Source organism: Chenopodium album, chromosome 18 (assembly GCF_948465745.1).
Source record: "Chenopodium album chromosome 18, dcCheAlbu1.1, whole genome shotgun sequence".
Taxonomy (NCBI): Eukaryota; Viridiplantae; Streptophyta; class Magnoliopsida; order Caryophyllales; family Amaranthaceae; genus Chenopodium; species Chenopodium album.
The window spans coordinates 41,884,582-41,956,670 of NC_137851.1; the positions used below are offsets into that span (position 1 = coordinate 41,884,582).

Below are 72,089 nucleotides of genomic sequence, written 5' to 3' on the forward strand. Positions count from 1 at the left end.
GACTTAGACATGGTCATGGTGAAAACATATATACAAAGTGTGTGCATTGATTCGTGACTGAAAGTGACATGCTAAGACTCGTGTAATAACCATGGGACTATGTGAGTAAACTCAAATAAAGACTAAGGGCATGTTCACATTTACTTAATTTCAGTTTAGTTCAGTTCAGTTCAGCTCCAATCAGTTCAGTTCAGTTCAGCTCTTAATTTCCCTCTCTCATAAAATATTCATTTCAGCTAAGTTCAGTTCAGCTCCAATTAGTTTAGTTCAGTTCAGTTTAATTCAGTTAAGCTCCAATCAGTTCTGTTTAGTTCAATTCAGTTCAGTTCATTTTAGCTCAGTTTAGTAAATGTGAACAGGCCCTAAGTTAAGACTGTGATTATTTAGTTAATTAATCAAAAATATTTTAGACTCGACGCGAAGACTCAGAAAGAAAAAACTAAACCATCACGAAACGATGGAATTATCACGTCGCGTTGGCTCCATCGCGGTGCGATATGACTATCGTGTCGTGATGAAAGATGACGTTGTGCGGCACAAGTCAAACTTCCACACCAAAAAAACTGGAATATTAGTTTAACTTGTTTTCAGTAAATCTTTCAAAAGGGGTAAGCCTATAGTCTTACTAAGTCAATTAAGTATGTTTAGACGCTATTAATCCAAATTAACTAATTAATAAAGCAAAGTCCTTTTAGTCATTGATTAGTGTGTTAAGACTTTATTTACAAACACAAAAGGTTAGTTTAATCACAGGTAAAGATATGCATGAGTAAGGAATGCACAAGTAGTCAAATAGTCATAACATGATGCAATGAGTTTGCAACCTAACCATGGCTCTAGTTCTCTAAAGTTCGAGGATTATGGTAGTCAAAAGAGGGTCCATGGTTATGAGTCTGGATGCATCGCACAGAAGCCTTATCTTTGGAAGGGTTGGCGCGTATGGATGGGACCCCGCAAGTTGAACTTGCTTCCATGGTTTGGTGAATTCACAAACTCATATGTACCCATCGTTGCACGGAGCGTTCGATTGGGTAGATGGAGTGTAAATTCCCAGGGACTAAAGCCATATGAAGAACACATATGGGTTCAGAAAAGAAGGAAAAACTCAATCAGGAAGTAGAATCGGCGAGATAGTACTAGAATCGGTCAAAACAAGAAGGCAGATTCCTGGCTCGATGTCATAAGAACTCGGCGTGAGAAAACATGGTCTATCGCGTCGCGATAAGGCTATCACATGACGATAGACACAGACACTACTGTCTTACGATAGTTCCTACGCTTTACAGCAATTTTCTCTTTTCTTAGGATTTTTCGATTTTCACAATATATTATGTTTTTAACGCATAAAAATCATATGTTTCTAACGCATTATGGATGGTCTTTCCAATGCGAACCTTTTGTATGCTTATGCCACAATGTTAATCAAAATTACGCACATGAATATCTAGAATCTTTCAAGTCTCATCCACTCATTCTAAGTCAATTACAAAATTAAATTTTAGTAATCAAAATAGAAATCCTCCCTAGTGGAGTTGCCAAAAACTTGTAGGGAATTTTTCAACACTCAACTTGAGCCTCACAGTGATCATGCTTTTAGGCATAGTGGCATCCAGAGAGAAAGAAGCTAGAGATGAAAGAGTCGACAACAAGTTTCTTGTAAACCATTCACGGGTGTGAAGGTTACACCCCATTCACGATCACGGAAATCGCTAACTCCATAGTAGTCCGGAACCATGACTGGATATTCGGGGATGATGGTACGAATCCAACCTAAAAGAGATTGAACCCGCCCTAAATGGGCCTCTACTTAATTCTTATGATATTCATGTGCGCTTTTCGATCAACATACATTCATCAAATTAATCCTAAGCATATTTAATCTACGTTGGTTGATTATTAATGCACAAATAAATCTATTATTGGCGATCACTTGAATTAAAATAATATGAACCTAAATCAAATTATTAATTATCTTATCAGGCATGATTTCAAGTACAAATTCCCTTTAAACCTGTAGTAAAGGGCGTGATCAAGCAATAATAATAAATCAAGCAACATATAATAATTGACACAACAATCATCATCATGATCAATATCATAATTAGCAAGATCCTAGGCATGATACCAAACGGATTAATAACAAATTCTAGCATGTCAATAATAATAAAGATCAAGATTTATCCCTTACATGATACTAGAAACATGAAAGCATTCTAACATGATACTAAAAATCATAACAACATGTAACTAGGAATTAAAACAAGATTCTAAGCATGATTTCTATATCAAAGGAACAAGCAAATAATTGAATTACTTACTTTGATGCCTCGTATCTCTTTCTATCAAAACAATACACACGTTAGTAAACTTCAAGAAAGATTAAATCAAATAAATAAATCAAATAAGAATTGAAATATGGATTGGGGAACTATTAACCTTTCACATCGAGGTCGAAGGCAACTTCTAGAAGGGCTTGGAGTATTCTAGTCTCGCAAAGGACGTATGGTGTTTGTTAAGAAAAGTATCAAAGGATGTATTTAGAGATGTGTTTAGGCTAAGGCTAAGAAAGTGAGAGAAGAAGCTTTATCTTAGAGAGGGAAAAAGATGATGATTGTTGGTGAGTGAAAATGGAGGAAAACAACCTCTATTTATAGGGAAAAACGACGAAAAATATTAGAAAAGAGTTAGAATCCCACTTAGGATTCCATCGTGACATGAAAAATCCAACGTGACGCGATAGGCACATCGCGACGCGATATTTCTATCGCTCAGAGATGCTTTTCGGAAGATAGAATCCGTACGGAATTCGACTTCCAATCAAATTGGGTTAATCGAATTTCCGTACGTATTCTAATTTTATCAGAATTAAATCTATTAAAAACAAATGTTTTATCCAATATAAAATTCTTAGTCTTTATCTTTTCAAAAACAGAATAAACTAGTATAGAACCCGTGCAATTGCACGGTTTTAAAAGTTCAAATATTAAATCTTTCAAAACTTAAAACTATTGTTATTAATTTATTCCACACTAGTAAAAATCGCCTATAGTATTCATTATTTCATAACAATAATGTGTACCCATTTATCAGAATACTCAATAATAATGTGTACCTATTTATTCAAGAAAAAATTGGTAAAAATATTCTCAACTTTTAGAGTTTTAGCTATTCGCTCAAAATAATCCCAACTTTGAATTATTGTTAATTAATTTGAACTTTGGAAGTCATTCACTCAAATGTATGAGCCGGTTTTAACTCGTTAAAGATGTTTTTTTAAAGTGATACATGTCACCATAAGATTGAGTGAAAATAAATTAAAAAAAACCTTAAGAAAATTAAAAACATAAGACCCAATCCTCAACCCACGACAACCCCACCACCACCCGTGTCCAACATCCCTCCTCTCATCAGACCAGCCCAAGTCCCTGACCCCCACCCTGCTGCGCCCAGACCCTATCATTCACTCTGACATTGCGCGCTCTCCCCTTCCCGTGAAACCACTAAATCCCACCCTGAAATCCCTAATAACTCCTTCTCCCAGCCCACCACATAAAATCCCCCAATCGCGCCTTCCCCCACCCTTCAAGGGTAAAGCGGCAGTAAATAGCAAGCTACAACGAATGTATGTACCCCAAACATAATAAAATAATATCATTCTTTTAGGATTCAAGTCTTGTACTGTCCATCTAGTTATGAAGAGATAATTTATTATATCCATTAGTAATAATATCTATACTATTATCATAAATATAGATATAATTAAACAAATGTGTTTAATAGGTTTAATAAATAATTTCATTTTGTTATCATAAACTAATAATTATATTAAAATAAATTTGTTAATTAAGTGTATAATATATAATTGATATAAATATTGTTTTAAGACATGAATATCGGTCTCAAAAGATCAATTTTTTGGTATATATTCTATTACCATAATCTTCTTGTATCTAGTTTGACAAAATATTTTGATAATCATTTATAGCTAACGAAAAAGTATTGAAATTTCATTAGTTATTTAACTTATCATGATTTATTAATAAAATGATATTTTTACATTAAAGTCTTTTTTAAGACAATAAAGTCTTCTATTTAAGGGTGAGAAATGAAGCAATTTTTTTTTAAAGTTAAGGCAAAAAATGTTAGTTTTGGTTTTAAATGCAATTGCACGTTTTAAAAGGTTTTAGACATACACAAATTTTTATAAATCTGAACAAATCTTTTGTCAAAAAGAATCGTAATTTTATTGAAATAAAAAGATGTCAAGAATCTCAAGATCATATCAAATATTATATTCAAGATAATAAAAATAATTTGATGTATGATATTATAAGTATAACCCGGGATATATTTGTCACATATTTTATATGAATTATCATATTTAAAAAGGAGGTATATTATGGTAATTGGCAAATATTTATATTTTTTATTATATAGTCTTTGATTTTTCTTCAAAAAAAATATAATCTTTGATTTAGTTTATATATTTAGGAGTTTAAAGTACAACAGGAATATTTTAAACCATAAAACAACACGTGTCAAAATATAGTTTGAGTGCCCTTTGTTAACTACATATATAGATAGATTGCTTTATTTAGAATTTAATAATATAAATTACAATGTAAAGATTTTGCTAAAAAGATCATCGTAAGTATGGTAACACTCGTCATGTATATTATGTTCTACTAATTTAACAATCCGTCGTACATGTTTAGATGTATATAATATTATAATAGGATACATAAATTTTGTATGATAATGGAATTTGCCAAGTATAGTACAAAATTTGGTTCACAAAAAAAAAAAAAAAAAAAAAAAAAAAAAAAAAAGTATGTAACAAAATTTAATTTTCCAAGGAAGTATAGAACCCGTACAAAATTTTTAATATCAAATTTTGGCAAAATTTAGTATTATATACTATTATAAAGTATGGTAAAAAAAATTTGTGACATTTTGTACTTTAAGAAAAATAACTACTAAACAATCCGTCAATGATGATTTGATATATAGTGGAAATATTTTGTATTTTTGTGAAATTTTCTACTTTAACTACTAAATAAACAATCCGTCAATAGTTTGATAGATAATTGAAAAATCTTGAAATTTTCTACTTTAAGGATAATGAAAATATATTCTACATGGGATCAATAAAATTTATTTTGTTTTTGGCAAAAAAATATTATATAAGATCAATCAATATTATTTTAGTATATTTAAACTGTGATATCTTTCTATATTATGCGTAATATTTATAGGTAATCTAAGATCTTAGAAAATTTAGTGAATGATTGCTTTATTTGGGATAGCGGAAAAGAGCAGGAATTTTTTTATATGAAAGTGACACGAGGAGCTATTGTTTGAGCGCCCTCTGTTTTAGTATAGTTACTAGGTTAGATCCCGTGCCATGCACGGTGATCTATAGTTATAAACTAAATTAGCCCCGTGCGATGCACGAAATAAAAAATTTCTTTGAAATAAATATTATATATGTACCTCATATGAGAAAAAAAAATATAGATACAAAACAATTAATTGCAATGGTATTTAGATCTAAATAATTTTGAAGATAGTAAAAATTTAACCAAATTATACCATACGGAGTACTCTTAAATCGAGAGTAATTATATTTGGAATCCAGATAGATTTTTATAAATCAATAATAATGTATAAAAAAATGAATAGAAATAACATATTATAATAATTGTCTTCAAAAAAATATACTCCGCATATAATTTAATAATTTAAGGTTAAAAATAAGAAGGTTTCAAAAAATAAGTAAAAATAAAAATAAAAATATGATGTCAGCAATTAATTTAGGCGGGAAATTTTTTTACCCCAACTTGACATCTGTACAATTTAAATAGGGGATGATGTCAGCGGTTGTTAATTTAGTTATATTTATAGATAGATTAGAACTTTCTAGAGGATTCTAGAAGCTAATGATAAATCCTAAGGGAGTTAGGATTGAAAACAACCTTCTAGAAGATTCTAGAAGCTTGTAATAAATCCTAATGAGTTTAGGAACAAGGTTAAGGTTAATGGACCCTCCACATGATCATTGGGTCGTAGCCTCGTAGGTAATGCTCGGCTTGGGTCCAGTTTAGTATTTTGTCCATAACTTCTTCATTATAACTCTGATTTGGGCTTATAATATATCGTTGAAAAGCTCTTTTCAAACCCCATCCAACTACACAATCATTGGACCCAAATTATGAACCAAAATAAACTAGTTTGGACGTTTTTATAAATTGGACACCAAAAGGATGATTTTAAGGACACGAAACGAATTATTTTGGTTTAAAACATTTAAAGAAAGGCTAGAAATGGTTAAGGCTTAAGGAAATTCACGAGACTCTTCAAATCTTCACCTAACTCGATAATCAAAGACGTGAAAGATACTCATCAGTGGGTTTGGTTTTTTGGGAGACATAATTAGGTGTTTATAAGGTACTTTAAGATATTATTGGCCGCAATCCAATGCGCCTCTCCTGGTTTGATTGGTATCGGCTCGTAGCACTCAATGCATACGATACATCTAGTGTTGTACATATCATAGCTGTAGGCGTCGTTCGAGATGCGCCTACGTTAGAGACAACGACTAGGGACAAGGAAAGTAGAGAGCCGCCAACAAGTTTTTAAGGAACTTGTAAACAGTTCATGGATCACAAAAGGCAACCACGATAAAGGGACAACGAAAGGCAACAACGATTGACCCGTGAAGGTTACACCCCATTCATAATCCATAAGATTACTAACTCCATATGGTTCGGAACCACGAAAGGAGGATCGGGGATGATGGTACGAAGTGAGTCATGGAGTCACATTCGCCCGTATTGGCCTCTACTCGATTCTTATAGTGAAAAGTGATTCCTGAGATCTCAAAGGCATGCAAACAAAGATTCAATTCGCTCCAAACTATTATTATGCTAAATTGGTAAAATATTAATGCAACACATAATTCTAAAATATTGTGATCACTTATTAAATAACAAGATTAAAAGGGAACCTAAACCGGTCGTCCAAATTATCTTATTAGGCGTGATTTTCAATTACATATTCCCTTTAAACATGCAATATGGTGATCATAAAAACAATAAAATAAACATTAATATTGGAAGCAATTCAACAATAAATTGTTAGTCAAATCAAATCATCATAAATCTAATCATGATACTAGCAACAAGAATAAAAATAAGAGTAATTAAGTGATTAATTACTCACTTTCCGCGTTTCCTTGAACTGCTACATCATGAATAAACTGTTAGTAACTTCAATAAAAATATAAATCAAATTAAATTAAATTAAATGTAGAGTTGATTTGGTCCAAACCCTCAGTTATTTGTACCTTTCATGCCTTGGTTTAAGGATGGAACCTCGGGTCAAGTATGGACTCCTTGGAGTGCTTAAGGGATCAATGGTGTAATTAAAAATATAGGTTCAAGGCTTAGAATATGAGAGAGAGAGAGAGAAGAGAATGATTTTTGGTGTAGAAGAGAGGAAGAGAAAATGATTTTGTGCCCCGAACTGTAGAAAGGAGGGGGGGTATTTATAGCGAAAATGAGTAGAGGGAACACACGGAACCCTAAAAAGATAAAACCCTAGTTTTGGGGGCGCTGTGACACGTCAGGGGTTTGCCGCGACACGGCAAAGTCTGTCGTGACACGGCAAAATATGTCGCGACGCGGGAAAGTAGCTGCCCTAAAAGATAAAACGCGTGCAGGTACGGACGCGGAAAAAACACGAAATATTCCCGTGTCACGGTATGTGTACCGTGACACGGTACAAGATGCCGTGACGCGGCAAAGTCCACCGTGGCGCAGCACGTGGCGCCGTGTCACGGTGTACAGTTTACACGAAAAATACATGAAAAAAGCACCGTGACACGGTGTAGCATACCGTGTCACGGTAATATGCACCGTGCCACGTCAGCTTTTTCCGCGTAGCGACATTATAGTTGCTGCGCGGTAATTCCTGTTTTTTATGCGTTTTTAATACTACGATAACTTTTGATCTGTATCACCGAATAAGGCATATAATATATCATTGGAAATCTTATCAAGTCTACTTTCAAACCCAATTAAAATCAGATCAAAATAATTTGTAGATTTTATGATATGACCGTTTTAGTGAAAGGGTGTTGGTTTTGGGACGAGTTTAGTACTTTGCTCATATCTTCTTCATTTTAAATCGGAATTGGGCTTATGATATATTGTTGGAAAGATTATTTCAAGGCCTATCTAACCAGATAATAATTGGATCAAAATTATAGGGACACAAAATCAGTTTCTTTCGGTTTTGTGATGTGGACACCAAAAGTGGAAAGTAAGTTATGGTTTAGGGAAATGAGCTAGGAATTGGATTGGTTTATGAAATGTATTGGGAATTAATATGGATTTCAGCACTCCAAAGGTTAAATACTCAACCCGACCAATAATGGCGGTGAAAGGTTGTTCATCATCGGGTTTGGTTTTGGGGAGACATTTTTAGGTGTCTACAATAGCGTACATGATTGATCCTATCAACGAAGAATATGGGATCTGATTCATTCTCTCTCGACCATCAGGTGTCTTTGGACACTGTTTCTTGCTAAGAGTTACACCATGAGACATGTATAGATGGCCCCACTTGGCGTCTTCCATTTGGAATTATGTCAGTACCTTATCGACATAAGTATTTTAACTTAGTCTAATCATCCTTTTAGATCTATCCTGATAGATCTTGATGCCCAATATGTATTGTGCCTCTCCCAAGTCTTTCATTGAGAAACATTTTCTAAGCCAAGTCTTTACAGACTCTAACATTGGAATATTGTTTCCAATGAGCAATATGTCATCGACATATAAGACTAAGAATGCGATGTCACTCCCATTGACCTTTTTGTATACACAAGACTCATCTGGATTCTTGATGAAGCCAAACTTGCTTATCACCTCATCTAGAGTTGTTCATTTGCGGGCTTGGGCCAGACATGGGCCGGGCCAAATCCTATAATTTTGTCCAACAGGCTTAATATGCAAGTCCAAGCCCTTTTTAGCGGGCTTAATATGTTGCCCATACCTGCCCTCTTAAACGGGCCAGGTTTGCCCACGGGCTAACGGGCCTAGTGACTTTTGTTATTTTCAGTGGATTTATTTCTTGAAAATTTGCAACCTATAATTATTGATGGTTTAAAATCTTAAAATATAAAGAGTATGTATGATATGAACTATGAAGTAATGAAAAGATGACACGTTAGATTTAAAGGGTACTTTTGTTTATGTTGTAGAGAGAGATAAATGACAATCAAATATATAAAGACTCTTCTAGATATCTAGTACCTACTACTTCGTAGTATTGTATAAACTTTGTACTTTATTATATATTTTTTTAAGAAAATATTATTTAATAATATACAAAACGGGCCGGACGGGCCGACCCGAAATATATTTACCATTGTCCATGCCCGCCCATTTCAAAAAAACGGGTCGGCCTTAGCCCGTCCATTAATTTATTTGTTTTTAATAAAGTTGTCCAAGCCCAAATTTTAACGGGCTGGACGGGCCGGGCCTAGCAGGTCGGACTGTCCATGAACAACTCTAACCTCATCAAGTCACAAATTCCAACTTCTGCTTGCTTGCTTTAATCCATAAATGCATTTCTTAAGCTTGCATACCTTCCCAACATTATTTGATCTTCAAAACCCTCGGGTTGTGTCATGTACATAGTCTCTTCCAAAATTCCATTAAGGAAGGTGGTTTTGACATCCATTCGCCATATTTCATAATTGTAATATGCGGCGATTGCTAGGATAATCCGAAAGGACTTAAGCATTGCAACTGGTGAAAAGGTTTCTTCATAATCAACGCCGTAAATTTGCTTGTAACCTTTTGCCACCAATCTAGATTTGTATAAATATACATTTCCATCTTTGTCTGTCTTCATCTTGAAAAACCATTTGCTACCGATACGGGCAAATCAAGCAAGTCCTAGACTTGGTTTTCAAACATGGAGTCCATCTCGGATTTCATGGACTCTAATCATTTGGCAGAGTCAGGGCTCGTCAAGTTTTCTTGTAAGTCAAAGGCCTTTCTTTCTCATCTATTCATTCTTACACAAACTAGTGTGCAAAGTAACCAACTCACTAACCAACTTACACAATCTAGTGTGTAAGATAATGAATTTGTTAACAAATTTACACAAACTACTGTGTATTCTACACCCTTAAACACAAACTTACACAAACTAGTGTATAAGTTATCCAAATAAAACAATAAAGTCAGTGCAAAAATGACCGAAAAACCACTAAAAGTACTAAAATTAAGGGAAAAAGCGTGAACTTCTACCGCACTCTATCCCCCTTAAAGAAAATGAGTTACAACCCTGTAACTCCACTCAAATCATCTCAAGACAACTTAAGGCATTCCCTTTTTATTCAATCTTTGGTTAGACCATAAAACTTCTATCTTATTAGCATCCTTGTTGCGTGCACTCGTCATGTAACCAATCCTTTACTTAAACCATACTAAGAAGTCATGAGTAAGCAATAATTAATACCACTATCCTCATGGAGTAATCCCAATGTACTTTTACCAAGGTCCTTGCATGGCTAGTCTATTAGCCACCTTTACCACTTCTTTCTCAAATCTCCTGTAAGCATGAATACTTTGGGTTCTATATATCCCTTATTACTCAACTCCATGACTCATGATATGATGAAACATTTTAGAATTCCTTGTCCTCACTTGCATACATCCTTCAACACTTCAAACCCAATCTACATATCATAAGCTTTGTTTTATATCTTTTGTCACACTATAACCTTATTCGTGAAGTTCCAAAACCTTCATCCCACAAATGTTATTCCAACATCGTGGACATTTTTTTTTCTACAAAGTCTCAAATCATGTCATGTTGATTCTAGCATAGTAACCATCATTATAGAAAAACTCAAATAATCCCAAAATTTAATTTCCATTCGCCCTTGGTAATGAATATTCTCATCATATCCCCTTTATCGTTATATTCACTGCCAATCATTTATCCAAAGTTCTTGTATACACTCCTCCAAACTTTTGAAAAATTTATGTAGTTTAAAACGACATTCTTAGGTGCTCCATGGAGCCTCAGATCACCACCTTCTTGACGTAATTTCCTCACAAGTTCATTTATCGCAATTCAAGGATATTGTTTCCATGTTTCGATCTAAAAGTCAATTTTTAACAATCCATTGAGAATAAATCTCACTTTCAACTGGAATCCCGTATGGTAATATCTTTCCCTGTGATTCTCCTATGCTTAAATTTAACTTCTTGCATGCCAAATCCAATGTTTGATCACATAATTGCTAGTTCATTAATCATTCTAGACCATCAAAACACCTTCTCAATTCTGTATATACTTTATTCTCTTGTAAGTGCACCCAAATGTGATGAATTGTGTCTTGCTTTCCCCATGAGTTTTCCATAAACTCTTCGAAATTGCGAAGTTCTCACCATCCACCTTATTCTATCAAGTTTCCAGGTTCATTGATAGACATAGTAGTCATTGCTTAATTAATCTTTTCACATATTCGATTAACTCCTATAGTCGAAACTAGTTCTCCTTTATCTCCTCGAATCATGTAAATTATACACCAAATTGCACAACTTATTCCTTAACGATCTCTCTTCCCATGACTTCAAGGTTCAACCTTTCCATTTTTAAACAACTCCTATGCTACAATCATTGCGTTCATTCCATGTCTCAGCTTTTGATTAGATTATCCTCAACTACAATAACTTCAGTTAAGTTCAGTTTAAGAAAAATAAGTTCAGATAAGAGTTACCCAAGTTCAAATTACAACTAAAATAGTTTTAATAAAGTCTAATAAGTTCAGGAAATTAATAAAGTACAGATAAGATTAGATAAGTTCAAAAATCAGGTGAATAGAACACACCCTTATTATAGATTAGATACGGTAATGTAGAGTACTTATCTCTAATTTTAGTTTACTGACATGTTATGAGTTTAAAATTGAGTTAAAATTTTTTTCTAAGTAGAAAACGAACAATACATTTTATATATTAACGATTAAAGATTCAAGGGAATATAGATTTTATAGATTAACGATTAAAAAATATTTTATTTATTTAAGTTGTAATTATTGTTCTATTTTTAGGCTGTATATATATATTTTTTTTTAATTATCAGCTATCTTATTTTTTTTTTTTTAAAAAAAGAAAAAACAAATTTTGGCGGATTTTTTGTTGTGAACGCGACACGTGTACTTTAGGGATAAGATTGGTGATTACTTTAGTTGATAGTGTTGATGATTGATAGGGGAAGGATCCGGTAAGAACCTTCTTATATATAAGAACCCAATCTTATATAAGAATAAATCTCAACCGTAGGATTAGATTGAGATGAGTGGTCATGATTAAAACAAAATAAAAACCAATTTTAATCTTTGAAAATTTGTCAAAAAAAATTAGAAGCACATTTTGCGAAAAAAAACCTTTTACAAGATTTTTGGTTAAAAAAACCACCACGTTCATTTTTTTGCGAGAGGAAACTCATTTTCTTAATAATCCTCTAATTTACTTAAATAGACTCTATTTTCCTCCCATTTCTTCTAATTTACCTCTAACCACCAATTACTTAATAATTAGATTTAATTTATACATAAAAAAACCCACCATCCCAACCACCAACCAACCATCCCTTCCCCTTCTTCCTCCCTTGGAAGCAACCCCCTCAACCACCGGACCCGGCGCCTAGATCCCCATACCTCCGACGACCTACCTCCACCGCCGGCTGACCCTCCCTTTCCCCTTATCCCCATTGACGACCACCACCTCCCTTCAAATTTTTGATTCTTATTTACTTTAACATGCTCAAAATCAAGTCCAAATCAATTGCAATTTGTTTCTAAATCACCCTAACATCACATACATGCATAATCAAAGCCACAAAAAGCATCAATTGCAAACAAGATGCACAAAATTAAAAAATCCCCAAATCAATTTTTAGGGTTTTTTTCAAAATCAAGGAGGTGGTTGTCGGACGGTGATTAGGGGGAAAGGGAGCGAGGGTCGTGTGGCCGTGGAGGAGATCGCTAGGGGTGAGGGGATTTGGACAGCAGGTCCAGTGAGGGAGAGGGTTGATGCCATGGGAGGAGGAAGGAGAAGGAAGGGGAGGGGGAAAGGGAGGAGGAAGGGGGGGTGGGGGGGGGTCGTAGTTTTTTTATATATTAATTAAATCTAATTATTAAGTAATTTGGTGGGTTAGAGGTTAGTTTGAAGAAATGAGAAGAAATTAGAGTCTAATTAAGTCAATTAGAGGGTAATTAGGGAAATAGGTTTCCTCTAAAAAAAATGAACGTGGTGGTTTATTTTTAACCATAAAGGTTTTAAAATGTTTTTTTTATGTAAAATAAAAGTGGAAAGCTAAACGTTGCCCTTGAATCTCTAACTAACGCCCACAAAATAACCTAAAATGACGTACGTAGCCTTATTATAAAAATAATTATTTTTACTTAAACTTGACACTTTTACCTTTAGATTAAAATTATAAAGGTGTAATTGTAAGTGGTAAATGATGGTGGTGGTGGGGGGTTAAAATTATGATTGTAATGGTAAATTCTTGGTTTATATCTATGAGGGTAAATTCGTAAAACACATTTTATTTTACGGGCATTAGTTAGAGATCTGAGTGCGGTATTTAAAAATCCTAAAAAAAAAAACACAACCCTAAGTTTCTCTCTCTTCGTTATACAATCACGACTTTCTCTTTCCTCAAACCCTCAAAAAATCTCCATAAAATTTGCAATCTGAAGGATTTTAAAATCAGGTACGTTTTTTTCGATTTTATTCACATTTTCATGAATTTCGCATGATGTTTAAGTCAATTTTTGCGATTTTTCTGATTTGATTTTCATGAATTTCGCATGAGTTCAAGTCGATGTTTGAAGCAATTGTATCATTTTCTGATTTGATTTTCATTAGGCGATTTTAGGGTTCAAATTTCAGCGATTGTAGGGCTCGGACTTCAGCGATTTTAGGGCTGGAATTTTCAGCGGACTAGGGTTCGAATTTCAGCGATTTTAGTTTTCGAATTTCAGCGCTACTCTCAATTATTTATTGTCTGATTTTTTTTTTTTGTTTTTTACGTCATTTTACATTTTTTCGATTTTTTTTTTTGGTTTTTTTGGCGTGATTTTAGTAGCTTTTTGGTTCTTGAAGGCAACCCCCTGTACTATATAGACGAAGGAGAAATTATTTCTTAGTTTTTTTGGGCGATTTATGTGCGTTTTTTTGGCTGATTAATGTGCGATTGTTTTGGTTGTTGGTGTCGTCGTTGTGTGGCTACTGCTGTTGTTTTGCGGCTGCTATGGTGGTGTGAATTTGGTGGTGGTTGTTGGCTGTGATTGGTGGCAGAGGAATGAGAATGTTGGTGATGTTGGCAGAGGTGGAGGGTGTATTAGGTGGTGGCGTAATGCCGTGGTGGGTATGGTGTATCCTCACTTTCCAAACAACTCCATAGCCTTTCTTCAATAAATTAGTTCAGTGATTCACGAGGTTGTGTGTTTTTTTATTTTATTATTTTATTATATCTTTAGCAAGAATGTAGAATAGGAGAACTGGGCTAGGAGGCATATATTTTTTTTTTTGCTTGAAGTTTTGAGTTTCTTAACAACTTTGGTACGTACTTTTTAAACTGAAGTGATTGTCTAGTTTAAACTGGTTAATTTTTTGTCATTTGAACTTCTAAGGGAAGAACTATAAGAATTTTTATGTAAAGTATGACGTGGACTGTACTATCATATTGGGACCTAATTTTTTTTTTGGGCATGGAGTTATAGTTGTGGATATCAGCTTTTCCATATATATATATATATATATATATATATATATATATTGTGATTGATGAGGGGTTTGTATGGGCTGCTTGTTTGACTTGAACTGGAGCTTCGATTTCAAAACGTTTGACTATTTGAATAGGTTGTATCTAAGTTCTCATTAATTAACATGAGTGGTTGTTGTTACTTGTTCCTTTGCTCTTGGACATGAGTGATAGCACCACTTTCCTTGTGCCAAAAAAGCGAGTGTACATGTTACTAATGTTTTTGATTTCTTGAAATTTTAGCAAAATGCAAGGCCAAAATGAAGAAAAATTAGAAGTTCCGAGAACAATTTCGTAAGATTATGGCCTATGTTCTTATATACTTCCTCCGTTTCTATTTATATTAAGGAGAGGAGAGATAGTGAGAGAGAAATGAAAAAGCAAGTGGGGTAGCTTGTAAATGCTAAGGTAAAAAATTTACCCCAAAAGGAAATGTATCAACTAAAAAAAAACCTTCCTAGAAAGGAATACGTGTCAACTGAAAAGAAACGGAGGTAGTATAGATAATCTAATATACTATAATCGTGCTTTGATTCTTCTTTTGTTTTATAAACATTTACAGATCTAAAAATTTGGAAGAAGAAGCCACTATTATACAAGAAGAAGAAATTACTTATATAAGAAAAAGGTAATTAATCTAATGTTCTAAAGTTTACCTTGTATGTTTTAAAGTTTGTTATAATGTTTTCCCTTGTGTTCCAAAGTTTTCCCCTGTGTTCTAAAGTTTCCATTATGTTCTAAAGATTATCATATATGTTTGAAAGCTTATTTTGTAATCTAATGTTGTCCAATATATTTAATGTTCATCTTAGCCCTTTATATTTGCACTCTATGTAAGTTTTGAACAAAATATACATGATTAGGAAGTTTTTCTTTTGTGGTTTTATTTGGTTATGTTTGGGATTGGTTAAGGTTTTGTTGTTAGAGGTTTGACATGGTTAATTTTTTTATTTTTTTATTTTTCTATCATGTTCTAAATTATAATTTATATTCTTGAGTATTTTCTGATTATGTTCTAAACTACTATTTAGCCCCCACTTTTTGTTAATTTTTTGTTTTTTTATTGTTCATTTGCATATTGGAATTGCTCTTGGATAAAAATTTAGACCAAAATAGGTTTGTAAATACAAATTGATGTGTGTAGCAGTTGAAAGAAGCATAATGAAAGGATTCAATCTAATACTAAAATATATCGTAGCAAAATTACATTGTACTTTGTATATAAATAACTTTTTCAATAGGAGAGAGAATATTTTTTACAATTTAAAACAAATTGCTGCAATCTTAAAGCTATGCATGGGTTAAATTTTTGTTAATATTTTCTTGGATGGAATGTTAAATTGCATATTGGGATTATTACCCATGGATTGTACATATATCCTAATTGTATTGTGGTAGTAGAATGAAATTAAGCATAATGCGAGAAATCAATCTAAACCTTTAAATTAAATTCTGAAGGTATCACATATGCATCATACAAGCAGCCCAATAATTTAACACTGTAAAAAGATTCTATCTTGTACTGTTCTAGCTTTGTTAACATGTATTTCTATCTTGTTATCTTCAATCTCTCCCATTGAACTCCTCATTAGTGTCTTTGCCTTAGAAGAACTGGCAGTTGACTGTCTCCCCTTCATAAGCTTCCTGTTGTAAGCTGCTAGAAATTGCCATATCCATTCATATATTGCCATTTTCTCTAATAGAATAACATTAACCCACAAAGTCTCTACAAGATTGCTAGCTCAAAAATATGAATTCAATTTTTTCCAAGGCTAAATTCAAAAGTACAGTAGCTAACACATGTATGACATTAAAAAATCAATGTTAATAGACTTTTGGGAAACCACAAGAATATTGCCCTTATATCTATATTTCTTTCTATTCTTTTGATGAAACCTACCTCCAATTTGAAGACAAAGTATATGTCTTCTTCATTAAGATAAGCAAATACGAAGTATAAAACTACCGTTCAACTAAAATAATGCAAGAATGAAATTGAAGCTAATTTAAGGAAAATGCATGACTAAAAGAATTCCAGATTTTAGTGTAATGAAGCTACACATCTCCCACAATAAGCATATGTGCATGTGTGATAGCAACCCCAAACTAAATTATTGAGTCTAATATACCACATTACCAATCATCTCCACCAATTCGGAGAACTCATATAACTAAGATGTCACTCCATTATGACAAATACCATAATTGAGGTACTATCTCACCATTCATTTTGCCATACGCCTCATTGTGGGGCGATTGAACAAGGTACTCTCCAAGGTCAAGTCCAAATCATTTAAGGAAAAGAAGTTAACACATGGTGTGACTAAGGTTACACAAAATATAGGAAAATTAAACCCTAATAGTACTCTTTGGATGAGTAATGTTGATTCAATATTTTGCATCTTTTTCTTCAGCGTGCTAAGTCATTCAATATTATGCAAAGAAATTATTATTAAATTGAAAGAAAACATATAAGATATATAGCATTAAAAGGATTTATTCTCCAATTTTGACAGTGATATACTATATCAATGTTTAAGCAAAATTATCCAAATGAAAAACACCCACCAATGCTCCTCATTCTCCTCATTCACCTGCAACCCCAAACAAAATAGAGCAGCATCCCAAGTATTCAAGTATCAATAGAAATCAACCTATTAAATACAAAAATGCCATGTAATATAAGTAATAATAAATGAACAGAGCAATAGTTTTTGGTGAATAATTTTAAACATGTTGGTTTATACCTTCAATTCACCTCACATCTTCGTTTTTAACCATAGTTACTTATATAATAAGCAGAGATTAATATTCAAGAAAACAAAAAGTGAATTGAAACATAAGGCATGGAAAAAGATACTCATTTAACAACAAATTATGTTTTTGTATTTTCAATATTTTGGATTTCCAAACAAAATATCTTTATCTAATTGCTGTGAAGTATGCATCATAAAATGAATTCTGAACTCTTTTCTTTGTGCACATGATATACCTGAGTCATATCCACTAGTATTATGCAATATAGATACTATAAATCAAAATCCACAACAAAACCAAACAAAAAAAAATTACAGAATCTTCCTGCTCATATTTAGCCCAAATAAAAACTGCACAAACTTGACCCAAATAAAAACTGCACAACTTGCGATTCCATCAGCCTAGTCGAAAGACAAGCATAATTGTCAAAAAAAAAAAATGATACTGCTCGTACCTTTGGAAATAATTGATTAAAATTTCAGAACCATATAAAGCTTTTCACAATTTGAAACCTATAAATCAACATGCATGAGTGAAATTGATTGGATATTAACTTATTAAAAGAGTTAGTTATTTTATGAAAATATAGTATATCAAACATAAGAAAAAATAAAATAATTTTCAGAAAAATTAAAAGTGCTGATACAGTTTTATTTCAGAAGATTAAAAACAAAATTTAAAAAATCAATAAATATATCAAAAAGAACATTGATTATGCAATTGACATATAAATATACATTGAAAAATCATTACCAAATAAATGACAGAAAAATACCTTTGAACTCTCTGATAATTATCTCATAGAAACTGTAAATTCGACGCATCTATCAACCCTGATTATCAGAACTTAAAATACACATGAAGGAATTAAAAATTTCAAAGAAAATTAAACATCTATACTAATATTTTAACACAGAAATTAAAAGGGAATGGATATTACAACACACCATGAAAAAAATCAGAGAGATCGTTAGAGAAAAAAAGAGAATTGATCAAATACCAATGACGAATTGGGGTATGAATTAAGTATTTACAAATATTGAAATAGGGAAACAGACTAGCGTCGTTTGGGAAAACAGAGAAACAGATAAAGCTTGAAATATATCGTGCGATTAAGAGAATCCAAAAGACGCAAAGAATCCCTTTGATAATTGTTGATTGTTTTTTTTGATGATAGGGTAAGTGCTGTTGTTTTAGATTTTATGGGTTGTATATGTACCGGTTGGAGTAGAAGATCCCAGATAATTTTTTTTAAACAAAAAAAAAAACCCTAAGTTTAAGGGGTGACACGTGGATAGCTTAAATTTCTTTTAAATTTTCCTATTATTAAATACGATTACATGTATATGTTCTAAATTATTTTCTAAAGTATTTATGATTGTGTTCAAAATTGTCAATGTTCGAAAGTATATCTAATTATGTTTAAAATTATATGTCTATGTTCTAAAGATTATCATATATGTTCTAAATTACACAAAGCTTATTTTATGTTCATCTTAGCACTTTATATTTGTACTGTATGTTATTTAAATTATGATTTTAATCATTTATATTTGATTTTACAGGAAAGTTATTGGAAATGTTGAAGCGGAAGTAATTGACAAAGTGGAATTTGAGAAACATGTTAAAAATCAAAATATTACTAAACGACGTAGCAAGCTTCCATCAAGGCTTCAATCACCTCGAAAATTGAAAAAAAAGGAAAAAGAAGAAAGAGATAAAAAAGAAGAAACAAAAGAAGAAGATGATGATGATAAGGATGATGTTGATGATGAGATGGATGAACCAAAGTTAGGGGAGAAAGATGATGAAAGAGAGGACGTGGATGATGTTAGTAAAAAGGTTCTAAATTATTTGTTGAAGTTCTAAATTATATGCTTATGTCATAAATTGCATTTTATATTCTACATTTCATGCTTATGTTCTAAAGTACATGATTTAAATGATATGTTTGTGTTCTAAAATTAGTTTATCATGTTCTAATGTATATGCTTATATTTTAAATTATTTGCTTATGTGTGTAACTTTATTTTTGTAATCTACATTCTTACGTTCTAAAGTTTATGTTTTAAATGATATGCTTATGTTCTAAACTTTATTTGAAATATAGGAAAAAAAAATATTATTTAACAATAAATTATATGCTTATGCTTTAAAGTATGTGTTTTTAACAATAAACTTATGTTCTAAGTAGATACATGTGTTCTAAATTATATCCTTATGTTCTACATTATGTTGATGAATGTCCTAAAGTTCATGTTCTAAGTCAAATATTTTTCTTCTAATTTGTGTTCTTATATTCTGAATTGATTGCTTATTTTCTAAAATATGTGCTTATTTTCTGAACTTTTTTCCAAGAGTGTTTCGAAAAAAAATGTGAAAAGTAGGAAAAGAAAGATCGAAAAAGAAGAGGAAGATGAGGATGTCCAAGTCAACAAAGAGGAAAAGAATCTAAACAAGATGTTACGTTATCAAAGAGTTCCTCCTAAGAAATTCATGAAAACAGTGTTGAAAGATCTTTCTGATAAGCATAAACAAGCAATTAAGAAAATTGGATTTGGAGCTTTTTTGGAATTGGATGAACCATTTTATGCCGATTCTCAGTAAGCACTAGCGTTAAGTTTTTTTATTTTTTATTTTTTATTTGGCAAATTTTTATATGTGGTTGGCCACAATTTTATAGTTAGGGGTTACTCAAGGGGTTAATACTTGTGGGTTTACTCAATTAAGGGTTACTCGAGTTATTCGGCTAGGGGTTACTTGATTTTACTCTAGTTATTCGATCGGGTTTACTTCGTTAGGGCCTTAGGGGTTGTTACTCGGTTAGGGGTTACTTAGAGGGGTTTGGTTGGTTAGGAGTAACCCCCAAAATCCTCCTTTTTATTTTTATGTTATGTACTCCCTCTGTCCCATAATATAGTTCCTATTATGTTTTTTACACGGTATTTAAGAAATGGGAAAAGTGGAAGAAGTACATTTAAAGTGGAAAAAAGCTAGAAATAAGTTAGACAAAAGTATAAAGCATGTGGATAATTTAAAGGGAAAAAAGTGAAAAAGTACAATTATAAACAAAAGTTCGAGAGAAAAAGTGAAAAAAGTACATTGCAAGTGGATAAGTTAAGGGTAGATTAGGAAGTTTAATGAATAAGGTTAAAAAATTGAGGGTATAATAGTCTTTACGTACTATCCAAAACTAGAAACGGGAATAACATTTTGGTTCTCCAAAATAGGAAAACATGTACTTTATTGTGGGACGAAGGGAGTATAATATATATATATATATATATATATATATATATATATATATATATATATATAGTGTTTTAAATTGTATAATGTTCAACAATTCTTATGTTCTAAATTAGTTTTAGATTATGCTCTAAAATACGGTTATTTCACAAATGTCACTTAGTACTTAAAAAATTCACCAACTGCCATTAAGGTTTTCAAAATTCACTAAATGTCATCGAGCTTTTAAAAAATTCACCAAATGACACTAATTTATGACACGTTAGTCATGATATGATTGATTCATTTTAATATTTATTTTAATTAATAAAAATAATAGTATTTTTATTTTCTTTAAATAATTTATCTTAATTAATAAAAATAATGATATGATTGGTTCATTTTAATAATTTATTTTAATTTATAAAAATAATTTTTTTCTCGATTTTCGTGACAAATATTGCTCGGGTAAAGTTTTGAAGTCATTTTGAACCTTTATGGTTACAAATTAAGCTCGAAATTGGAAAAAAAAACGTAAATGCCTCGTTTTGTGTGTTGAAAAATATCTCGATTAGCATGTTGTATTTTTTTAACCACAAAAATTGATTGCACAAGGTTTTGGGGGTCATTTTAACTCTTTATGGATACAAATCTAGCTCGGAATTGACAAAAAAATAACATAAATGCTCCGTGTGTTAGAAAAATATTTCGATTTTCATGATTAAAAAATACGACACGTTAATCGAAATATTTTTCGACACAAATTACGGAGCATTTACGTGAATTTTTTCCCAAAGCTTAATTTGTACACATAAAAGATCATAATGACCTCAAAGCTTTAATCAAGTAATTTTCGTCACGAAATTCGAGAAAAAATATTATTTTTATTTATTAAAATAAATGATTATTGTGTATTACTTTTAAAAAGTAATGACATTTGATGAAATAATTTTGTAAAGTAATGGCATTTGATGAAATAATTTTATAACGTAATGGCATTTGGTGAAATAAAAATTGCATTAACTTAGAGTTAACATCTATATGTAATTAATGGCACGAGGTGTTATTGTATTGTTTGTTAGTGACATTTGGTGAATTTTGAAATCCTTATGATATTTGATGAATTTTTTAAGTACTCAATGCCATTTGGTGAAAAGTCGTTTAAAATACTTATGTTCTAAACAATCTAGTTGTGCCTTATGATTTCCAAATTTAAGTTCGACATATGGTTCTATTCTAAATGTATTTTGTATTCTAAATCTTGACAACTTTAATTTAATTCTAGGATGATAGAAAATCTTCTTAAGAATTTCGATTCCAAAAGATGTTGCTTGGTGCTACCTGGTAGAAAAGAAGAAATATTTTTCGATGAATCTGATGTTCACATGACCTATGGGTTGCCCATCGGAAGCATAAAAATTCATGAACCACCGGAGGTACCCAATGAGAAATGGGAAAAGTTTTTACAAAATTGGAGAAAAGGCTTTGGCTTACAAAAGGTATGAATATTTTAATTTAAAATGTCAGTTATGTAGTTATTTAACCTATGTTTTAAAGTTTAAGTATAATGTTCCAAATTTTATTTCTACTTATCTTTTAATAGTGTTCTAAAGCTGTTATTTGGGTTATTCTTTAAAATTGTATTTTCTCCTTATGTTCTAAAGTGGTTATTGGCATATGTTCTATTTTCTGCTTATGTTCTAAATTATACTATATGCTCTAAAGTATTTTTTTGTATGTTCTAAACAATGTATAATAAACATAAATTAGTTTGAAATCATAACCTCTTATGTTCTAAAATATTTTTATACTTGTGTTCTAAAATATTTTCTGTATATTAATTATTAGTTCCACCTATGTTCTAATTTTTATGTGTTTTTTTGTCTCTTAAAGGGTGCTCCAACAAACAAACAATTGATTAATAGGATGGAAAAGGTGAAAGAGGTAGATAAAAAGAGAAAGAAAGTTTCCAATGAATTCATTTGGAATTTCTTGGTTGGTGTGGTCAATAGTTGTATCTGCTTAACTAACAACAAAGCACTATACATTAAATTTTTGTATAGTTGTATGGATACGAAGAAAATAGTTAAGCTGGATTGGTGCACTTTTGTTAAGGACCACTTGATGGAATCTTGTAAGGAATGTCAAGATGGAAAATCTTACTTCACGGGTCCTTTAATTTTTTTTATGGTAATGTTAATTACTTACCATTATTTATATGTTACTACCTCTGTTAAATATTATGTGTAACTTTTTCCAAAAATGGACCATACATTATTTGCAACAAATGTTTTATTTCCTTTTTAGGTTATCATTTCTCTTTATCTCTCTCCTCATCACATGCATCCTACTTTTTCTGTCTCCATTTTACACTCACAAACAAATTTTGCCTACAAGTATGTGTTTCCTTTTAAAGTTGCACATAATTTAACGGAGGTAGTATTTATATTATGTTCTAAATTTTACCCTATATGTTCTAAAGTCTATTATGTATATTCTAAAGTTTATCCAGCATGTTTTAGGTAACTTCTTTTGATCGTGTACAAAGAAAAGGGTTGGAGATACCACGAGAAGTTCCATTAATATCACTGTGGAACAAAGAAAGGATTCATATGAGAATAAAATTTAAAAAAGACCTTGGATTTGGACAAGGAAAAGTATTGAAAAAAGTAAAATTGGATGTGGTATGATTTTCGTATATGCTTATTTTCTAAATTTTATTCTATATGTTCTAAAGTTTATACTTTATATTCTAAAGTTTATTATGTGTGTTCTAAAGTTTATCCTGCATATATTCTAAAGCTTATACTTTGTTCTAAAGTTTATTATGTATGTTCTAAAGTTTGTAATTTATTCATATCATGATTTGTTGGGTGAAATCAAGAAACAACAAAATTGGAGGATAAGAAAAAGAAAAATGAAGAGCCATCAATGGTAATTAGACCTTTTATATTATGCTTATCTTTTAAAAATTGTAGATAATATATATTCTTATCTTTTGATATATGTAATTTATGTAATAACAAAAGTTAGTAATTTATTTGTATTATAATGTGTAGGATGAGAACAAAAAACCGGAGGATAAGAAAAAGAAAAATGAAGGTCCATCAATGATAATTATACCTTATGTTTAGACTCGTTTATTTATATATGAACAAGCTTTGACCGAGCTTGTTTGTGAGCTTTTCGCGAGTGTATTGGCTCACTAACGTCTCTAATTGTTCATTTTGGGATAAAGAAAACTTTTTAACAAAATAAACAACAAAACCTTAATCCCAAAATATGGGGTCGGTTAAACATAAATCAGTATAATGAATCGTAAAAGTAGTCTGCATAAATTCTCTCCCTGCAATCTTCTCTGTTTGAAGCCACATTTTATCCGGTTCCAATAGCTACATATCGTTTTCAACAAAATAAACAAAGGACAAAAAAAAAAGGTGGGGGAAAAACTTGTATTTCTTCTTCTCTAATGTGGTGGAGTGTTTCGAGCATACTGGAGTTGTATGTGTCTTCATCTTTCATATAAAAAGTGTATATATATGTTGTATTGCACGTGGGTGTTTATTTTGTATCATTATTATTATTATTATTATTATTATTTATTTATTTCTTTATTTATATTTATTTAATTTTTTTTTTATAATGAAATTTTAGGACCTAGGAATAGAGAACTATATAGAAGATCAAACACTTGCTCCTTGGATAAGTGCTTACAGAAAGAGGTCGAAGACAGAAAAGTATTCAGCATCACCTTTAATTCCCAGTGATAATTTTCAACATATTAGTATTTCTTCCTGCTACAGTTCTCCATAAGATAATGAGGTATGTTTGCAAGGAGTGGAATGATATAATCAGTGACCCAATATTTATTCATGCACACCTTGTTTGCTCATCTTTATTATCTTCTGGCGTCGTTCTTCAAAACCAGGCTGAGCCACAATGGGCTTACTGTCTTAATACTACTGGTCTCAAGCAGCTGAATATACATGAAATTCCATTTCCTGCCACTATATTAGATTCGTGTGATGGTCTGCTCTTGCTTCATGATAAGACAAATCCACAAGTATTGCATGTAATGAATCTCCTAACTAAAGCAAAATTGAGCCTCCCTCCTCTGACAGGAGTACGCATACTTGCTACACCTTATGTTGTTTTGGCCTTTACCCCTTCTTCCAGGCAATACAAAGTGGTTGTTGTATATGTTTCTCTTGTCTCTGAAACAGGAAAACCAGTAGATGTTTTGGGTTTCAGAGTTAATGACCTGTCTAAAACTGTAAGGAATGTGCATCTTATGGTATGTACAGTAGCTGTCGACAAAACCTGGAGAACCATTGACTGTCATTCAATGACAATGAATGAAGATGCAGATATGTCATTTCTGAGTCAGAGGACACTGATGGTTCCACCGATTTCTAGAGCAGGGTTTGTTTATTGGTATCCTTGTATTATTAACTTTGGTCTTGCCTTGGATGTGGATTCTGAAACCATGTATCGGTTCCCTGCACCAGAAGATTTCGCGGGTGACAAAGCTCCGAAGGAATTCATATTTAGGACAAAGACAGGTATGGGTCTGATGAATGCCAATGATATTCCAGTATGCAAGATTTGGGAAATGGTAGACCCAAAATCTGGCACTTGGGTTAGAGGTAGGGATTTTAATTCACGTGATATGTATTGTAGGCTTCAGAGTGTGCTTCATACTTCTAAGATTGGAGGTAGTAGACCTTGGTTTAGTTTGGAACATGAGGATCTTCTGCTTTCCACTCCAGTGGACGACAAGTATGATTTGGTTTGTTACAACAGGAAAACAGGGTATATTTGGTCTTTTCCACTTCAATGGCCAAGCCAGCTTTACCTCCCACATTTCCACATAAATAGCTTGCTATCACCTAAAGGATAATCTCAGTTGTTGAACATGAAGCCCAATTGTAGTGTATATTGATAAATGAATGTGGGAATGGAGACTTAATTATTGACATTGTGCCCCAATTTGTCGCTTTGAGTCACTTGGAACTATTCTATATCTGTACTTACCTCAAAAAATGGTTTGGGGTGGTTAGTGTTCGTGATGAACAGTAACTTTTTGCCCCTTTCCATTTTTGCCCTGTCTTCAAGATGGATGAAGATTTTTAGGTTTTAATAAATTCGAATTACTCAGTAATTTTTTTATCTAATTAATATTTGGTTATATGATGCGGTGTTAATGAATTCGTTTTCTAATGATGTAAACTAGTAGCACTAGTATGTAGTATAATGCTCTTATGTTTGTAATTTCTGGAGTCTATTGTGCACTTTTCCTGTATGAGTTAATGGTTTATTTTGTTATCTTATCTTTAGTATAATCAAATCACCTTTTTTTGTAAAAAGAAGGAAAAGTTTAATAAGATGGAATCATTTGTTAAAAGTCTGGTATGCTCATTGTCAGAGTAAACTTTTTGGGTTGATTAGTTGTTTCTTTTTATTTTGACAGCCTTTGCATTAGGTATATAGAATGTTTTGCAGTTGTAGCAAAGCTCAGTTTGCAACTGGGGAAAAAAAATCTTGAAATTTTTACTCATATCATCTGGTTAATTCATGGTAATGAGGCAGTTGTGCTCTTAAGCTCTACAAGTAAGATAACTAACATGTTCAATTATATAGTTAGCTCGCTTGAGTTAATGGACAGAAAGATAATACTGACTACTGAGTCTGTATGTATACTTTTGTACTTGTATATTATTGAGGCAAGCAATAGGCATATATGATTGACAGATTGAGGCAAGCACCAAGGCACATTCAAGCAATGGTACTGTAGAAGGCAAAGCTGAGTATTTCATTATGTTAGGCATCTTTGATCTTTCAGTGTAATTCATAACCAGAAGCAGTAAGGAAATATGCAAGGCAGTATTACAGCCAGCATATATATTGTACACATCCTCCATATTCTGAATACACCATGTACAAAATTATATTCAGTTGATGAAATGGTGAGTGATGTACTACTACCTTAACTCCATAAGCTTGTAAGATACTCAGTAGTCAGTATAGCGCAATAACAGTGGAAAACAAGTTATCTACACAAAAAAGTTTCCATTGACAGGTGTTAAATCTGTTTATTATCAACTCACTTTGCATTTACGCGGTCTCTAATGAGTATTTTTCACTAATATCTTCAACTATTAAGTTAAAATTTTAAAGAGGTAATTTTGGTCAACTACATACCTTCCAGCTTGAGCCTCAAGCTCTGATTGATCTTCCGTAACGTCTTCCCCCTTTGTTTCTTCTTCCCCCTCGATTCTGCAGATCCAGCCATGAAATCCTCGACCTCCTTGATATGTTCTTCCACTAACTTCTTTTTATTTATTTTTTCTTTCCACTCTTTCAATCTTTCAAAGATGTTAGAGGTTTTCACTTTCTTGTCTGATGGGTTCTTTTCTTTTGGGTTTTTATTTGAAGTGGATGAGGTTGGTGCAGTTTCGGTTTGGTTTTTTTCTTGATCCTTGTAAGAAACCATGGTTAGAGGAGATGCAATTTCAGGTTCTGATTTTGGTTCGTTTTGGGAATTTTCAGAGGAGCTTAGGGAAGTGATGATTGCCATAGGTTTAAATCTTTGGAATATTTGAGAAGCTTTGAGAAAGATTTTCACAGAGGGTAAATATGATTTGACAGTGATGATGTAAGGTAGGTGAAAGATGCCTTTTACATTAAATGAACCGGTGTGAGATAATTTGGAAGGTTTAGTGTTGTTTGGTCAGTAATTGAACAAGTTCAATTTATTTCGAAATTCAAACAGGATTTTTTTATTCAAATTCTTTTTAAAATTCGTTTTCTTCCCAAATTCAATTTATTTTCAAAGATGCATTAAATTTTCAAAAAGAAAATACATATTTGGAACGCGCTTTATACTCATATGCAATGTACATTACTAATTACACACGTATTAGAGCGTTTGTGAACTAACCAACGGTGACACTTCAGCTATGTTTAGCACACCATAATTGTGGTAGAAGCCTTTTTATCTCTATTTGCATTAATTCTGATTTTTCCATATCTTGGAACTTCAGAAGCAATCAAGTCAGCTTGATCTTCCCAAGTTCCAATCTCAATTTCTCAAACCTTTCTCTGTACAAGGCCTTGGTTAGAATATAAGCAATTTGATTTTCAGTAGGACAAAATTCTAACTTAATGTGCCCTTGCTCCACATTATCTTTTAGAAAGTGATGCCTAATGTGGATATGTTTGACCTTTGAATGTTGAACTGGATCTTTAGAAATACAAATAGCACTTGTATTGTCACAATAAATGGGGACACATTCAAAAATAATTCCAAGATCTCTAACCTGTTGCTTTATCCATAACATTTGAGAACAACAAGCTGTTGCAGCTACATATTCAGCTTCAGCCGTGGACAAGGCAACTGTGTTTTGCTTCTTGGAACCCCAAGAAACTAAATAGGGTCCTAAAAATTGTGCCATACCTGAAGATCTTTTTCTATTAACCAAATCACATGCATAGTCAGCGTTAGTAAAACCATTTAAATCAAATGAGTCACTTCTAGGATAGAAGAGACCCAAATTATCAGTTCCTTTTAAGTAACGAAGGATTCTTTTTACTACTTTGAGGTGAGACTCCTTTGGATTAGCTTGGAACCTGACACATAAACCTACACTAAAAGATATATCAGGTCTACAAGCGGTTAAGTAAAGTAGAGAACCAATCATACCTCGATACATAATTTGATCTATGCAAGTTCCAGATGGATCTTCATCCAATCTAGTAGCTATTCCCATAGGAGTTTTGTTTGGCTTTGCATTATCAAGCTTGTATTTCTTTATCAGTTCCTTAATGAACTTCTGTTGGTGGATCATAATTCCTTCCTCAGTTTGCTTAATTTGCAAACCAAGAAAGAAGTTCAAAACTCCCATCATGCTCATCTCAAACTCTCCACTCATAAGATCAGCAAAGTACTTGCACAGAGATTCGTTAGTTGCACCAAAAATTATATCATCAACATAAATTTGTACAAATAAGATATCAGTTCTATTTGATTTTAAAAACAAAGTTTTATCAATTTTGCCTTGTTTAAAACCATTTTCAAGAAGGAACTTAGATAATCTTTCATACCATGCTCTAGGTGCTTGTTTAAGTCCATAGAGGGCTTTGTCAAGTTTATAAACATGGTTTGGAAACTCTGGATTTTCAAATCCAGGAGGTTGTTCCACATAGACGTCTTCTTTTAATAAACCATTTAAAAATGCACATTTTACATCCATTTGGTACAACCTAAATTCCATATAAGCAGCAAAAGCAATAAGTAAGCGAATAGCCTCTAACCTAGCTACTGGAGCAAATGTTTCCTCATAGTCTATTCCCTCCTGTTGATTGAAACCTTTGTACAACTAATCTTGCTTTGTTTCTGACAATAATACCATGCTCATCTAGTTTGTTCCTGTACACCCATTTTAGACTAATTGTCTTTTGATCACTTGGTCTTGGTTCCAGATGCCAAACTTTATTTCTTTCGAATTCATTCAGCTCAGCTTGCATAGCATTAATCCAGTCAGTGTCAGTTAAAGCTTCAACATAGTTCTTAGGTTCCATAGAGGATAGGAATGCATAGAATGCACAGAAGTTTCTAAGAAAAGATCTAGTTTGAGTTCCTTTTGTGATATCACTCATGATTGCATCTACTAGGTGTGATCTATGATGTTTCCAGGACTTTGGTGTAAAGTCCTTGATCGGATACAATCTTTCTTGATTGTTGTTGACTGGTAATTATGTAGGAACTTCTTCTTGATTCTCAGTTTATACTTCTTCAGGAACTTCCTCATTTCCTTCATTATGTTCTTGATCTTGAAGTGGAGTTCTTGGTGCATTCTCCATTGTAGGTTCTTCATTTGCCTCAGGATTTTCTTCCCTTCATTTTCAACTTGCAGCTTCTATGATAATGCTGATTCTTCATCTTGATCTTGCTTACGTACAAGCCCAATCTCAAAATCATCATCATCATTCTGTACATCAGACATGTTATCAGTTTCATCAAAAATTACATGTACAGACTCTTCAACACACATTGTTCTTTTATTATAGACTCTATAAGCTTTACTATTTGAGGCATATCCTGGAAATACTGCCTCATCACTTCGTTCATCAAACTTTCCCAAGTTCCTTTTACCATTGTTATGAACAAAGCATTTACAACCAAAAGATCTAAAGTAAGAAATATTAGGCTTTCTCCCTTTAATGAGTTCATAGGGAGTTTTGTTGGTGATCGCTCTGACATATACTCTGTTAAGAATGTCGCATGCTATGTTCACGGCTTCTGCCCAAAAGTTCCTGGGTAATCTACTTGAGATCAGCATAGTTCTAGCCATGTCTTCAAGACTTCTATTCTTGCGCTCTACCACACCATTTTGTTGTGGAGTTCTTGGGGGCAGAGAAGTTGTGATCCATTCCATGTTCAGTGCAGAATTCACTAAACTTGGAGTTTTGAAATTCTGTTCCATGATCTGATCTGAGATGTACCAATTGATTACCTATTTTTCTCTGTTCTTTCTTCACAAAAGCAACAAACTCATCAAATGTTTCATCTTTACTCACAAGAAAGAATATCCAAGTATATCTTGAATAATCATCAACAATAAACATTACATATCCTCTTACCACTTCTACTTTGGATTCTCATTGGACCACAGAGATCCATATGAATGAGTTCCAAAGGCCTTTTGGTGCTTACCATCTTTTTAGACTTGAAGGAGATTTGAGTCTGTTTTCCTCTAACACATGCATCACACACTTTGTCATATAGGAACTTAATGCAAGGAAGTCCTTCCACTAGTTCCTTGGATCTAAGCTTATCAAGTAAAGTAAAACTCGCATGACCAAATCTTTTATGCCATAGTAGAGGATCATCCTCAATAACACTAAGACATGTTAAACTACTTTTAGGAACCTCATTAAGATCCACAATATATGTGTTCCTTTTACAAGTTCCTTCTAGAATTATTTTCCCAGTGTTATTGTGGTTGATTTTACATTTATTAGAAGTAAAGCTGATAGAGTTACCTTTGTCACAAAATTGTGAAATACTTAACAAGTTGTGTTTCAAACCCTCGACCAAAAATACATTATCAATAACATGGGAACTTGACCTTCCTACTTTACCAATAGCAACGATGTCACCTTTCATATTGTCACCAAAGGTCACAGTTCCACCATAGTAGGCATCCAGTGAGAGAAATCGAGATTTATCTCCAGTCATGTGCTTAGAACAACCACTTTCAAGGTACCAAGTGTTGTTCCCCCTCACTGGAAACTGCATGAAGAATCAAACGTTAGTGACAGGAACCCAGGTTTTCTTGGGTTCCTGTATAACAGATGTTGAATCAGATTTCCTAACCCATATCTGCTTAATATGATTTTCATTTTTCAAAGTGCTCTTTTCTTTCTTGGGACATTTAACTTGCTTATGTCCAGTTTTACCACAGAAATGACAAACAATACTACTAGGTAAGTTCACATACTTCTTTTCTTTCTGGAACTTCTTCTTATATCCTAACCCTTCAGTTCTCTTTGTTTGAGCATTGACAATCCATTCAGGCACATTGTAATCAATGGGTTGCTTACCTTTCCTAGCTCTTTCAAGTTCCCCCTCGAGATTATCTTTATCCAATTTTAATTCTTCTAAATCATATTTTAATTTTTCAAAGTTTGGATACTGATCACGAAGAGGAACCTCAGAGTTGGGAATGGCTTCACCAATTTTAAACAAAGAGAGTTCCACATTCAAAAGAGTATTGTCATGTTTTAGTCTTTCAAGATTTTTCTTTAAATTAACATTATCATCAAAAAGACTAAAGAACCTATTTTGAATATCAAATTTCATATTGTCCATCCATTCACTGTGTTCTTTGTAAGTTTCAAGTAACTTGTCACTTTGTGCTTTAGATCTGCGGAGTTCCTTTAAATCTTCCTGAATATTTAAAACAGTATGTATCAAATTTTCCTTAGAGAAATGTTTTAGTTCATTTGAAGAAAACCATACCTCATCTTCGTATTCTTGTAACTTGGCCTTTTCATCAGTCTTAGCCATAAGACATAGATGAGTCGTTTCTTCTGTGGGCTGATCTTCTTCCTCATCCGAATCTGAGTCTCCCCATGCAGCCATCATTGCTTTCTTTACATTCTCCTTAGTGAAGTAAGGCTTGTATGCTTTGGACTCCTTGGCTTGTTCCTTTCCTTTGAACTAACCTTTATAATTTTCCTTTAGAGGACAGTCCCTTATGAAGTGATCTTTGGAGCCACACTTGAAACAGTTAGTGTCTTTGGAACTTGCCTTCTTGTTCCTATCAAACTTCCTGTTGTTCATCATCTTTTTAAATCTTCTAACTGGCATTGCCATCTCTTCCTCATCAACTTCGGACTCATCTGAGTCTTGAGCTTTAAAAGCTAGGCCCTTGTTCTTTGAACTTTCTGCATTCGAACTCAAATGAAGTTCATGAGTCATCAAAGACCCAGCCAGTTGTTCCATGTTGAACTTTGTAAAATCCTTTGATTCCTGCATTGCAATAACCTTTGACCTCCATCGTTCATCTTGTGGTAGACTCCTCGGCATCTTTCTAGCCTGTTCATCTATAGGGATGTGCCTGCCAAGGGAACTCAGTTCATTAATTATATCGTTGAACCTAGTGAACATTTCCTCTATAGTTTCTTCAGATTGCATTTCAAACCTCTCATATCTGGACATTAATAAATCAATTTTGGAGCGTTTTACCTCATTTGTTCCTTCATGAGTAACTTCCAACAGATCCCAAATTTGTTTAGCAATCTTGCATCCCATGATTCGGTTATGTTCATGGGGTCCAAGACCACAGTGCAAATACTTGATAGCTAAAGCATTTAACTCAAGTTTCTGATAATCTTCTTTATCAAAATCAGAAATAAATTTAGGAACTACCTCATTTTTGTCATTGGTTGTGGTTACCTCAAAGTCACTAGATTCAATAACACGCCAAACCTGGTAATTTTCGGCCTTAAAGAATATCTCCATCCTGTTCTTCCAGTAGGTATAGAACTTACCATTGAACATGGGTGGTCGTTGAGTTGAATAACCTTCTTCGAGTTTCTCTTTGTAATTCATCTCTCCTCAGGAACTTACTCAGCACAATTATATGCTTACACGTGAGAACCTAGCTCTGATACCAATAGTTAGTTGAGACGAACACTACAAGAGGGGGGGGTGAATTGTAGGTGAGTTCCTAATGATTACTTTTCGCAGAATGTAAAACAGAATGTAAAGGAACTTGTAATGCACACAATATTTTACGAGGAAACCTTCCAGGGCCCAACTGGAAGTAAAACCTCGACCCTCTCAAGGGATTTTAAACTAAACCAAACCAACACACTATAATAGGGCAAACTTCTCAAGTTACAAACCTATTATAATCAGACCTATACTCACAAGTTCCAGAACGAACTTGCTACACAGTAGGACTCTATCCTACCCAATCTAAACCCCTGGCTTAGATTCACTCGTACTCACTGAGTACTAGGCTCACTATTGTATGCAAAGACAATTACAAACACACACCCAAGTACCCCAACCAATTACAAAGTAATGACTCTAATATATGAGAGATAAGCAATGCATGAAACCCGAAACAACTGTGACAAAGCTAAAGACTTGGCAAACTTATACTATCAAGCACAATTTAGAATTCTTCACACATAAACTCACAGAGAATGAATTCTCTGATCTCCACTATTTATACAAGATTTGCTTGCATAGAAAGTAGGGTTTTAAAAGATAAACATGTTAATTTCTTAAATCCAAAAACCCGATTTTCTAAGTAAATCTTTTTAGAAGAAAATATTTTTGAAATTTAAAAAAGATAGATTACCTCAAAATATAATATCTTTTTGATAATCGGTTTTAAAGAAAATAAATCTTGTTTAGAAAATCTTTTCCTAAAACTTTATCTTTTTAATTTTCTAATTTTAAGAAGCTTGCCAAGCTTTTATCACGTTTCTAATAAATCGCATGCATTAACCTACTTAACATATTTACAGCAATTCTAAAGATAAAGACTTTATTAAAACTTAATTTCCACGCCAATACTCTGACTAAGTTCCTGCTGTTAATTTACTTCCAGTTTTAAACTGGAACTTCGCAGACCAAGTTCTTTCAAAAACTTGATGTCTTCAGCGCAAACCAAGTCAACCCCTTGACTTGCTGTACTGTTAGGGAACTTTATTAGTTCCTGTGAAGGAACTCTTCTTCTGTCTTTCTTAACTTTCCTTGAGCTCTCTTATGAGTCTTCATAAACTAGGCTACTCTTCCACTTCCAAAGTCAACTTCACCTGTCTAGATACAACACTTAGAAAACTCTTATTAGTTTGAAGTTTGCTTTGTTTAAGTGCATCATCATCAAAACCTTCAAGACTCAACAAACGGTCTCTTGGTAATTTAGTGAAAGAAAAGGGTGGTGGATGGAGGGATTGCAAGGGATCTAGTTATGGAGAGGGCACTAAGGGCCTGTTCTCATACGATTATTTTATAAGTTCAATTCAGTTCAGCACAACTCAGCTCTAATAAGTTTAGTTCAGCTCCTAATTTCCTTCTCTTGTAAAAAGTTAAGTTAAGCTCACTTCAGTTTCAGTTCGGCCCTAAATGAAAAGTTTTGAATTTTTCTAATGGTTTTTTTTTTAAAAAAAGAAATAAGGAAACTACACCCACTTATGAAAACAAAGAGAATAATAAAAACAATAACAAATCACTGGACACCAAGAAACATGAAGGCAATTAACGATCATTGATATACATACATAATTGCCCTTTTTTGTAAAAAATAAATTAATTAAATAAAACTTTGAATTATTTTTTTTAGGAAAAAACTTTGATTAATTGATGATGTATATATAAAGCTTTGAATTAAAAACATTAAACACATTAATGAGGGTAAATATGTAAATACACTTTTTAATACACATTTTTTTAGGGTATAGACGTATAGTTGGTAGCACACTATTCCTAAGAGTTAGGGGTATTCAAAAAAACCCGACCTGATTGACCCGACCTGGTGACCCGACAACCCGCAAAATACCCGACGGGTAATTTGAGATTTTTTTGACAAATTTTCGGGTTGGGTACCCGACCCAGTAATAAAAGAGTGTGGTGGGTCGGGTCATGGGCCGCCTTGTATGCTAAACGGGTACCTGCTGACCCGTTAAGTTTTTTTTTTTTTAAATATACACTACCTCCGCTTCGGATTACTCGCAACAATTTCCTTAAATGGGTGCTTCACATTACTTGCAACAACTTATTTTCTTTCCTTTTTTAGTAATTTTTTCCTACAAAATGACTATTTTACCCTTACTTTTTTTTAAAACATCCTAATCAAATTATAAATCTATTCTTATTACGTTAATCCCTAAGGTTAATTAATTTCACCTTACCACCACATTCATCTTATTCATTCCCCTCCTCCTCCTCCTCCTACATTCAACATCTTCCTTCATAAGTTTTCTTTCTCTTCCTTCATAATCCACCATCTTCAATGGCAACCACCACCATCACCACCGCCACTAACACCGACCACCACCACCACCATCTTCAATGGCAACCACGACTGACATCGCCGCCTCTGTTTTCTCTCTTCCTTTGCTTTTTGTTTCCTTATTGGCGTTGAAACCCAAATTCAAAGATTTTATTGTCAAATTTAACCATCAAAACTCTAGATCGAGAGTTTTGACGAGTTTGATGGTTAAATTTGACCAATTAAAGCTTTAATTGATGATAAAGAAGGGTTTGTGGGTTCGTGAAAGGTTTGTTCGTGGTTGATAGGTTCGTGGGTGTAGTGGCATCGTGGGTTCGTTGGTTTGGTTGAGGGTCTTGTTTTGGTTTCGATTGTGGCTTTGGTTTTGGTTTCTATTGTGGGTTTGATTGGGGTGCTTGGTTCGATGAAGGTTCTGGGTTTGGATTGTACAGGATCGTGAGTTGTTTCGGGTGGTTTCGCTGGGTTGGTGGTGGTGGTGGGTTCAAGGGTTCTAGGTTCGATGAAGGTTCGTGGGATCGGTGTTGGTGGGTTGGTGGTTTTCGTGGTTTCGGTGCTGATGGTGGTGGGGTCGTGGTTTTGTGGGTTGGTGAGTTCAAGGGTGAGTGGTTTCGATGGGATCGACGAGTGTAGGTGGTGCTGGGTTCGTCGGTTTCGACGCCGGGTGGTGGTGGTCAGTGGTTTAGGTGATGCGGGGAGGTGGTGGCGGCTGGTTTCGGTGATGCTTGGTGGTGTCGGTGGTAGTGGGTTATTTAAGTTAATTAAAATTGATTTTTTTTTGTTGGATTAATAGTTAAGTATATACCCTTATTTTTCAATAATTATACTTTCAATCTTTTGCCTAGGTTTTCGCAAACATGTCCTTTGTTGCGAGTAATCTGAAGCGGAGGTAGTATATTATTCCTAGTAGGGTTTTGTTCCACTTTCAAAGTTTGGCAGCCACCAGCCCACCACAGCGTCATTCAATCTCTCTCCATCCCCTCTCTCTCTCTCCTTCCTCGCTCTCTCTCTCTCCTACTCTCATTCTCCTTCATTTCTTCTATTTTTGAAACCCCAAAATCATTATTGTTTTGCCGCCAACCACACACTCACCCCTTCATTCCCTTTCTCACACAATCACACGACCACACCGCAGCGGAAAACCGGCAGCCACAAACAGCAAGCACACGAAGATGGTTCGAGATGGGTCCGAGTTCAGCTATCGTCGTGCACCATGGCAGCCGCAAACAACAAGTACACATTAATTTTGATGCTTCGAGATGGGTCCGAGTTCATATATGAATTTTAAGGAAGACATTCATTTGTAATTGTTAATGGTGTTTTTCTATGTTAATGTATGATAAAATATTGCAAGCATCCTTCAATTTTTTGGATTTTATAGACTTGCAATTGTTAATTTTTTTATTTTGGATAAAATTTGCAATTGTTCATAGTCTGTCTCTTTTATAAAATAAATTAAAATAATTTATTCTAATTGATTATAATTTTGGTAAAATGGATTCAATATATTCGGGTACCTTAAGACCCGACCCGGGAAAACCGGGTACCCGGTTTTCCCGGGTCGGGACATGGGCCGACTTTTAAACTACCCAAAGATCCGGGTACCCGAACACCCGGGTACCCGAATTTGAACACCACTACTAAGAGTTATCTTATACTTTTTATAAGGTAGGGATTACCTACATACCCCCACTTGGCCACTTTATACCTTTTAATCTACTAAACTATTAAATATCCTTTAAATTTGGTGCCCAAATGCACTACTTGCATAAATCAACAAATAAATTAGATGCACTTTCATTATTATATTCACTAAAACAACAAAATATAATAATCTTTGTAATCAACAAATAAATTAGATGCACACACATGATTTTATACTTTCTTCACTTTCCTTAATTTTTGTGAAATATTGGAAAATAGGCATTTTCCCACTTATGAAATTAAGGATTTGATTGATTGGATACGGACACTTCATTATGGGATGTAGGGAGTAATACTTTGTACTCCCCATGATTCCATCCCACTAAAATTACCCTGTTACTTTAATGATATAATTTCTTCCTCTACATGTGCAACTACATAAAGGCAAAAAAAGCATCCCGCATGCTTAGAAATGAACCAACTTTATATGAAAGAATTATCGGGTATGGGGCAATTATAGTATGACAAAGGCAGTGATTGCCAAAAGATAGCATGAAAATATTCAATCAACTTTTTACACTACTTTTTGCTATGTGCAGTCGAACAGTCGTACAGATAAGGCTAGGAGGGGAAAAACAGGGGTTTAAACAACACGGTGAAGCTTAAGCTGCAAAGGCATTTAAGGCAACCATATAATAATAAAGATACCCTATAAAACAACAAAGGGGCTAGAGGCTAAAATATGTACCTTTCGGGAAATTCTAGGCCTCAACTAAGTATAGTCCACATAACTCAACTAAGGGTATTTTCGTAATTTGACGAAAAAAGACAAAAGACAAAAAACGTACCTTATCTGTATAATGAATTTCGATACCAACGAGATATATAGGTAATACCATCCTTAGTAGTATCAATATACCATTTTATCGCACATCAGTATAATCATAGTACTACCATTGGTATCATATTGTTGTTTCTATAATTAATATAGTCGGTATCCTAACTATTGTTGCGTTGGTATCAAGCTGCGTTCTATTGGTATCAGAGCCATACAATTAAAAGCTAAACTAAGTTATTAATTTAACTAATAATTAAGTAAAACTGGAGAATACTAGGCCTTCTATTGAGTGTAAAAAACCTGATTTTAAGCATTATTATCATATTCCTGAAAATACTAGTAATTTTGGCCCAGTCCTTAATTATATAGTAGATCAAATTGGTGAATTAAGAGCAGAAGTAGATAACATACATGCTCGTTGTATTAACATCGAAAATAAGATATTAATAACCACAACCGATATCAATAAAAAAGTAAGCGATCTAAAAGAACAGGTTAAACAAGCTCAACTTGATTTAACAAACGAAGTAAGACATCAATCTAGTAAAGAGATATCTCCTAATAAAGAGAAGATTGTCCCATATAAATATAATTATCCTTTTCAAAATTTAGATAAAAATAAAAAGTTTACTGTATCACTTCCTAAAAGACATAATAGTAACCAGGAGAAGAATAAAGAAACCAAAGATGAGCCCTCTTCTTCAGGAGAAAACACTTAACGAATTACAAATCTTGTTTGACAAAGAAGAAGACCCGGATAAGCTAAACGAGATAATGGACTTAATTTGTGAAAAAGGAATTGATTCTGAGATAAAGGATAATAATTATGTTTCTTTAGAAGAAGATTTATATCAACAAATGGGGTTAATGAAGTTAAATGATCTAGACTTTCTACCCATAGAAGTTGTCCTACAAAAGATTGAAAACAAACTAGGTAAAAGAATAATGAATAATAATGATGTTGGAGAAGAAATTATTAACGAAAACATTAATGTAAACAATGTTATCCAAAGACCTAGGTATCAAGGAGATGGGAGTTGCACAGGACCAAGATACATACCAGGGAAGACTACCCGGTTTAGTGTCAAGGTTATGCCTAATCATATACCTAATTAGATGGTGTAAGAGATAGACAAGATGTTTTAGATCAGTGGAAAAAGAGTATGAGTAGTGTACTTAATTTAAACACTGAATGGACCTCAGAGAATTTCTTAAATTATATCGAACATAGTCTCTATGGCTGTGTAGAAGACTAGTACGATGGAATAGACGAAGAAGTCAAAGCTGCATTAAGAGCTAGTGAATCACCCATTAGAATGTTTAGGCAGTTATGTCAATACATTGAATTAGAACTCATTGGTCCTAGAGCTGATCCTAATGAAAAACGAATAGAATATCAAAGAAAAATAAGAAATTTATCTATCTGTAATATGAAATATGTTGATAATTACATTATGGAATTTGAGACATATTATTACAAAATTGGTGAAAATGAAACAAATCTTGGAATGTTCTATGATAAATTACCAAGTCCTCTTAATGAAAAAATCAGTGAAAATATCAAGAATGGAGAGAAAAATTCTTAGCTAGGGACGCCCTAGGTAACAGGATTGCTTTCCTAAGAAAATGGATTGAAAAGAAATGTAGAGAGGTTGCAGGGACTCAACAAATGAAAAGGCAATTTCTCACTTGTTGAGATTTCCCAAATAACTATGGATGTGAAAGAAAAAACTATAATAAAAGAAGAAATTATAAGAAAAATAAATTTGACGGATCAAGAGGAGAAACCTATAAGAAAAAGTACTATAAACATAAATATAGAAAACCAAGTAGGTTTTTCAGAAAGGCAACATATTATCCTGAGAAAAAGAAAACATGCAAGTGTTGGTCTTGTGGAGAATTAGGACATTATGCCAATGAATGTAAGAAAGCTAATCACAAACTAATGGAAGCCTTAGGAAGTTGGGATTACATAGAAATACCAAAGGACGAGGCTTTAGAATTGGCTTTAAGCAATAATAAAGGAATAGTAGAAATCATAGAAAAGGAAAATGAGTATAATGAAGAACCTGAAGTTAGTGATGAGTTTGAAGATGAAAATTATGAAGAAATAAATAATATGATGGATGAGAGGTATTAGAAAACTCAGAATCAGATGACGATGAGGATAAGAGTAAAATGACTATAGGTCAACTAAAGAGAGCTGAGTATTCTATTGATGATAAAGACCTAGACCAAATGAACAAAGAAAGTAGGAATTTTCCCCAAATTATTAAAGATAAAATATTTAAAACTTCTTTCTTCAAAGCTAGAACTAAATATGTATGTGAAGAAATGGAAGGAAGTATAATAATCGAGGATTATGAAAAGAAAGCAGCAGAAATTAATATCATAAACTGGAAAAGCATTAAGAACCATAAAGAAAAGGGAAATTATAGTTATATTTGTATCGGTGCAGTGCAAGTATACATAACTCCTTTACAAGATTTTGGCAAAAATGTTAAATGCTTAAGCTTTGTCTGTGATGTTAGACATAAAGAATTTTATGAACAAATTATTAGTGGCATCACTTGTAGCTTGAGTCAAGGAACTGTAAGCTATATATTTGAACCTAGATATTATGTGAGCTTAGAAGATTCATATGCTCCAAAGTTTCTAGCTATTAAGTTATTAACTCTTGGAGTAAACATGCATAAAGGGACTCGACCTATACAGTTAAGATGGAAAGTAGTCTATAAGTTGGTAAATACTATAGATTCATCTTTCAAGAAACAATAGTAGACGCTCAGAAATATAAGCAAGGAGGGGGTCCTAAGAAGAAAATTAGCCCTATAAAAGTAAATCCTAATGAAATAGAAATTGAAAGAACATGGGAAGAATTCTTCATGAATCCTACAGTAAAAAATAGGTCAAGTAAGATGTTAATAGATGAATCAGGATTACTCCATATTGGGCTAACAACAAATCCTAAAATGCAAAGAAGTATGAGTCTTAGGACACCAAGTCTAAGTAGACAAAATTCAACTATAATAAGGATGAAAAAACAAGTCAATGAAAAACCCGAAGAAGAAGATGAAGAAGAAATACTATCTTTAATAAAAAAAGTTAAATGAAAAGTATGAAGCTAAGAAAGCCTTAAAGAAACCAGCAAGGCATAGTATAGATATGGGTTCGTGTTCTAATTTATAAATGCAGGAAGAACCGAATATTTCTATTATTGATAAAAAAAAAGGTAATTGGATATAAAACTAAAACTGTGAGTGAACCAGTATATAAAGATGAAGTTAATATGCAAATGGAAGCTTGTAATGAAATATCAAGTACTAATCCGATCAATAGCATCTATATTCCAATTGATATATGCATTGAGGATTATAATAAATATAAATTATGTGCATATATTGATAGTGGTTGTTCTACATGTTTTGGAAAGAGGTTGTTATTTCCAGAATTCTTGTGGAAAAAGGCTAAATTCCTATGCAAGTTAGAATTGCTAATAATAGTGTCATGATGCATACGGAAATAATTGAAGAATTACCAATAGAAATTGGAGGAGTTCAATGTGTTATTCCTATTATATGGGCAACTGATCAACCTAGTCATGATATAATAATAGGAAATAATTTTCAAAGATAATACTCTCCATGCACGCAAACCATTGATCAAATAATCTTTACTATTAATGGTCATTCTGTTCCTATACAGAAAATAACAAAGGCTTATACTCATCAGACTATGGAATTTACGCGCAGCCAGCGTGGTGATAGGGTTACTCCTACACAACGAGAGGTTGCACTTAGAATTTCTGAGTGTGATTCAACATTAATAGATCAGATAAATAAGTAGCAAGAAAAATTATGTGAAAAATTATATTCAACAAATCCATTAGAACATTGGGAAAAGGATAAGGCATTTGCTAAGATAACTATAACAAATCCTAATAAGATTATTAGAGTAAGACAAATGGTCTATACCTACCAAGATATACAGGAATTTGATGAACAAATAAAAGAATTGCTTAATAAAAAGCTAATTAGGAATAGCAAGAGTCCTCATAATAGTCAAGCATTTATGGTAAGAAATCATGCAGAAGAAAAAAGAGGTAAAGCTAGAATGGATTAACTATAAGCAGCTAAATGACAATACTGTTTTTGATGGCTATTACATTCCTAATAAAACTGTGTTATTTAATAAAATACAAGGAGCCATATGGTTTTCTAAGATGGATTGTAAGAGTGGCTACTGGCAAATCAAAATGGAAGAAGAGAGCATTCCATCAACTACATTTAGCGCCCCTCAAGGGCATTATGAATGGTTAGTAATGCCTTTTGGATTAAAAATTGCTCCACAAATATTTCAGAGAAGAATGGATAATATTTTTAGAGAACTTAATCATTGTTGTTTGGTTTATATAGATTTAGAACAACATAAGAACGATCTTAAAGCAGTGACTCAAAAATGTGCAGAGCATGGTATAATCCTTGGAAAAGATAAATGTGTGTATGCTAAACAAGAAATTGAGTTTCTAGGATTAGAAATTAAGGCAGGACAAATAATATTGCAAAAACATATTTTAGAAAAGATTGAAAAATTCCCAAATAAAATTGAAGATAGAAAACAATTAGAAAGATTTCTCGGATGTTTGACCTATGCTTCTGATTTCATAGAAAATCTTGCATTATTAAGAAAACCATTACAACAAAAACTAAAGAAGGAAATAACTTGGAACTGGAAGGAAAGTGATTCCAAAATTGTTCAAGATTTAAAAGCTATGTGTAAAGATCTTCCTATACTAACACTACCTACTAGTGAAGATGATTTAATCCTCGAAACAGATGCTAGTAATGAACACTGGAGTGCGGTGTTAAAAATCAAAGGAGGAGAAAGACTGTGCCGATACAGTAGTGGAAATTTTAATAAAGCTGAGTTAAATTATCCTACGATGCAAAAGGAAATCCTTGCAGTCATTAGAGGGATCGAGAAGTTCTTAATATTCTTAGCCCCTAAACAGTTCTTAATAAGAACAAATTGCAAAGGCATACTCGGTTTTGTTAAGAAGAATTTGTCTAATATGCAAGCGTAAGGGAGACTCCTGCGTTGGAAATTATGGCTTAACCAATTCTCTTTTACCGTTGAACATATACAGGGATCGAAGAATTCTTTAGTCGATAGTCTAACCAGAGAATTGGCTAATGACGAAGAAGCACAAGACATCAAAAAAACCTCCTGCCCATCAACTAGAAAAGATGGAGGCAGAGAGAAGAACTCTTATTGAAGAAACTGATAAAGCAATGGAGCGGGTTTCACCCTCCACTTGGGCCTTGATGGAGGCCATGATTGTTTCATCAAAAAGAATATCTCGAGATGGTTTAATTAAAAGTTGTCATGTAGCAGTTCGAAGGTTCCTAATGTACGAAGTAATGATCATTATCCTGAGACTCATTCCTGATATTCAGGATATGATACTAAATAAAATAAAAGATAGCAATTTTAGGTTCTGGTATGATCTAGTTGTATCAAGGTCATACAAGATGTATGATGTCTATGATATATGGGGAAGTAGAATAATATTCAACACCAATTCCAGAGTAGGTTCTGTGTCAATTCATCCACATTTCTTGGAAGGGAGAGCACCATATGTAGCGGAGCATTACAGAGCTTGGGATTATGGGATGGTTCATAGTATTATGCCATTTCCAGATAATAATACTACGTTCTTTGAGAAGCTCACGAAATTCCAAAAGTACGTTTTTAGAAGAATTTATGAAGCAACAAGATATAAAGGAAGAGTTGAACAAGTCCAAGTGCAAAGTGCAAACATTGAAATGGTTGAAGGAAAAGTTAACTCTCCACATGTCCTGATCATGTTTGAAGACGTTCATCGCAAACTCAAAGATCGAATTTGTATCCAGCAGAGACGAGTAAAAGATCCTACGGAGGCAAGAGCTTATGGATTTTTCTATATTGCTCAGTATCTTAACCAATTCATAGCGTTAAAAGAAGAACCACCAGTCATAATACATGTGGGAAATACTACTATAGTAGCACCAGAATGGTTAAGAAATTATTTAGAAGAAGGAGTATTACATGGTGAATCAGTGTATGATTATCTCGAACAAGTTGAAGCTGGAAGATATCTATCCTTAGAGGGAAAGGAGCACTTATTAGAGATCTTTGTCACATGGGATGAATCTTATGCTGCCAAATGTGTGATGGATCTCGGTATAGAAGAAGACAACCCAATGTATGTCCACTATAAAGACAGTAAGGACAACAAAGGAGGTCTACAAGATATGATGGAGTCCTGATCCCACACCAGCAATTATGCATTCTACTTTTACTGTTTCAGCATGTTTTATTTGTTGTAAAAGAATCTTTAGAAAAGCAGTGAACGATATTCACTTGCTGAGTCATGGTTTTCTGTAAGCCATAGAAATTGTCGGTAGTCTTTGTGAGTCTTTCCCTATATAAAGGGCATTAGGCAAAGAAGTGAAGGCAGAGTTGGAAGAGTTAGCTAGAGAATTTCTCTGAAATCATTAGAGAGTCCTCTAGAGAAAAATACTCACCTTAAGAGAAAGATTGGTTCTCCATCTCTCTTAAAGTAGAGAAAACTCTAGTTCAGCTTATGTTTGTTTAAGCTTTTAGTTTGTGTGTTTGTTGTAATATATGAGTGTTGTAATATTTTCAAATTAAATAAGGGTTTCTTTCAAGAAGGGAACGTTATCCCCTTGAACCTTATATATCAAATGAATTATCTTTCTGTTCAAACAGTTTCATCATAGAACACAGTAAGAGTTGTTTGATTAGAGATTACAGTCTAAGGTAGGAAACGAAATAGATCTGTGCTGAGCCTGATCTAAGGAAGACAGAGTTGGGGTTAGCTACCTTGGTAAAGCCGGAAGCTAAGAACGCCGGAAGTTCCATTGTCGACTAAGTTCAGGTATTGGTCCAAACTCTCTAGTTAAAGAATTATTATTGTGAAGCATGGTGGGCTGTTAAACTGTTAAAATAATTTATTTTGATGTATAGGTAGTAGAGTTGTGATAACTAGTACCGTTAAAAGTCATTAAACAAGAAACAAGTGAACAATAATTGATATTTATTTACAAATAGGTTAGTTGGTATCAAAAGGGTGTTCGATAGTATCAAAAGAAATACCATTTAAGAGTTCGTTGGTATCAAAGAAGAATACCATTTAGGCGTGACTTGGCTGTTAGTGGTATACCATCGACATTAAAATCAATACTAAACCATCAACGACGAAAGTGTCGGTTAGAGGATAAGTGGACCCTACTTAGTAGAGTCCAAAAGGACATTACTTAGTAGAAGATGAGAAATCCTCGTACCTTTCCATCATCTTGAATCTCAGGTACAATCAAACCAGCACCAGTATGGACGGTGAAACTGAATATCATAGCATAGAACATGACACATAGTTGATTAGTTAGTTGGGGAGGTAGATGGTAGAATAAAGATCAAACTGATATTTGATAGACAAGAGGTTCGGCAACCACAAAAGAGAACACAATGAGTTGTCCATAAATTAATGGCTTCTATCGGAGTCGAAGTCGGATAATCCGTCAGAGTTGGACATTTGTCGAAATCAAATTTTTTTTCTCGGATTTTTTGTAGGATTCGAGTTCGACTCAGAGTCGGATTATTTTAACGGAGTCGAACTCAAATTACTTTTTTCTCGGTCATGGAGCGGATTTTTTACCTTAGATCGGGGCGGAGTAGGGTCGGATCCAATTTCCATCCCTAACAAGGAGCGCTTGATGGAGTAAAATGTTAAGTGTCTATCTTTCGTCAAGTGTCATTGCAGTTCCAAGCTCAGATTAGGTGGGAATATAAAAACCTGGCTATAGTTCTCTATCAATGCTTTTACAGGTCAAGTATTTTTCAACACTAACAGTTAGTCATTACAAATAGGTAAAGTTATAAGGCGAGAAAGAAAAGCCATTAATCATTTAATGGAGTTAGAAGATAATGATTGAGTCGAAAGGCATTTACCTGTGTTTTTCTTGTAAGTTCTCGAGCTCGGAAATGAATCTAGCAAAGCATCTCACTCCATTACCGCACATCTTTAAAGAAACGGATTTTTCACCAAATGTCCCTGAGTTATTTTTTTATTCACCATATACCCATGAAGTTTCTCATATTCACCATATGCCTATGAGTTTAACAAAAATGTCACCAGATGCCAAAATGACTAATGGTAGTTACTTCTGTTTGTCATTAGGGTTAATTACGTCACGTGGCAGCATATTATTAGCTATTTTTTTAATTAATTATTTAATTAATTATTATGAAAAAAGTTTAATTTTTTTTTTAAAAAAACAAAACACCTCCTTTAACCCCCCACCAGCCAGCCACCTTAGCCCAACTACCTCCGCACAACCGCCAACCAGCCTAGGCTCCCTGATGCCGGCACCGAGACCCCCTCATCACCGCGCCGGCGTCGCTATTCCTCTGAACCACCATACCTCGAAATCCTTCGCTGTCTTAGCCAAACATCAAGGCAACCACCACGAATTCCACCTTAGCCGAAAATCGACACCACCACGAAACCTTTCGCCAGCAACCCAGGTACCCTCCACGTCGCCGCCGCCCACCATAGCAAAAAAAAAAAAACCACCCCGAAACCCAAAAACCCCGACATTGAAACCCTAAAAATCGAAGTCTAGGGTTTTGATTTTGGGGTTTTTTTATTTTAGGGCTCGACGGCGTGGTTTAGGGGGTGGAGATGGTAGGGGGAGGGGCGGTTTGGGCTTGCCGGCTCGGCCACGTCGGGATGGGAGTTTGGACGCCGTGGGTGGAGGGGAAGAGTTTTGAGGGAGAAAGCAAGTGGTTTGAGTTCGCCGGTGCAGGGAGTGGGGAGTGGGGAGTTTGGCGCCAGGAAGAGGGATGTCAGGTTTGGGGTGACGCCGATCCGGGGTTTAGGCGGCGCCATGGTTGTGATGGTGCTAGGGTTGCGCCGGTGGCTGGCTGTGGTGGCTTGGTGGTTTTTTAATTTTTTATTTTATTTTTTGATAATTAAATGTATAATTATTTTTAAATTAAAAAAAACAAGCAATAAATGCCTGCCAGGTGGCATATTTAGCCTTAATGACTAACGGAGTTAACGTCCGTTAGTCATTTGGGCATTTAGTGACATTTTTGTTTAACTCAAGGGTATATGGTGAATTTGAGAAATTACATGGGTATATGGTGAATAAAAAAATAACTCAGGGGCATTTAGTGAAAAATCCGTTAAAAAAAATTAAAAATTAATTCAGTAAAAGACTAGTTAAGAATAAAAAACATTTACTTTTAAAAAAACTAGTTGTGGCCCCGTGCGCTACACGCGCGGTCCCTAAATGGCGGTGATAATTGTCCGTAAATTATGTAGGGTGATAATTGTTTGTAAATTATGTATAGATAGTATTGTTACATGTTAATTATGTTTGTGTAGTGTCTAAATTTAGTATGCATTTAAATTATTAAAGTCAATGTCAAAGGGAAACATTGAAATCTAAATTATCATATTAGAAATATGTAACTTAAATCATCATATTAGAAAAAAGTAACCTAGCTAAATTAAGTATGCTAAATTTGATTAGTTATTTGTTTGTCACAGATTATGAATTTATGTGATGTTATTCATTTATGCTTTGGCAAAAATACAGGTTGATCGAAAACTGTTGAATTATATATAGACAATTTCAAAAAGTTTGTTTTTTTTTTTTACAAGAGCAAATTATATTAATAACATCAGTGTTTACAAACTACGAAATAAAAACTAAAACATACCACCATATGGCTTTTAACATTTAAGCCTTTATAACTTTTAATACTAAAAACAAAATTACATAACTGGGGATGACCGTATATGTTGCAGATTAAGACCTCCTTATAGAAGGAAGAGTGGATACCTACTTCAAAACACAAAGAGAGCATAGAGTACAGAAACTGTTCGATCATGGCTAGATTAACCTTACTTGATGGGATAAACTTATCACCAAGTAAGGCCTTCAAGGAGATCACTTGGACATGTGACCTTTCATTCATAAGCTGTTCTTGTTGGCAAGAAAGCATTGACAACGTCGAAGCTCGAGAAACCCCAAAACAATGTTTGGGCACCTGCTTCGGATAGAAAATTTCAAGAGTAATGATCACAATGATCGCTTCAAAGAAGGGAACAAAAAGTCAACAATCATTCTAACATAACACACACTTCACCCTAGCCATGATCAACTTCTTGTTCTTCCCCCAAACAACGATTATCCCTCTCAACACTACAACAAAACCAAATCTCTTAACAAGGGATCCAAACTCCCTCTGCACACAACTATGCAATAAGCTATAGCCAATACAACCAAAGATACATGACAATAACCAATAAATTCTAAAATAAATCATACATAAATTTGAAAGTAAAGCAAACTCTGAATAATACCAAGAAAAAACATACTTAGAGAAGAAGACCAGATCGGAGAGCACCTTTCGGACCCAAGATCTGAAACCATAATAACAAAGAACCTCAAACCTTAACCCTAATTTCACCGTTTCCGTCATGAACCATCTCTGACGGCGGCGTTAGGCCTAGCCTTCCAGCGCAAGGATCCATGAAACTCTAACCCTAACTTTACCGTTTCCGTCACGGTCAAAATTACCAATAACCTTTGACGGCGGCGTTAGGACTAGTCCTTAGCCCTCTTGTTTCGCCGGCGAAATTCTTTGAACTTGAACCTTCCACTCTAAGGTGGGTAATATTCCTCTTAGCCGGGAAAACTCACAAACACCTTATACCCTGAGCTTAAATGATTTTACAGATAAGAACTCCGGCGTCGGCTAGGATTTTCGTTTGTGAGGAAGAAGACGCCTAAGCAAAGAAGGGGAAAAAAGAAGAGGAGAAAGGAAGTAAGAGAAGAAGAGGAGGAGGAGACTCGCCGGAGTTCGGCTGCGGCGCTGGAACTCCGGCGAGTTCCTAGGGTTTTATGGTGTTGGGGGTAGCAGATGGCAAAGAGGTTAGAGAGAGGGCAGAGAGTTTAGAGAGAAGTCCCCTACCAGGTATGGTCCATACCAAGGGACGAAAACAATATAAAAATCAATAATAATAGTATAAAATTAATACGTATTATTTGGGTCAAACTTTTAAAACTTTGACCATCAATTGTCATTGATTTGTAAGAAGTAATATAGTCGTGTGTGATCTTGTTGTCTTCGTCTTGTTGTATATTTTATTAATATCAAATTTTTATAATTTTTACATGAATGAAAATAGAGATATATTCGTTTTAAAACATGTCTTGGAGACCGTGAAAAGTCGAATGGGGCAAAAATAAAGGGACAAAGGGAGTACTTGGTATGAACCATACCAGGTATGACCTATACTTACTCCTTAATTAAGTGGTCTATCTCTCTCTTTTTGAGTGATCAATCTTTCTTAAGTGGTCTTTCTCTCTCTCTCTCTTGCTTTTAGTAACTCTTTCTCCTAAGCTAATTTCTCTTATTTTTTTAAAGTTTTTTTTTTCCTCTAGTGGTCTATCTCAAATGATTCTTAGCTTAATGTTTAATGTTTCTTAAGTAGTCTCTCTCTCTCTCTCTCTCTCTCTCTCGAAATTGATTAATTAGCTTTAGTGATGTATCATTTTAGTAAACCGTTTCCTAAGCTAATTGCTCTGATTTCTTAAGTGTTCTCTCTCTCTCTCCCTCTCTCTAGGATTTTATTAAGTCTCTTCCTAAGATTATTGTGTTTTCGTAAGCTAATTGTTTCTTAAGTAGTCTCTTTCTCCTGAGCTAATTTACCCGTATTTTCTTAAGTGATCTCTCTCTCGTTCCTTAAAATTTTGCAAACCCATAACATGTGTATCATCCAATATAGTAGTGTAATAACTACATCGTAATTACTCATACTAACCAACAAAAATATTCATCGTATCCATTTGAGGTGACATTAATAGGATGGTGTAATAATTGTTGTTGTTTAGTAATAAGAAATCTGCTCTAGAAATTAATCAAAGCAAAATGAAGAATATAAAAATTTATATATGCTATTATACACTTCGTATTAATTAGAAACCGACCTTTGAAATCTTAACCCTCTAATTAGGTATGAAATAGAGTAGTTTGAATTTTGTCTGGCAAAATCCAAATTATATATAGTCCTAAAATAATTAATTTTACGTCAAACAAATCCGTCCATTTAAAATCTTGTCTTTACTACATCACCTTAATAGAGGCAATGTATACAAATCCAGACAAATAATATATTAGCACCATAATAGGTTACTCAAAATAAAAATCTAAACTATATAAAAATATAAAATACCTTAACATAATTTATGAGTAAATATGCAATTTCATGAATCATTGATTCATCTAAATAAAATATGATAAAAACACATCCATCGAACTCGCACTTCATCAATCTATCTTCATAACTTGAAAAGTGGCAAATCTATTTTTTTGGAGAATCTTCACACGAACCTCCAATTTGCAAATGAATCTAAAATATGTTGAAAGCACACCTCGATGTATCTCATTTCTCTTTTCAATTCTCTCTCACTTTATTTCATTTCTCTATCTTCTATCTAATTTCTCTTCTCTCTCTCTCTACTCATCTCTCTCTTTATCATTCTATCATTTCCGTATTCATTTCTCTATTCCAATCCTATCCTTTCTTTATCTTATTTATCTTCTATATCCCTTTTTCTATCTCAATTTTCTTTTCAATCCTCCTCCTCCTCTCGCTCTCATTCTCTCTTAACGAATGCATACTGCTTGCTAAGTAAAAGAATGAAGACTTGTATTGATCATCATACTCATACTTGACACATAGTACACACCCTTATATGTATATACTTATAAATATTTTTAAATTAGACACTTAAAATTGAAATTCCAGACTTGACACACAATACCCCACATTTTTTACCCATCTTATAAAGGTAATGAATGAATTTTATATAAAATAACCCATGATAATACTACATCCGTTAAGTGTTATGTGCACTTTGGAGGGAATTGCGGTTACCAAGGCAAAATTTGAGGGGCAAAGATTAGCTAGTGTAATGGGAAGTAATTAAAGAAAGGGAAAAGAGAAAATGGGACCACCCCACTTAAAAAAAGGGTGGGGAAATTTGATTTTATTAGGAGATAGAGAGAAAATGGGATCACCCCTCTTAGAAAAGAGATAGAGAAAATGGGACCACCCTACTTAATTATTCAAATCTGATTTTTTAAGTAAGGGTAAATCAGTCTTTTAAGCTTTTTTGTTTACTAAAATAGGAAAGTAAATGAAAAGTTGCACATAACCTTGATCATCCGTTTTTAGCAAAAGTTGCACGTAACATTTAACGGAGGTAGTATATTTTATATTATTGTACTAAACATTACTCCTTTTTTCCTTTATTCCAGAGTTGTACTAAACATCGCTGTAATTCTAGAGTTGAATTAAATAAATGAATTAATTGTATATAAAATAACCCATGATTACCCTTAAAAGAATGATCATACTTCATGTTGCAAGGTTAGCGATAGGAGTATTGCTTCGTAAGTTATAATTCAGAGGTTAATTCCGAAAAATTTAATTGCGGCTGTCTTTCACAATCAGAATAAAAATCGTAATTCTAATTGAGGTTGGTTATAAAAGGGCTAATTACGTATACAATAGTAAAAAGATTGGAGCTAAAGACATGAGAGTGATTATTTATGTGTTAATTAGAAGTTATCAAGAGTCATGTGATTTCCCTTATTCAAAAAGTATTTGTACTGTAAAAGGTGCATACAGGTAAAGGAATTCCCCCTACTTTTATTTCCCCAAACACCCTTTTTCTCGATCTCGATCTCTTTCCCCCTCCTATCTTTGCTCCTTTTTAACACCTTCATAAATTCTATGTCATTCTCTCTCCCTCCTCACTCTTACCCTAAATTTTCTTTAGATCTTCAATTTCTAAGTCTGCATTTTCATCTTGTAATATTATTCTCATTTAGAAATTTTGCAATTATTTTTCTTAACTCTCTACTTCCGTCATCTCCTCCTTTCCCCCCAAACCAATTTCTAGAAGTAGTGTCCCACTTAGCCCCTTCCCGTTTGCTGACTCATTCCATCACTCTCCTTTTATGGTTCCATGTAATTCACAAATAAATTCACGACATATGTATGTTGTAAAATAGATATTAAGCACAACTCACAAATCTGCCATTTAATTTCCAAAAACCAGAGCATTTGGAGTCACCTGAATATCATCACCAAATCCTGTATTAAACTATTTCATTATAACAAGTACAATTTAGCATTTAATAATTATTAAAATTCCAAAAAAAAGCAACAAAATACCTTCAGCACTTAAATCTAGCAATATTAATTTTTTTTTGACAAAAGAGCTATCAAAGAAAAAAACAAACTGCAACAAAAAGAAACAAAACTAGACGGCCAAGGATCATCAGCAGCCGGAGGTCTTCACAGACCATGAAGGGATGATCCTCAGGTCGAAACATATGTGACCAAAGATGGGCCACTCAATTCTAGACGCATCCGTCCCAGGGATAACCAGGTGACAGCCAGGCGGGTACCAGCAGGCCCCAGGGCAGCTAGGGCTGGCAAAAAACTGACCCGACCCGAAAACCCGACCCGAACCCGACCCGAAAAAGCGGGTTAGGGTCGAGATTTTCGACCCGAAAACTTAAATGGGTCGACACGAACCCGAACCCGAAATTAAATGGGTTAGGTTAAGGTTGAAAGTCTCAACCCGAAAACGACCCACTTAACCCGAAATAAATTTCAGGTCAAAATCAGGTCGGGTCAACCCGAACCCGACCTGATAACCCGAACATTTTTAAGTAAAAAAAAAAATCGTAAAATAAGTGGGTCATTTAAAATGAAAACCCTAATTTCATTCCAACTCTTTCACTCTCTCAGCCGTTTTAGTTTTCTCTCTCCTCTAATTCTCTGATTCTCTCATTCTCTCTCTTAATTTTCTCTCTCTTCAAAAACACGAAAATCACTTCACCATTGTTGAATCTGAGTTCTTCAAGTCTTCAAAATTGTTGAATTCGACTACAATTGTTATCTTCTCACTCTCATACAATATTTTTCTTGCTTATTGTTCTTAATTTATGAGTTTATACGAATTGATTTTGTTATTTTACAAGTAGATACAAATTGATTTATGCGAATTTATGCTGGTTTATGTAATTATACGAATTGGTTTATGGGTTTATGCGAATTTATGCTAGTTTATGTAATTATACGAATTGATTTATGCACATTTATGCGAATTTATGTTGGTTTATGTAATTATACGAATTGATTTATGGGTTTATGCGAATTTATGCTAGTTTATGTAATTATACGAATTGATTTATGCAAATTTATGCGAATTTATGCTGGTTTATGTAATTATACGAATTGATTTATGGGTTTATGCGAATTTATGCTAGCTTATATAATTATACGAATTGATTTATGGATTATACGAATTGATTTTGTTATTTTCATGCTAATTATTGATTTTATGTAATTGATATCAGATTTTATGTAATTTATGCTAGTTTATAAGTGGGTATACGAATTGATTTATGGATTATACGAATTGATTTTGTTATTTTCATGCTAGTTATTGATTTTATGTAATTGATATAAGATTTTATGTAATTTATGCTAGTTTATAAGTGGGTATACGAATTGATTTATGGATTATACGAATTGACTTTGTTATTTTCATGCGAATTCATGCTAGTTATTGATTTTAATATTTTATGTAATTGATATAAGCATTATACTAATTATACGAATTGGTTTATTGATTTTGTTATGGATTATACGAATTGATTTTTTGTTTATTTACATGTATCCAATTTTTTGGATGATAAAGGAAGTAATTCTAGTTAATGGAATTTGGCAGGAAGTAATTATGTCCAACAATATTCAAGAACTTTCTTCCGGAGGGGAGGAAGAAATTAATTCAACAATGGATGATAAGGGAAAGAGCAAAAGCCATAAAGCTTCCCCTAGAAAACCTCGTGTGCTTCTTACTGGTAAGAAACGCCAACGTCGCCTTTCTTCTGATGTTTGGGTGCATTTTGATTTTTTGGATGAGCCTGATGAAAATGGTAATTTGATTTGCAAATGTAAAAAGTGTGGTGTATGCTTTAATGGTGAAGTAAGAATGGAACAGGAAATCTTCATCGTCATCTTAAAAATTGTAAACAGAGGTCATTTAGGGATGTTCGTCAAATGATTTTAGAGAAAACATCTTATGGTTTAGGAAATAGAATGCCTGAATTTGATGCTACTTATTTTCGTGAATTGTTGTGTCTTTCTATTGTTGAGCATGATCTGCCTTTTCAATTTGTGGAGTATAAGGGTGTTAGGAGATTATTTTCTTATCTGAATCCTAATTTCAAACCTGTCTCAAGAAACACCATTAAATCTGATGTGCTTAAGATGCATAAAAAAGAAAAAGAGCAATTGAAAGATGTGTTGGCCTCTTCTTCTGGTAGAATTGCATTGACCTCTGATTGTTGGACTTCCATAACCACTGATGGATACATTTCATTAACTGCTCATTATGTTGATAAATTTTGGTGTTTGCAAAAAACGATTCTGAACTTCTCTTACATTGCTCCCCCTCATATCGGCATTCATTTGTGTGATCATGTGTATGGGTTGTTAAAGGATTGGGGTATTCAAAAAAACATTTTTTCAATTACATTAGATAATGCTTCTTCAAATGATGTTTTTGCTGAAAATCTAAAAGGGGAACTTGATTTGATTTGTGGTGGGGAATTTTTTCATGTAAGCTGTTGTGCTCACATTCTTAATCTAGTTGTTCAAGACGGTTTAGAAGAAATTGATGGGGCTGTGTGTAAGATTAGAGAGAGTGTGAAATATTGTAAGAGTTCTCAAGCTAGAAAACAAAGATTCTTAAGTTGTGTAGCACATGTTGAACTTCAATCAACTCGATCTTTACAACAAGATGTTCCCACTAGATGGAACTCCACTTACATGATGCTTGATAGTGCTTTGTATTTCAAAAAGGCTTTAATTCACTTTCAAAAAGTTGATGCCAACTATGTTCATTGTCCTTCCACGGAAGAATGGGGTAGAGTAGAGAAAATATGCAAGTTTTTGAAATTTTTTATGATGTCACACTAGCCTTTTCCGGAACCAAATATCCTACTTCCAATCTTTACTTTTCTAATGTTTTAAAAGTTAGATTGTTTTTGAAAAATGAAATGAGAAGTTCAGATCTTTTTATGCAAAAAATGGCTAACAAGATGCTTGACAAATTTGGAAAGTATTAGGCTGATTTTAGTACATTTATGGCTGTTGCTGTGGTGTTGGATCCACGATATAAGCTTCAATGTGTCCAATGGGGTTACAAGAGGATCTATGGAGTCGGTGTTGAATATGAGCTTGAGTTCTCTAAAGTTAGCAATTCTATTAGGGAATTGTACAATTTTTATGCTGCATCTCAATCTTCATCAAGCAATGAAAATCTCAAATCTACTGATTCAGATGTTGTGAAGGAAGCTGATGATGATATTATGAAGGTAAACACTTCTTCCCTTATAATCTGATTTTTATAAGCTGACTTGTGTATTATGAGATTAATATTCTGATTTTGCATAGTGTGGCTAATTCATATAATCTGATATTCTGATCTATACAATCTGATTTTTATAATCTAATTTTTATTAGTTCATTATAATCTGATTTTTATTATCTGATTTTTATAATCTGATTTTTATATGTTCATTATAATCTGATTTATATAAGTTGATTATAATCTGATTTATACAATCTGATTTATATAATCTGATTATAATATGATTTATATAATCTGATTATATAATCTGTTTATAATCTGATTATATAATAATAAAATCTAATATTTATGATTTGATTTTTATAGGATTTTGATGATTTTTCTGTTGAGCAATCATATGTGGCTATGAAATCAGAGATGGATATGTATTATTAGGAGCCACTTATGCCTCGATCCAGCAACATTGATATTTTAGCTTATTGGAGAACTTGTTCGGTTCGTTACCCTGTTTTAGCTCAAATGGCTAAGGATGTTCTTGCTGTCCCCGTATCAACAGTGGCTTCTGAATTAGCTTTTAGTACTGGAAGTCGGGTACTTGATTGTTATAGAAGTTCATTGAAGCCAGACACAGTGGAGGCTATCATTTGCTTAAGGGATTGGGCCTTTGGGGAAGGTAGTAAATGATGTTATATACAATATTATAATGTAATTATGTAATCTGATTTTATTTCTTATGTTATGTATTATTGATGGTAACTTGTTTTTTTTTTGTGTTTTGTAGACTCTATGGATCCTCAATTGGAAATGCTTTGTGGATCAATTATGAAGCTTGAGATGGAGAACAAGAGTGATACGCCACATACATCACCCAACTTTGAAAAACTAGAAAGCCCTTTTGAATGCTCTAATGTTATTTGAGAACTTGAATATTTGAACTTGTTTGGTTTGTAATTTGTTAGTACACTCTTGGTTTGTAATTGATAATTAGGTACTGTACATAAACTATGCTGTTTTATTCTGGACTATTTATTAGGTTTGATTGTTTGAAGCATTGAATGTTTGTGGTTTGTAACTTTGAAAATTTTGGTTGTTCACTTGGTTAGGCTAGTTTCAGGTCATATTCAGGTTAATTTCAGGTTAAAATAACCTTATTTAAACCCAAACAAAAAATTAGGTCAAATAAGGTCATTTTCAGGTTGACCCGAACCCGAAATAATCAGGTTCAGGTTGAGGTTTTCAACCCGAATTGTTAAATGGATCAGGTTCAGGTCAGAGGGTAGCTGACCCGAAATCAGCTGACCCGAACACGAACCCGACCCGACCTGATCCGATTGCCAGCCCTAAGGGCAGCCAGAAGTGGAAAACCAGACGGCAAAAGGTTCAGCCCCAGTCACCAGAGACGAACTCGTGAAATTCATGACAAGTTTCAAGGGTGAAATCAAGGAACTGATCAGTAAAATTCAGGCTGGCCCAAGCAAGGGTCAGTCGGCAAAGAAGACTCCGAGGAAGCCAGTCAAGGACAGACAACCATCTCCACATCTAAAGGAGAAGGCAGCCGCAACACTTGACTGGTCTAAGATACTTCTGCCACAGAAGGGTCCAAGGAGAACCCGCCGGCAGGATCAGCCGGGGGGTAGCAAGAAATCTACCTCGGACGCTCGAGAAATCATCGAGCGGAGGAGAAGTCAGCAGTTGTCTGAGTCAGCCTCTACTTCAATTTTTCCAGACAGCTTCAAAAATACATCTGCAAGGAATACTCAATCCTTGCATGAGAGCCATACATGCGGTAATACCGTCCATTCTGGCCCTCAGCTGATTGGGAATGCACCGTATGTACCCCCTATGGTCTACGGTCAATATTCTCCCCATTTCATGCAGCCGACCCTCTTTGGGGGTCAAGCGGCATACAATGTCCAACCTGGCAGCTTCGTCTGCTCAAACTTGGTGAACAAACCTCTGTGTTCACCAAGGAGATAACCGAGGCGGCACAGCCGTCCAAGGTTAAGAATGTGTTGGTTGGTGCCTATGACGGTACCACCAACCCGGAGGACCACCTCATGGCCTACACCAACCTTATGCACATGCAGGGGTTGGAGGACGCCATGTGGTGTCGATGTTTCCCGGCTACATTGAAAGGCATAGCCCAACAATGGTTTGGCAACCTACCAGCCGGATGCATTGACAGCTTCAGGAAGCTTACCTTCTTGTTTGCCTCCAACTTCTCGATGAACATCCCTGCCAAGAAAATGAGTCTTGACTTGAGCACTATCAAGCAGGGAGATAGAGAAGGGTTGCACTCCTACGTCAGGCGGTTCAACCTGGTGAGAATTCAGATACAGGGACTTTCTGACGAGGTAGCTTACACAGACTTCTTTAAGGGTCTGAAGGACGAGTCGACCTTTAAGTTCGACCTTGTCCGAAAGAGAGTTTTCACCCTTCAAGCGGCGTTGATGGAGGAGAAAAGCTTTATTCAAGCTACCGACCTCTGCTCGTCTAGCCATCAGTCGGACTCCAAAAAGTCTAACAAACAAAAAGAGGATCCGTCTGCTCAGCCGGCTCAGAAATCTAAAGAGAGCAAAAAGAGAAAAGAAGTTTGGGCGGTTGAAGAGCCTGACTAGCCGTCCAAAAAGAAAAAGAAAGAATTCAAACCGTATGTCTCACGGTATGAATTCAATAAAGACTGCAACACCATCTTCACAAAGGTGAAGGACCGACTGACTATTGAGAAGCCTAATCCGATAAATAGTTTCGTTCAGTCGCGGAACAAGAATAAGTACTGTTACTTCCATGAGGAAGTAGGCCATGACACTAACGACTTCTATAGCCTCAAGCGGACGTTGGACCGTCTAGCTGACCAAGGCTTGCTGAAGTCCAATGCTTGAAGTCCAAAGCGACTTCTAAGACGAATCTGGGACAGTCATCAAAGACTGCCCAGCCTGCTAGTAGCTCGGACACTGACAAGGATTCGGTCTACACTATAGCAGGCGGATTCGCATGCGGTGGCCCGACCATCCGGGGCACCAAGGATCATCTGAAGAAGATGATCCACTCGGTTGATGATGGACAGGCGTCTACTAGTGGAATATTTCTAGATGTACTCATCACCGAAAAGGATCGGGGAAAAGTCCGCCGACCGCATGATGACCCGGTCGTCATTGAATGTAAAGTAGCCAACCAGCTGGTTGGTCGAATCCTTATCGACACGGGTAGCTCCTCTGATCTCATCAGCTACAAGTGTCTGTCTAAGCTCAACTACAAGCTTAGCAATCTGCGGGACGTCTCCCATCCACTAGTTGGCTTTGGTGGAGGGGTCGTGCACCCAGTCGGGCATATTGATCTACCTATCCGGCGGGGCAGAAGGGGCAAGGGCGTCATATGGTCGTCCGGTTCCTGGTGGTCAAAGAGCTGATCACCTACAATATAATTCTTGGCCGGCCCACTTTGAATGAGTGCAAGGCCGTCATTATCCCGGCTCTAATGCTTCTTAAGTATGAAAGGGATAATGGCTCTGTTGGTTCCCTTTACAGGGATCAGAAGACGGCAAGGGAGTGTTATCTCTCAGACGTCAAACCAACGGCTACTACAGCCGGTCAGCCGAAGGAGCCAATAGACCTTGAAGATGTCAAGGACCCTGATTCACCCCCACCAGCAGCCGGAAAGAAAAGAAAAGCTGATCAGCTGGTGGAGGTGAAGAAGGAGAAGAAATAGCAGTCACTGACCGGAGAACGGTTAGATGATCTCCGTCCCCAGCCGGCTGGCGAGCACATTGATATTCCTCTAGATGACAGCCGTCCAGAGCGAACTATTAAGGTGGGGACGGCTGCTTATGAAGAGTTGGGTGCAGACTTGCACCTCCTACTAAGAGAATTCAAAGACATCTTTGCCTTTGAAGTGGAAGAGATGTCAGACATCAGCCCGAATCTTGTTGTCCACAAACTCGTCGTTGATCCAAAAAAGAAGCCTATCCGGCAAAAGAAAAGAAATCACGGCGAGGAGAGAAGTCAGGCGGCAGCTGCCGAGGTCAAAAAACTGTTAGACGCTGGGTTCATTCGGCCATGTAACTTCCCGGATTGGGTAGCTAATGTTGTGCTTGTAAAGAAGCCGAATGGTATTGATGGGCGTAAGAACGGTCGCACATTCCACACTCAATCAAACACATTTATTAACAAACACCTTACAAACCAAGCATAATGACAAGTAAGAGTTCGGTCCACAAGGAACGGGATATGGTTGCCAAAGATCTTAACACTTAAGCTAATTCGAAGTCAAAGGTGAATTGGGGTTCGTCAAGAAGACAAACAAACTATGGTTCTAAATCAATGGATTGAGGACACTAGGGAATGGGATCCACTCGACCAAGGCAAATAGACAAACGGGGAGTGAAATTGATAAGATATAGCAAGGACTATGTGTAAGATCAACCTCATGCAATTAGGAAACAACTCACACTACTAAACTTAGATTCCTCATTAGTTTAGAAATAGAAGGTACATAATCAAATTGCAATAAGTAATGCCATGCTTCATTCACATTTCCATGTCAAACTAAGCATATCATGCTATCAAGCTCCTAAATCAAGGGTAGCTAATCCTATCATTTAAGAACTAACAAGCAATCTCATATAATCAATTTAATTGCAATACAAGCATCAATGCTTCTCCCACATTTGCATAATTAACCCAAAAGGTTGAGCTTCACCCAACCCCTAGCAAGTAGACTAATCACAACTCATATTTATCAACATGCAAACAAGAATTAGGGTTCTAACTTCTTCAATAATTGGGGAAAGATGATTAACAATTGAAATAACTATCATCCAATAACAAATTATCAAGAACTAAGAAGATTTAAATATCATGCAACAACAAATAAAATCAGAAATTGAATGGAGAAAAGTAGAAGGAAGTTACTAATTGAGGCTTGAAATTGTTGAATACAAAGTGCCAATCTTGAGTATGAATCTTGAAACCAACTATTACAATGATTGAATTGATGAAAATTAAGCTAAATTAATTAAAAGGAATGTTTCAAACTAAGAGGAGTCTCTCAAAACTAGGCTATACCTGTCTTTTTTCTAAAAGACCTAAAGGGGAAGTATTTATACTCCCCGAAACACATGGGAAGATCCGTCAAAAGAAAACGGATTCCCAGCGAGGAGCGCCCGCTCCACAATGAGGAGCGCCCGCTCCTAAGCTAGGAGTGCCCGCTCCTTTCGGCTGCACGCCCTCTCCAGAATGCTTCAATGAAGGATCAGATTTGAAAGTGTCAGGGAGGAGCGCCCGCTCCTCACATGATGCACGCCCGCTCCCCTGTTCCAGCAGCATGGGCAGATTCAACTTCAAAGGGAGGAGCGCCCGCTCCTGGTAAGGAGCACGCCCGCTCCTAACAGCACCTGAACTTGGGCAGAATGTAGCTAGAGTCGAGGAGCGCCCGCTCCATGAGAGGTGCACGCCCGCTCCCCTGGAGCGCCCTCTCCAATCTTCAATCCTCTTGTCTTAAACACGATTCATGCACCGAAAGCTTGCCAAATTGAGTCCATAGACCTGCAAAACATGGACAAACACAAACCAAGAGGGGGAAAGCCGAGACAAAACATTTTCATTCAAAATTGGGTTAGAAAGAGGGGAAATGATCGCAAAATCGGGTTTAAATTTACACAATAAGTGGTCAAATAAACCACTTATCAAATCCCCCCAAGCTAGCCAAATGCTTGTCCTCAAGCAATTCACATTGCCCAAAAAAACAAACCCAAAGATCAATTTGCTCAAAGAAAAGCACATGCATAGATATGAGAATCCTTAAGCAATAAAACTCGAGCATGAGGTAATTGCCTAAGATCAACCACGGTCATGACTAGCCAAGGCCTAGCTAACCTTCCCGAATGTACTCAACTTTGGTCCATTCAACCAATCTTACCGCGTCCCCAACACAAAGTTCAAATTCCCCCTAATGGTAGTGTCTCATGACTCCTCGAAGGAGCCGGAAGAAAAATAGACAAAAGAAGGTTTAGAACACTCGACATCTCAATGATAAGTACCCTCTCCATATGTTTGTGAACCAACTCCCTCCATCGTCTATGGCTTCAACTACTCTACTAACATTACAAGACTCAAGGATTACGGCACAAAGTTAAGGCATAGAGAAAACTAGAAGTGCTTTGCAATTAATGTCAAGCTAAGATATATAGCACTAAGAGCAAACTTAAAGAGGTTTCTAACGTTGACCCAAATTACAAACTATGAATAAACTTGAAACAAAAACGCACCCCAAGCTTGTTTAATCGCTAGGGTGGTGGCTATTCATCACTTCTTTTCTTTCTTTCTTTCTCATTTTTTTTTTTCAAACTTGGGCATTTGCATCACAAACTATTATTTACAACAACTTAAAGATTGAACTAAGGAAACAAGAATGACATGCCTTAACTTTGTGCGAATGAACAATACATAACAACTTCATATTACTAAGAGTAGTTTAGGCCGCGATCTTGGGAGTTAGGACTCAAGTTCTCGATCTAGGTACTAAATCAAAGAGGATCCTTGCCACTCATTCAAAATAGTAGGCTTGAACAAATATTACAACCTCACTTTTGGGAATAATGTGGGATCAATTACTACCTTTCGGGGTTCAAATTCCTTTGATATGGGCGACTCCATCTTACCACAAACCTAGACTTTAAGTTTCGCACATTCGGGAAAGTTATTCTCACACTAGCCTAAACTAACCAATTCTATGTTCAACCAAGGGCATCTAAACCATGCTCGAAATTTTATTACGAAAAGAAAACAAACATCCACCACATACAATTCAATATCATCATTGCAAACCGATCAAAGGCAAACAAAATCTTTTTTTTTTTTTAATGCTGAAAATGGGGGAAAGAGAAACTAATTAAAGAATTTGGATATTAGGGTTTTGGATATTAGGGAATTTGGATGTTAGAGGGGTTAGAGGATAAGAAAAAGAAATTTGGATATTAAGGGAAACCATCATCATAAATCCACACAAATCATCATCAAAATTCATCATCAAGAAAGACCAAGGACAATGCCAATCAACCATGATACCAACCAACAAGCAAACCAACCAAAGCATAATCATATCAAAGCCATAGATAAGATGCTCCAAATAGCACACACATAAGGAGAAGTGAGACAAAAAACATCAATATGCAATTGTTCTAGCCAAGGCATGCCATAAAAATGTGAAAAGGGCAACAACCAACCTAAAATAGGCATGCAAACTAGAACATAATACCATATGAATCCTACCTCAAGTCCCAAAGGCTAGACTAAGCCTTTCATGCCAAACATTCCACATACAAACTCAAACTTCTCCATACATAGCACATAAAGCATCACAAGAAAGCACATCTCCTATCAAAACCGAAAACTACCCTAGACACAAAGACCCCAAGACTTCCCCCAAGCTAGACATTTGATTACCGTTCCCATGATAGATGGACACAATGAGAAACATCTCCCCCCCAAGCTAGAACTCCACACCGGCCTCGGTGTTACACATGATGGGAAAAGAAGAGAAGGGAACGGTAAAAACAAATGTCCAAAGGCTACTCCCGATCATCCTCCCTAGGCGGCGATGGCATGTAGTTATAGTTGAGGTCTACATCGCCGGAAAAGGAAGGTTGATCCACGTAGGGAGGGAGATCATAGTTGGGGCAACTACGGTAATGACCGTAGTCCGGTGCATCACTGGTGCCCCAACCACCATTGTACCCGGGCAGGAACCCGAAGTATCCCCTTTGGGGGTGGTTATCGATCTCCTCGGGAGTCATATTACCACATGTCTCGGGGACGTGGTAATATGAAGGGTCCCCCCTAAAATCACAACCCCCGGGTTGTGTATAATCGTAGGGAGGGAAGGATCGTTGCTCCGAAACGGAGCTACGAGGTCCTTGCCAATAGGAGTAGGTGGGTTGGTTGTTATTCCAACCCGCAACCGGCCCCTCTTGAACGGGGCGGTTAGGATAGTTGACATAGGGGAGAAAGTCTCCCCTCTCAACTTGGTTTTGATATGTCATTTGAGACACAAAACTTTGATATTCATTTTCTTGTAGGATTCTTTGGTTGGAAAGATTTAGGTGGTGAAAATCCGATTCAAGGTCGAAGGAGGAAGAAGAAGAAGAAGAGGAGCCGCCGAAAAACCTAGGAGCGGTAGAAATACTATGGCGACGAGGTTGAGATGGTTGGTCAAGGGTGGGAACATTCGCGGGGAGTGGCTCAATTGGCACTTGCCAAGTGTTCCCCACGGTGTTCATTACCGCCGCATTAGGGAGAATGCAACGGTGCTTACCCTTGACCAACCAAGAGTATGTGGTGACATTGCCATGGAGCTCCACAAGCATTTGCATTGAGGCAAGTCCGGCAAGGTCAAGGACATTGGACCCGTTCACCGGGGTTAATTGCTCAACCCAATCAGTGAAACCCAAAGCCTTGGCAATTATTGTGATCATGCCACCACATTTTATCTCCCCTCTTAACTCCGTACTCCTCTTAATCTCAAGGCACCTTTGGATAAACAAGTATCCCATGTTCACATTACCCTCAAGGTCCCCCTCAAATCGGGAAGCTATAAAGAGGCATTTGATCTCCTCTTTTGTTAGCTTCCCGAGATCTTGTTTCGAGAAACAAGCGTACCCCATAATTCTCATGAATATACGGAGTACGGGGTGGACAATGTGGCTAGCGTGGCTAGACCGGGTGGTAAAATTAGGATACCCCGCGATAGTATTCCACCAATTTTGCTCTTCGTAGCTAGAAAGGTAGAAACTATCGGGGTTGTCTATTTGATTATACACGGGCCACTCAAATATTTCATTGAGGCGAGTTAAGGTTAGAGTCTTTTCTTGATTAAAAAGTCTAAACTTAATTTCGCACTCAAGAGGCTCTCCCTCACCATTGATTCGGCGCATGGTTAAGGATGAAAGGAACTCGAGAGTGATCGATTCGTAGGTTAGCTCCCTCTTCTTGAGGAAGTTTAACCATCCGAAATTATCGGCCACTCGCCGAATTCCTTCATCTATCCCTAAAAGATGGCAAGTTGTTTGGTCGTAAAATCTTGTTGGAAGGATTTTTCGTTTTGAAAGCTCGGAGTGATACTTTTTGAATTTTTCGGGGATTGTAATCGGAGGAGGAGCATTGTCTTGGTTTTGAGTTTGGGTTTGGTTTTGGTTTTCGGATATTTGGATGCCGGAAGTCTTTCTTTTCTTTCCTCCCACACCTCCAAATAATCTTAGCACCATTTTGACAAATTTGGAAAAAGGAGTAAAGAGGGTTCACTCAAAACTCCTCACACAAACACCAAAATTCAATAAACACAACCTCTTTAATTTCAAACCCCCAAATTAATCCAAGGTACCTGCTCACAATTCAATAATAATTCCACACAACCAACCAACAATCTTAGCACAACAATTCTCACACAAAAATTCACAAATCCACAAATTATAATCAATTTTTCATGCACAAGCCATTCCCTTACTCCACAATTATCCACAAAAATCAACAATTTAATTATCAAAGGCAAGAAAATTTGTTTAAATCACCTAATCATGCAACTAATTACACAACAATCATGAAATAAACAAATTGAGAGAAATATTGAAGAAAAACCCTTAGGTTTAAGAGGGAAAGTGAAGTAAGGAAGAAAATTATACCACTTAAAGTATGAAAATACTCTAAAATCCTCCAATTCACCCAAATTCCTCCTTTACTAGCAAGCTTGCCCCTTTCCCTATTGATTTTCTTCAATTTCCACTTGTGGGTCTTCGAATTTTTTTTTTGCCCAAATTTTTGTAAAATTATGGTTTTTGGAGAGAGAATTTGATGTAGATTAAGAATTTGTGAATTTTGGTTGAAGAAAGTTGAGAGTTGATGATGAAAATGAAGAGAGAAGTTGGAGAATATGAGGTTTTTAGAGAGAGAAGTAGGTGGGAAGGAGGAGAGAGAGTATGAATGTTTGAATGAGTGGTGAGAATTGAGGGGTAAAGTGATAAAAAGAGAGAAAAGTTCCTCCCTTTTTTTTACCCGGAAAGGTAGGAGCGGGCGTGCAGAAGGGTCGGAGCGCCCGCTCCTAATCGATTTAGAGTTCCTGCCCTTTTTTTACCCAGCTTGGAGCGGGCGTGCAGAGCGGATGGAGCGCCCGCTCCTCACTGAGACAAAGTCCCTGCCACTTTTTTGACCAAAGTTAGAGCGGGCGTGCAGAGAGGGAGGAGCGCCCGCTCCAAGCCGAAGTTGAGAAACTGACTTTCTGACCCAGCAAGGAGCGGGCGTGCAGGTGAGTTGGAGCGCCCGCTCCTAACTGAAATGGAGTTCCTGGCAGTTTTTCTTGACATTTGGAGCGGGCTTGCAGTTGAGTTGGAGCGCCCGCTCCTACCAGTCTTGAAGCCTACTGTTTCGTTCATTGAGCTTGGAGCGGGCGTGCAGTTGTGTTGGAGCGCCCGCTCCTAGCTGTTGACAGCTTCCTATTTTGTTTTCTTCGGCTCTTTTTGCTTCAAGTACCTATATCAAAACCACAAGAACAAAATTTAACAGGCCAAAATCAGATATTCCCAACACTCATATTCTTTTCTTCTCTCATTCATTGTTTTATTTTTCACTCCTTTTATTTTCTTGACTCTCTCTTCTCTCTCTCTTTTTTTTTCTTTTTTTTTTTCTCGGGTTGCCTCCCGGAAGCGCTTCTTTAACGTCAATAGCTTGACGACCTCCACACTCAGGAGGTAAGATTACATTGAGTTGATTCTAAAACACCCACATGAGCACCCTCGTAGTAAAGCTTGAGGCGATGCCCATTCACCTTGAAAGATCTCTTGCCGTCCATATCCTAAACTTCCACGGCTCCATGAGGAAACACTTCCTTGACAACAAAAGGTCCACTCCACCTTGATAAAAGTTTCCCGGGAAACAATTTCATCCTAGAATTGTAGAGGAGTACCTTATCGCCTTTTAGAAATGCTTTCTTTTCAATATTCCGGTCGTGGCAATCCTTAGTGCGATTCTTATAGGTTCTAGCACACTCATAGGCTTCCAACCTTAGCTCTTCAAGCTCATGCAAATCAAGCCATCTTTGCTCTCCCGCGCTAGCCAAGTCGAAATTAATCTTCTTGATCGCCCATTGGATCCGGTGCTCAAGCTCCACCGGTAGATGACAAGATTTTCCATACACTAGACGGTATGGAGTTGTGCCTATTGGGGTCTTGTACGGCGTTCTATATGCCCATAGAGCGTCATCAAGCTTTTCCGACCAATCCTTCCTGTTCTTAGCAACCGTCTTCTCGAGGATTAGCTTTATTTGACGGTTAGACACTTCCGCTTGTCCACTTGTTTGTGGATGATAGGTAAGGCCACATCTTTGGTGGACCCCGTGCTTTCTTAGCATCTTTTGAAAGGCACTATGAACAAAATGTGAACCATTGTCACTCACCACCGCCCTTGGAATACAGAACCTTGGAAATATGACTTTTTTGAACATCTTCATGACAACCTTGTGGTCATTAGTTGGGGAGGCAATGGCTTCCACCCATTTTGATACATAGTCGACCGCCACAAGGATGTATTGATTTCCATGAGAATTTGGGAATGGCCCCATGAAATCCATACCCCACACATCAAATACCTCAAGCTCAAGAATCGGTTGTTGGGGCATCTCATTGCGCTTGGATATGTTGCCGGTTCGTTGACACCGGTCACAAGTCTTCACAAATACCCAAGCGTCCTTGAAGATGTTAGGCCACCACAAACCGCTATGCAAGATTTTCAATGCAGTTTTGTTGGCTCCCATATGCCCTCCACATGGATCGGAATGGCACATCTTGAGCACTCCTTGCACTTGTTCATCCGAGACACACCTACGGAGCAAACCATCTACTCCTCGTTTGTAGAGAATGGGATCATCCCATACATAATGTCTTGCTTCCCTTTTTAGCTTCTTCCTTTGATTCTTGGAGAAATCGGGTGGGCATTCTCCACAAGCCAAGTAGTTCACCAAGTCGGCGAACCAAGGAAGCTCCTTTTCATTCAAGATGTAAAGCACATCATCTCTCAATTCATCACATATAGGGATTTCATCATCACTAGCTTGCACATTCTCTAGTCGGGAAAGATGGTCCGCAACCACATTCTCGGCCCCCTTTTTATCACGGATTTCAACATCAAATTGTTGGAGAGATAGGACCCACCGAAGAAGACGTGGCTTGGATTCTTTCTTTGCAATAAGGTACCTAATGGCTGCGTGATCGGTATAAACAATAGTTTTGGAACCAATCAGGTAGTTACAAAACTTCTCAAAAGCATGAACCACAGCAAGAAACTCTTTCTCCGTTGTGGTGTAGTTCCGTTGAGCTTCATTCAAGGTCTTAGACATGTAGTAAATCACGCGAAGCCTCTTCTCTACCCTTTGCCCCAATACTCCTCCAATCGCAACATCACTTGCATCGCACATAAGTTCAAATGGCAAATCCCATCTTGGCCCTTGCACAATTGGAGTTGAGATTAAAGCCTCCTTTAATTTGTTGAAAGCTTGGAGACATTTTTCATCAAAAATAAAGATGGCATCCTTTTGAAGAAGAGAATTTAGGGGTCTAGCAATTTGTGAGAAATCCTTGATAAATCTCCTATAGAACCCGACATGCCCTAAAAAGGATCTTACTCCTCTCACATTAATTGGAGGTGGCAATTTTTCAATCACTTCAACTTTGGCCTTGTCGACCTCAATCCCCTTGCTTGATATCTTGTGACCAAGGACGATTCCCTCTTCAACCATGAAGTGACATTTTTCCCAATTTAGGACCAAGTTGACCTTCTCACATCTTGCTAAGCATTTGCCCAAATTGGACAAACAATCTTCAAATGAAAGGCCCCCAACCGAGAAATCATCCATGAACACTTCCATTTCGGCTTCAAGCATGTCTCCAAATATACTCATCATGCACCTTTGAAAGGTTGTCGGTGCATTGCAAAGTCCGAACGGCATCCTCCTATAAGCAAAAGTTCCATATGGACAAGTAAAAGTTGTCTTCTCTTGGTCATCCGGGTTTATGGGGATTTGAAAGAAACCCGAATAACCATCAAGAAAGCAATAGTACTTGTGCTTCGTTAGTCTTTCAAGCATTTGGTCGATAAAAGGGAGAGGGAAATGATCCTTGTTGGTGGATGCATTTAGACGTCTATAGTCTATGCGCATCCTCCAACCGGTCACCGTTCTAGTTGAAATGAGATCACCATTCTCATTTTCAACTACGGTCATTCCTCCCTTTTTAGGGACCACATGAACGGGGGAAACCCATCTAGAACTCGAAATGGGGAAGATGATGCCGGCATCAAGGAGTTTGGTGATTTCTTTCTTCATCACCTCCCCCATTTGAGGATTGAGTTTCCTTTGCCTCTCAATGGAAGGCTTAGCACCCTCCTCAAGTGTTACGTGGTGCATACATAAAGCGGGACTAATACCTTTGAGATTATCTATGGTATAGCCTAAAGCACCTTGGTGGTCTCTCAAAACACCACATAACATTTGAGTTTGGCACTCATTCAAAGAAGAATTCACAATAACCGGAAAAGTTGAATTGGGGCCCAAAAACTCATACCTTAGGTGTGATGGTAGAGGTTTCAACTCTACCATTGGAACACCCTTACCTTCTCTTGAGGTAGCTACCTCTAATGCATCATGTGTTGTGATTCCCATGCATACTTGCTCAATGCTTGCTTCCGTACTTCCTTCAAGCATCTCTTCATACAATGCCATCTCTTTGTCTTGTTCACCTATCTTTTCATTGTTCAAAAGGACATTCTCAAGGGCATCGTTAGTAGTGAGCAAGTGCTCATGCATAGAAGTCACAATAGAATCAATAGTATCAATCATCATGCAATTATCAAGATTCGAGCTTGGATATTTCATGCTCTCATTCAAATCAAATTCTATTACCTCATCTCCTACTTTTAGTGAAATTTTATCACTTTTAACATCTATTAAAGCACCCGAAGTAGCAAGAAAAGGTCTTCCTAGAATTATAGGAATGTTAACATCTTCATCCATCTCCAACACAACAAAATCCACCAGGATTACAAACTTCCCCACCCTTAGAGGAACATCCTCCACCTTACCCTTTGGAAATTTTATAGAACGATCGGCCAATTGTAGGGTGATGTTGGTGGGTAAAAGTTCCCCTATCTCTAGTCTTTGATATACCGAATATGGCATAAGGCTAACACTAGCCCCAAGATCACATAAAGCATTATCAATTTTCATCTTATATATTGCACAAGGGATAGAAAAGTTACCGGGGTCTTTCAATTTTGGTGGCATTTTGTTCATGATAATTGCACTACAATTTTCGGTGAGATTCACCGTTTCAACCAATTCACACTTACTCCTTCCACTCAAAATGTCTTTTAAGAACCTAGCATAATTAGGCATTTGTTTGGTAGCATCGGTAAAAGGAATTGAAAGGTGAATTTGCTTCAGTGTCTCAAGAAAATTTCCAAATTGCACATCTAATTTGTTTCTAACAAATTTGTGAGGATATGGTAGCTTTTGCAATTGTTTCGTTTCTCTCTCTTTTTCTCTCTTATCTTCACTCTCTTTTTCAAAATCTTTCTCTTTTTCACACTCTTTTTCTTTCTCACATTCTTTTTCTCTTTCACTCTCTTGATTTTTCTCTTTTTCTTGCTCACAATCACTCTCAAGGGGAGGCTCACTCATGTTCACTCTCTCATTACTTTTCTTAGGAGCACTCTCTTCCAACACCTTCCCACTCCTAGTAGATATGGCATTAACGGGCCTCTTAGGATCTAGTCCTTGGGGTGGAAGTTTGGAAGTGCTAGCCCCTTCCTTTAAAGCATTGGCCAATTGAGAAATTTGTGTTTCAAGCATTTTATTATGGGTCATGACTTCACTAAATTTCTTATCACTAGTGGCCATGAAAGTGTTGAACATTTTGGTTTGACTTTCCATCATTTCCTCTAAGTTAGACCTACTAGGTGGTGCTTGTGCATAGTAGTTATCTTGGAGAGCTCTATTACCTCTCACATTTGAATTGGAAGCATTTTGATTAGAAGAACCTCTATTGTTATTGTTGTTCCAATTATTCCTATTGTTAGAGTTCCCCCCTTGGTGATATTGACCTTGATTCCCATAGTTCCCTTGGTTATTATGGTTATGGTTACCATAACCACCTTGTTGGTTGTAGTTACCTTGGGGATTTTGGTCCCTTTGGTTCCTACTACCCCATTGGTTTTGGTTATGGTAATCATAATCATTTCCTCTTTGGTTATAGGAATTTCCCCCTTGATCTCTTCGATTAGGCGGTAAGTATCTTTGATTGTCATTCCTAGGTCTATTATCATAAGACAAAGCATTGACTTGTTCATTTTCATTATCATTACCATCTTCATAATGGGGTTGGGGTTGGGAATCATAATTGCAAGAAGAGGTATCATGGTCATATGACCCACAATTTTCACAAAATAGGCACCCATGTGGCATGTTATTAGATGTAGAAGGAGAAGAGTTAGAATTCATACCTCTCCCCTTAGGTTGGGAGGGATGCTCTTGTTGTGAAGTGGTGGTCTCTAGCTTTGCCTTGATAGATGTCATCTCCTTGCCAAGATTGGCTATTTGAGATGTCAAATTATTGATGGCGTTGAGGTGATCGACGGAGTAGACCGCATTCCCTCCTTTGCTTAAAGACTCCCTCTCTCCTTCTTGCCAATCCATGTGGTGTCTCACCACATCCTCAATTATCTCGATGACTTGCTCCTCCGTTTTGTTCATAATCGGGCCACCCGCTCCCGCATCCAAGCTAGTCTTTCCTTGTGGGCTCAAGCCCCCATAGAAAATTTGAAGCACTTGATATGATGGAATGCCATGATGAGGGCACTCCCTTTGATATTCCTTGTATCGTTCCCATGCCTCATGTATGGTTTCACTAGCCCTTTGACGGAAGCCTTGGATCAAAGCCCTTGCTTCGACCGTCTTCTTTTGAGAATAGAATCTCCCTAAGAAAGCCGTGGTGACCTCGTCCCAAGTTCTCAAGGAGTTGCGCCTCACCTCCTTCTCAAGCCATTCAAGAGCCCTTCCTATCAAAGAAAAAGGAAACAGCTTTAGTCTCACAAACTCTTGAGTTACCCCATTTACCTTGATTGTGTTGCAATATTTTTCGAACTCGTTCAAGTGTGCAAGAGGGCTCTCATGTTTTGCTCCACTATATTGCCTCCTTTCAATCAAATTTATCATCGCGGGCCGAATCTCGAAGTCATTGGCTTGAGTAACGGGTGGAGCAATGCCGCTTGAAGCTCTATAAGCTCCTGGAGTTCCCAACTCTTTTAAAGGTCTTTGAGGTGGTGGTTCTGCGTCACCCATTTGATCTCGATCCTCCTCGAAATTGGTTTCTCTAGTTGGGGGAGTATTGAACGGCCTATAACCGGCTCTTTTTCTCCATCTATAAGTTTGCTCAATCTCGGGATCGTAAGGTACCAAGATCCTGTTATGAGTTCTGCGCATACACTCTCAACAAACGCAATTAGTACCAAGGCTACAAGTGTAGCAAAAAAGAAGCAATCTTTTTGAAATTTTTGTGTTTTATGGTGAACTAGACTCAAGTAATCAATTAGCAATCAACAACACCGCTCCCCGACAACGGCGCCATTTTGATGGGCGTAAGAACGGTCGCACATTCCACACTCA

At 35.6% G+C, this 72,089-nt stretch overlaps 2 protein-coding genes and 1 non-coding gene across 3 annotated transcripts; all 3 read left to right on the plus strand.

Moving 5' to 3' along the window:
- The first annotated feature begins 13,726 nt into the window (after positions 1-13,726).
- LOC145592413 (uncharacterized) lies at positions 13,727-26,172 on the plus strand. Its single transcript, XM_081648863.1, has 9 exons — positions 13,727-13,806; positions 15,103-15,153; positions 15,422-15,487; positions 19,182-19,458; positions 19,975-20,219; positions 22,130-22,343; positions 22,738-23,034; positions 23,367-23,528; positions 24,499-26,172. The coding sequence occupies exons 2-9, from the start codon at positions 15,107-15,109 to the stop codon at positions 24,655-24,657; spliced, it is 1,467 nt and encodes a 488-aa protein (XP_081504989.1). The 5' UTR covers positions 13,727-13,806; positions 15,103-15,106; the 3' UTR covers positions 24,658-26,172.
- Positions 24,662-25,744, plus strand: LOC145592158 (uncharacterized). Its single transcript, XM_081648618.1, has one exon. It carries the CDS (start codon positions 24,662-24,664, stop codon positions 25,742-25,744), a length of 1,083 nt encoding a protein of 360 aa, XP_081504744.1.
- A 45,093-nt stretch (positions 26,173-71,265) lies between the features above and the next one.
- Positions 71,266-71,371, plus strand: LOC145593230 (small nucleolar RNA R71). The gene has a single exon (XR_014102603.1). It is a non-coding gene; the product is annotated as a small nucleolar RNA R71 (small nucleolar RNA).
- Positions 71,372-72,089: the final 718 nt, after the last annotated feature.

Bases quoted from the DNA above. Each gene is read 5' to 3' on its own strand.
- LOC145592413 (XM_081648863.1), top strand. From the start codon at position 15,107: ATGCAAGGCCAAAATGAAGAAAAATTAGAAGTTCCGAGAACAATTTC. The intron at 15,488-19,181 runs GTAATTAATCTA...TTGATTTTACAG, and splicing joins ATTACTTATATAAGAAAAAG to GAAAGTTATTGGAAATGTTG. The intron at 20,220-22,129 runs GTAAGCACTAGC...ATTTAATTCTAG, and splicing joins CCATTTTATGCCGATTCTCA to GATGATAGAAAATCTTCTTA.
- LOC145592158 (XM_081648618.1), top strand. From the start codon at position 24,662: ATGAGGTATGTTTGCAAGGAGTGGAATGATATAATCAGTGACCCAATA.